Genomic DNA, 67,442 nt, shown 5'->3' with positions numbered 1-67,442 from the left:
GTAACGACCTTGAAAATACGCTTAAGAATGTTTTCTAGTGTTTGGTATGCAATTTTTTTTTTAAATATTTCTTGTATAATTTAAAACATGTATATTATGTAAACTAACTATTGTAATCATTATAAATAAAAAACCAAGAATGAATTTGGTTTTCATACTAATTAATCTAAAATTTTGACAATAGATACAATCAAAATTAATTAGTTGTCAAATTTCATTATCTCTACCACTCATTTTGCTCATATATATAGAAAGTAACGTACGTACACACACACACATACATATCAACCATTTGTCTACTATGGTCAACCACAAGTCTTCAATATTACTCTAAATTATGTATTTACATAATGTACTACATAATATATCATTACTACAGAGTATCTGCCAACAAAAAATGTATTTGCCAACAAATGCAATTCTCCTAAACAATTATCATTCATTATATAACAATATTATTAGTCCACGGTAAAAATTGTCCCATGTAAAAGCAATTTAGAGCAAATAGGTACTATGTTTAAAATTTTCATTTTTTACTTCTTTCATTCTTTCTTCTTCTTCTTCTATTATTTTTTATTTTATTTTATTTTTTTGCACTTTATGTACAAAAAAGAAGTAACTTCTGCCTGGAATCTATCAAATCGAAAATTTCTTAGAGAAAAAAGAAAATCGAGCTTGAAATTCAAAGCAAAGAATTGGAATTTTGGTAGAGAGGAATGAAATAATTACTGCTGAAAATTTGTTCTCCTTTACAAGTCGGAGCTATTGATCGATCAGTGAAGTAAAGAAAAATCTAATCGGAGAATTGTGTTACAGAGGGGAAGAGAAACATGGAGAAAAGAGATAAGAGAGACAATTAAAGAGAGAGATCTATGGGAAGAGGAGAGACCAGAGTTAGTGACGGTGAGGGTGTGAGGAAAGAAAAAGCAAAGGGAAGAGAGAAAAAGTGAGAAAACTTACCATGAGTGAGAGAAGGCGCCAAAAAATTATGTTTCCCACGGCTATAGACGAAGATAATATTTATAGGAGTTGCAACGCATGAGAGAAAGATTGTTTTCCAAAAAAAAAATTTGGAAAACAGCTTATAGAAAATAAGCCTTATTTTTATTAGAGTTTTCCGTTGACCAAAGATAGGTTTCCATTGACTAAGTTTTTTTTATGCTACCAAACACTGGAAAATGTGGAAAACTATCTTTACAGAAAGTTTTCCAACGAAACAAACAAAGCGTTATATTTTATTGGTGTAAATGGATGAAATATCTATACTTTAAAACCAAACAAGGAAATTTTTAAATAATGGGGAAGTCATTAGATCTCATCAGTTGTAAATTTGTGAATATTTGCCAAATTCTTAATCCAAACACAGAGTTATAGGTGGTTGAAACTTACTAATTATACTTATTGATATATAAGTTCATAAATTTTATGTAGTAAAATTTATAGTAGCTTTATAATTTTTCATTAACACAAAGTTAAATTAGGTTATAAGGGTTAAAACTTTCTATTTAATGAAACATGAAAAAATTTAAATATTTAAAGTTTGTGAAGCCATAATTTTCAGTGTCAAGAATCTTGTAATTCAATAAATTAGCACCTTGTGGTGTTTTTAACAAAGATATACATGGTACAAATTGGGATTTAGATCTTCTAGATTTCCTAAGGTACTTTATCAAATAGATTTTTTTAAATCTTAATAATTCTTTAATGATTTAATGGACTAGATTTTGCCATGTCAGCATTCCACTAACAATAATCTTAATTATTTTTTTTTTACAACATTATTTTATTATTTTAAGAATATTGTTAGTGGAATATTGACATGGCAGAATCTAGACCATAAATTATTAAAGTGTGGTTAGGATTTAAGGAAATCTATTAATAGAGTAGTTTAAGAAATCTAGAGGATCTAAATCCTACAAATTGCCTATCCACCAATTATTGCATTATCAAAAAAAGAAAAGAAAACTTTCCTTTAGTAGCCTTAGAGGTTTTTTTTTTTTTTTTTTTTTTTTTTTTTTTTTTTTTTTTTTTTCAAGTAATAATATTAAGAGAATTTTTTTTATTGATATTTTTTCGCAACTTACTAAGATAGGAGGATGTGATTGGCACAATATCAATTTTCTATAATTTTTTCTAAAATAATGTGAAATAAATTTAAATTATTTTGTAAATCTGAATAACATAAATATCAACTCAAAAAAATTTCCCACTATCTAACCAAATAAAAAAAACCTGTCAAAAGTTTCAATTGGTTTTTATTTTATAACTTTGAAGAATTTATAATTCTAGAGATTTGGAATTTTCAACCATTGGAAGGTCGTTAAAAGTTGAAAATAGTTTTAAAAACAACCCATTAATAATTTTTTCCCATCAAATTAAAGCCAGATGATTAATTTGATAAATGGTAAAACTCCAACCAAGCTATTTTATCATTCATGGATGAATTTTGTGGAAAATATATTAACATATTTTAATTTATAAAATTTAGTTTGAAATCGCTCCCAAAACCAAGAGAATTTCCACAAGCTTAATCATTATTCAGCAAATGACCAAGAAAATAGTTCAGCGAAAGGGTCAAATAATATCATTAGGACATTGAAACCTACCATCCAAACTATTTCAGGTATGTATTTCTCTTCTTTGTTTTTGTGTTTTTTTTTGCTTTTTTGTTTTTTTGTTTTTTTTTTTTTTTTTTTTTTTAAGTTTTGCTTATGAGTCATAAATGCAATTTTAAATCCATGAAATCTATTATATAAACCTCTATAAATATTTACGTTTAATCTATTTATTATTTAAGAATTATCAAATTTTGTATTCTCTCCTACAACAAAGGTTCCATATGTATTTGTGTTATGTTTATATATGCGTTATAAGATTAAATTAATTTTCTTGAGTAGTAAAATTTTTATTAATAAAAATTAGAATAATTGAGCAAAAGCATGGTGTTTTAAAGATTTAGATTTTATTAGTTTCACACCTCCACAAATTAAGAGAGTTTGAATTTAAGTTTAGTATTGATTTTTACTTTTTAATGACACTCTTGTGAAGATAGTTTTCTTAAGATTAAACTCTATTAGATAAAGTTTTAATAGTATAAAATTCTATTTCCACTAAATCTAGAGTAAGTTTACAACTTTTAAACCATTGCTATATTAATTTTTGGATAGATACAAAAGTTTATATCAAATTTTTTTCCCCTCTTCATCACTATATGAATTATCTACCATTTTTATTTTGTCACTACACTTTTTTTTCCTATTTTAATTTAAGTGTTAATTTATATACTTTTAAAATTTTCCCACACACTTGAAAAAGTTTAAGTTTTGCAAATTTCAGTTTTTTCCGTGAGTTAAGAGTTTTAGTTTAGTATTTATTTTACTTTTTAATGACACTCTTATGAAGAGTTTTTTTTTGTCTATTTGGTTACAAAACATGTGAAGATTTCATATATAATCATCTCAAGCAACTTTACTCCACACATAAGGTTAACACTTATTCTTTCTTTGTTTATATTATGCATTATGAAAGTCAAAATAATGCTCATAAGCCTTAAATGCCATGTTTTATCTCCACAAAATGCCCATTCCTTTTCAAAATTTTCCTTTCAAAATTAAAGTGCTTTGGTAATAGGTTATACTACTATATGCATACTGTTATTAATTATTAATATAGTGACAATAGATAGTTGATGTAGATCAAACTGTTTTACTAATAATTTAAAAATCTATTTTCTAAACTATAAGAAATTTAAAATTCTACTTCATCTAAGATTCTATTGGCAAAAATTTTCAAGTAATTTAAAACAAATTTAATATTTATTTTAATTGTATATCAAAATTTTTATATTTTAATATGTAAAATTTATATATAACACACCGTGCTTAAAAAAAGTGACTCAAATGTATGTATTAATTATATGTCGTAACACTAATGTTTTTTATAATGTGACTAACTGTTAGAAGATGTTAGTATATGGTAAGTATGTTACTATATGTTAGTATATGTTAGTATGTTACTGAGTAGGTATGGTGTGTGGTGATGTTAGCTATGTGTATGCTGCTGCATGAGGGGGGGCGTGTGATGCTGCATATGGGGGGCGTGTGATGCTGCATATGGGGTGCTGGTGTGGTGCGTGTACAAGCAGCTAATGAGGCATGCAGGAGCAGCTGATGATGGGTGCAGGAGCAGCTGATGATGGGGCTGCTACTAGTAATGTTACCAGAATAAGAGTTAGTTAAATAATGGTTAGTTGTTGGCATATTGGCAGCTGGTTAACAGCTGGCTTGGCCGTTAGGTAGTTAGAGAGTGAGGCTTGAGAGAGTATTTGAATCCTGGAAATCAGGAAGCATGTATCAGAAATCAATTACAATTTTCCAATTCTTCAATTCTATGTTTTCTCTCTTTCTCCCTTATTCTCTGTTCTTACCTCTTCTCAAATTCCCTGTTCTTATCTTTTCTCTGTTCTTGGAGGCATAAGCTCAACTATTCAAGCCCTCTGTTCCTAACATTTGGTATCAGAGCAAGACTTTCCTCGGCCATGGCTGAGACACGATCAACTACCGCTGCGACTCAAAAGGCTCTGGCTTCATTAAGAACTGCAAGTGATCATCATGGTAAAGAAATTCAAGAAATGCGTACTATCCAAGAAGTGCATACACGCACTATGAACGAAATGAATCAACAACTCGCAATTCTGGTACAGAGGCGTAATGGCTCTGATCAAGGAGGATTGCCTCAGTCTCCAACATATGGTGAACCTAGGAATGTGAATTCATCAACAATGGTGATGACTCGTTCTATGAGATTGGAATTTCCAAGGTTCTTTGGAGAAGATCCTGCAGGTTGGGTCTACAGGGCCAACCAATATTTCAAGTATTACAATACACCAGTTACAGAGAAGGTGATGTTAGCTTCATTTCATATGGAAGGTGAGGCTCTAGTCTGGTTTCAAGATAGTGAAGAAGTAGGTCTCATCGTTGATTGGGAGTCATTGGTTCAAGCATTGCATATCAGATTTGGTGCTACAGCTTATGATGATCCTATGGAAACGCTTACTAGGCTGAGACAAACTGCCTCAGTGTCATTGTATAAAGCCCAATTTGAGGTGTTATCCAACAGGATTAAGGGATTATCTGCTGCTCACAAGTTAAGCTGTTTTTTAAGTGGGTTAAGAGATGAGATAAGGCTTCCGGTAAGAATGCTTAGTCCTAAATCTCTGAATGAGGCTTTTGGATTGGCAAAGATTCAGGAAGAATATAATTGGAGTTGCAGGAAGTTTTCCAGATTTCATGGAGATCAAGGGAAGCCTTCTATTTTGGGAGCTCCTCCAAAAGCTCCTGCTCTGTTGGAGCCAAAGCCAAGGCTACCTATTAAGAGGATTTCGCCTGCTCAAATGGAAGAAAGGAAGAAGAAAGGGTTGTGTTATAATTGTGATGAAAAATGGACCCCTGGCCACAAGTGCAAGAGTGCTACGTTATTTCTGTTAGATCATGTAGAACTGACTCAGGAGAATGCAGATTCTGTGGTGCACCTGACTGAATTGGAGGAAAATGGATGTAAAGATCAGAGTGGACAGGCTTGGCAAGATCAAGAAGATGCAGAGATTACTCTATATGCATTGAGTGGCACTCCTACTTCAGGTACGATGAGAGTCATGGGAAAGATTAATCAAAGGTCTTTTGTGACTCTAATTGATTCAGGGAGCACCCACAATTTTATTGATGCTGTGCTGGTTTCACAATTACATATCCCTGTAGACACTTCTCACATTTTGGAAGTAAAGGTTGCTAATGGGGATGTTATTAAAACTCAGGGGGTTTGTAAGGCAGTGCCTATCTTAATGCAAGGGGTGGAATTTGTAGTACACTTACACGTGCTACCAATGGGGGGATGTGACTTAGTTTTGGGCACTCACTGGTTGGGAACCTTGGGAGTCATTCAGTGGGATTTTAAGTTGCTCATAATGAGTTTTACTTATGGTTACAAGCAAATCCAATTACAAGGATTGAAGAGTGCTACTGATTCTCAATTGCAAGAGGGTGATGACTTCTTGAAACAATCTGTGAAGAAGGGGCTGATTCTCCAGATTTCAGTCCAGTTGCAACCTAAACTGATGTCTGCAGAAGGTCAAATTCCTGAAGCTATTGCAGCCTTGTTGCTGGATTATAAGACTGTTTTTGCTACTCCAGAAGGGCTGCCTCCCTTAAGGGATCATGAGCATCATATCACTTTGAAGGAAGGGACTCAAGCTGTATCTCAGAGGCCTTACAGGTATCCTTACTATCAAAAAAATGAAATTGAGAACATTGTTAAGGAGTTGTTGTCTGTGGGGTTTATTAGAAATAGTAGCAGTCCATTTGCTTCACCTGTCCTCTTAGTTAGGAAGGCTGATGGCTCTTGGAGGATGTGTATTGATTATAGAGCCTTGAATCAAGAAACTATTAAGGATAAGTATCCCATACCTGTTATTGATGAACTGCTAGATGAACTATTTGGTGCTACTGTTTTTTCTAAATTGGATTTGAGATCCGGATATCATCAGATTAGAATGAAAGAGGAAGACATTCCTAAGACTGCCTTTAGAACTCATGAGGGTCACTATGAGTTCTTAGTGATGCCATTTGGTTTAACCAATGCACCCTCAACTTTCCAGTCACTTATGAATTCAGTGTTTAAACCTTACTTAAGGAAATTTGTCTTGGTGTTTTTTGATGACATACTTGTGTATAGTAAGGATGTGGCTGCTCATGTTAGTCACCTTAAATTGGTGTTGGAAACATTGGTGAATCACCAATTGTATGCAAAACAATCAAAGTGTGTGTTTGCATGTAAGGAAGTGGAGTATTTAGGACATCTAATCTCTGGTGAAGGGGTGAAAACAGACCCAAAGAAAACTGCTGCTATGCAGCAATGGCCTATTCCTCATGATGTGAAGGCTTTGAGGGGTTTTTTGGGCTTGACTGGATACTATAGGAAGTTTGTGAAAGGGTATGGCTTGATTGCAGCTCCTTTGACTGCTTTGTTAAGGAAAGACTCCTTCAATTGGACCCCTGCAGCTTCACATGCCTTCCAGCTGCTCAAGGATGCTATGTCTAGTCCACCTGTGCTAGCCTTGCCCGATTTCACTAAACCATTTGTTGTGGAATGTGATGCTTCAGGGTTGGGAGTAGGAGCTGTCTTAATGCAGAATCAAAGGCCCATTGCCTTCCACAGCGAAGCCTTGAAGGGGAAGGCACTTGCCCTTTCCACTTATGAAAAAGAATTGTTTGCTTTAGTAGTAGCTGTGAAGAAGTGGAGACCTTACCTCCTTGGAAGACCTTTTGTGATCAAGACAGACCATCAAAGTCTGAAATATTTGTTGGAGCAGAAGATTGGTACACCTGCACAGCAAAAATGGATCACCAAATTACTTGGCTATGCCTTTATAGTTGAATATAAGCATGGCAAGGAAAATCTAGTGGCTGATGCACTGTCAAGAAGAGAAATGACTGGGAATGAAGATGCTAACTGCAGTGGAGTGGGTACTCTATGCATTATCTCATTCCCTACTCCTAGTTGGCTTGATGATCTTAAAGCAAGCTATGCCACTGATCCAGCTATCCAGCAGACTATTCAGGCTATTGAATCAGGGCAGAATGTTCCAGTGGGGTTTACCTTTTGTAATGGATTGTTGTTTTATAAGGGGAGACTATACTTGGGAAGTTCTAATCAGACCTTGAAGACCCTTGCTTTGCAGCAAGTCCATGAGAGTCCTTTAGGGGGTCATTCTGGATATTTAAAGTCCTTCCATAGACTCAAGAAAGACTTTTATTGGTCTGGTATGGGCAGGGACTTGAAGACTATGGTCAAGGAATGTGATGTATGTCAAAGGTTGAAGACTGAGACTTGCTTCCCTGCTGGCTTGTTGCAGCCCTTGGTCATTCCAAATAGGCCTTGGCTTGACATTAGCATGGACTTTGTGGAGGGCCTGCCTAAATCTCAACAGAAGTCAGTGGTGTTTGTTGTTGTGGATAGATTCACTAAATATGTTCACTTCATTCCCTTGGCTCATCCCTACACTGCTGCTAAGGTGGCTCAGCTCTTCATGCAGTCTGTTTTTAAGTTACGTGGGCTGCCTTCTACCATTGTGAGTGATAGAGACCCAATATTCACCTCTAAATTCTGGTATGAATTGATGAAACTGCAAGGGATAAGCTTGGCTATGTCATCTTCTTATCACCCACAAACTGATGGCTAGACTGAAGTTGTGAACAAAAGTTTGGAACATTACTTGAGGGCCTTTGCTGCTGACAGACCTCAAGCCTGGGTGAACTGGCTTCCCTTGGCAGAGTTTTGGTTCAACACTAATTTCCATTCTTCTCTTAAGCTTACTCCATTTGAAGCCCTCTATGGATATCCTCCTCCCAAGCTTGTGGATTATGTTCCAGGCACTACAAGGGTGGCAGCTGTTGATTCAATTCTGCAGGATAGACAACAACTCTTCTCATTACTCAAGCACAATTTGACTGCTGCACAAGAAAGGATGAAATGGTTTGCTGACAAGAAACGGGTGGATAGGTCTTTTACTGTGGGGGATTGGGTGTATCTTAGACTGCAACCTTACAAGCAGTCCTCAATTCAGTCCAAGAAGTTTGGCAAGCTAGCTCCTCGTTTTTATGGACCCTACCAAGTTGTGCAGAAGGTGGGAGAGGTGTCTTACAAGCTGGATTTGCCTGCAGGTTCTCAAATTCATCCTGTGTTTCATGTGTCTAACCTCAAGGCTAAGTTGGGTGCTCAGGTAGTTCCAAGGTCTGCTTTACCTGCTGTGAATGTGGATCAGATTCCTAACCCTGAACCAGTGGCTATTTTAGCTACCAGGTCACATCAGTTGAGGAGTAGAACTATCACCCAGGTGCTGGTACAGTGGCAAGATGAAAGCAAGGATGATGCTACTTGGGAGAATCTTTTCCTGCTGCAACAGAAGTTTCCTCACCTTGTGGGCAAGGTGCTTTGAAGGGGAGGGTATTGTTAGAAGATGTTAGTATATGGTAAGTATGTTACTATATGTTAGTATATGTTAGTATGTTACTGAGTAGGTATGGTGTGTGGTGATGTTAGCTATGTGTATGCTGCTGCATGAGGGGGGCGTGTGATGCTGCATATGGGGGGCGTGTGATGCTGCATATGGGGTGCTGGTGTGGTGCGTGTACAAGCAGCTGATGAGGCATGCAGGAGCAGCTGATGATGGGGCTGCTACTAGTAATGTTACCAGAATAAGAGTTAGTTAAATAATGGTTAGTTGTTGGCATATTGGCAGCTGGTTAACAGCTGGCTTGGCCGTTAGGCAGTTAGAGAGTGAGGCTTGAGAGAGTATTTGAATCCTGGAAATCAGGAAGCATGTATCAGAAATCAATTACAATTTTCCAATTCTTCAATTCTATGTTTTCTCTCTTTCTCCCTTATTCTCTGTTCTTACCTCTTCTCAAATTCCCTGTTCTTATCTTTTCTCTGTTCTTGGAGGCATAAGCTCAACTATTCAAGCCCTCTGTTCCTAACAGTAACTAATTATTAATATAGTTTTCAGTGGCGAAGCCAAGATTTCAGTTTAGGGGGGGCAAAATTAAATGATAAGATTGAAAGTAAAATTAATCTAAATATTATTAATCGATGTTAATAACAAAATAGATATAGAATTATATACTATTAATGCAATTGTCATACAAAATCTAATATAATATAAACTATAATTTATTTTTTCATACATAATTTAATTTGTTCAATTGGAAGATTAGTAAAATACACCTCGATATGAGTTTTTTTAGAATTTGAATCTTAATCATTATTATAATTTGGCTTCTCCATAATCTCAATTGATTATAAGTATATATTTCATATTATTAAAATAAATAAAACAAAAAAAAATCATAGTTAATAACAATCAAATTAAGAGATTATTCTAAATATATAGAATTTAAACATGTAATTTTATTCCTTAAAATAAATTGAGAAAATAAATCAATATAAAAGAATTATAAAGTTGCATTTTCGTTTATGCAAAATTCAGTATTTTTTACTCTATTCTTTAAGTAGTAAGTAGTTAAAATTGGTTCTATTGTAAAAATAAAGTGTTTCAAAATTGAAATTATGAAAAAGTTAAAGTAGAAGAGAAAAAGATTAAGGAGTGCTAAGGTTTTAGTTTGATATACAAGGACCTAAATATATATTTTTTATTATGATTATGTGGGAATACCTTATTTGAGGAACAAATTGCCCTAAGAAAAGCACTCCAGGAAAAAAAATTTCCAGTGCTTGAGAACATGTGGCAAGGAAAAACAGTATGGGTATTAAGTAGGACCCACAAAACAAACAAAATAATGTTAGGAAGAGTTGCACCTAATATTGCTTTCTTCTCTAGTCTCTAGGTGTGGAACGTTTGTGTCAAGGTCAAAATACTTGATAACGTAATATTTAAGTAGCTACTCTAGATTTTTTTTACGAGGTCAAGGGGGCACTTGCCCCCTCTCGCCCCCTTTGCCTGTGCCCCTGATAATTTTGAATCTTTTAATTTATTTACGTATATCTTTTTAAGTAAATTGCGCAATGCATGCACCTTTAACTAGTAAAAACTATATTCAAAGTTTGATTTAAAATATTAGCCTAAGAAATATTGCAGAAAGAGAAGCTACTCTACTAGACTTTTAACTCTTCCAATAACAAAGTTTCCAAGATGCCGTACTCGAAGGAACAAAATTACCATATTTGGTATATTAAACAAGGACCTCAACTAGTTGTTTTAAACTCTTAAACTAGACCTTATATATAAGCATGTGATTAATTAAAGAGTTAAAATGTCGGTGGACGCGTGAACACAATTAGCCAATATAATCAACGGCCTAGACAATCGGGATCTTGACCGTCTCTTAACTGTTGTTGCACTCTTATATATATATATATAATTAAAAAAAAAAAAAAAAAAAAAAAAAAAAAAAAAAAAAAAAAAAAAAAACTACATTGATAGTTTCTGGTCAGTTTATGCGGCGGCAAAAAAGTAAACTGAACGGTTGCTGCACGACTAGACAATCCAGAAGGTTGATATTCAAAACACTATGAATATCAACCTTCTGGATTAATCCAGAAGGTTGATATTCTGAATCCACTAAAGTATATTATAGTATGGACTTCTAATTTCTTGTTTTACAGCTTAGGCAACGACTTTAAAATACTTAGGTTCCATTTAAAACATATTCTTAAATATATTTTAAACGTATAAAGACTCACACTTTTTTTTTTTTTTGAAAAAGTATAAAGACTCATAATTAAATACCCATCACACATCAGTTTTTAAGGAAAGAAAAAAAAAAAAAAAACACGCACACACACATTGATACTCTAAAAGAAATAAATTAAGCCCTATTATTGAAATTTGAAAGCTCTAAAAAAGACATATCAAGGTCTAGCTTCCAATGACAAGTAGTTTCACACCCCAACCTAACATATAAAGTTTTCACCTTACAAGCTTGTAATTGTTACAAAGCAATAATTCATATAAAATCTAAAACTAACCTCAATAATTTAATTGCCAAAAATTCTCTAAATTTTTAATGAATACTAATTAATTAATTAATTATTTTTTTTTTTTTTGAAATTCCTAAACTCCTTGAATGTGCACTACTTCAGCGAAAACTTAAAAACTTTATTTCTCATAATCTGAAAAGGGATAAAAATGAGGGTAAGCTTGAGAACTTAGCAAGTAATCAAATTCCAACTAACTAGATCAGTAATTTATAATAATAAAATAAATAATTTGCACATAGGATTAAATGTTGTAGGCTTAGATATTGTACCTTAGTTCAATTGGAAGACTGAAAATATTTTCGTAAGGAATATGTTCTAATTCTTTTTTTTTTTTTTCTAACAAAAAAAAAAATCAATGCAGCTAAAAAACTAAATAAAAATTTGTGAGGGAAAACAAATGAATATTTAATTAGTAAAAAACTATATTTTAAGCAAAACATAACTAGTCAAAATAATAGTTACTTATTGCCATTAATACCTCTACTCAAAACTCCTAGAACTCTTCAAGACCTTCTCTCCCACATTAGAAAATGAATGTGAGTTAAAGAGGTTTAAAGTCTGTGTTGTATATTTAAGAGTTAGGTCATTTTGGATATATACCTGCGGGGACAATTTTTGCTTCAAAGGCCAGGGCTAGACCATGTTGGAACCTTAGACAATTTTTGTTGTCCCACATAGGAAAGAAAGCCTCCCTCTTTGCACCTTATAAGGCATGAACCAATGGTTGAAGAGTACCACTAGTTTGGTTCATGCCTTATAAGGTGCAAAGAGGGAGGCTTTCTTTCCTATGTGGGACAACAAAAATTGCCTAAGGTTCCAACATGGTCTAGCCCTTGGCCTTTGAAGCAAAATTGTCCCCACAACACCACTATAAGTTTCTTTAAGACATTTTCTCCTTTCTCCGTGTGTGTGTTAAAAATATTTAGTATTTTAAAAAAAAAAAAAAAAAAAAAAAAACAATCCAACATAATCAATTCAATTAAAGAGAATGGTATCCCAAAAATTCACTAGAATGATCCTAGGGTCTAACCAGCCATTTTAATTCACTAAACCAATGGAAAAAAGGACTTGTAAGATACTTAACTCAATAATCTTAAACATTTTCAAACCTTCTTTCCCTTGAATCCCTAGTCTTTTCTCTAGAGTTATCTGAATCAAATGCAACTTATTGGTTTAAGAATGGCTAGGGTTTCCAACCTAAAATATATATCATTAACCCCCCAATTTCAAAAATCACTAAGTTAATGTTGCTTTATAAATTTTATTTATTTATCCTATGTCGTCAATATTCCTTAGATTCATATCATTTACTAATTGGTCCAAGTTAGTTGTCTTATTTATTTATTATTTTTTTGGTAATTATAATTTTCTCCCTAGACAAGCATCGCATTCCAAGTCTTGGTCTACGCAAAGAGTGAGGGTCCTAACTCTATATATAAGGTATAGAAATGAAGATGATTTAACAAACAGAAACATCTCATTCAACCTAGCTCTCCTATCAAAAAAAAAAAAAAACCTAGCTCTTACATTTGTCATGGATATCTCAATTTTCTTCCTTCTTCTATGTCTGTTGCAAACTCTTCCACAATTAGCTAATACATTTGACAGTGACACTCTCGGAGGCACATCTCTATCTATTGAGAACCGGTTGGTTTCAGCAAATGGAGAATATTCTGCAGGGTTTTTTCCCGTTGGTGACAATGCTTTCTGCTTTGCCATATGGTTCAACAAATCCACAAATTCTACAGTTGTTTGGATGGCAAACCGAGATGACCCTGTTGATGGAACAGGTTCAAAGCTTTCTGTTTTGAATGAAGGGAAACTTATCCTTACCAATTCAGTTGGTATCACTATTTGGACCACTAGAACACCAGCCTTGGCAACATCAGAGGCCACCTATTTGCAACTACAGCTCTTAAACACAGGAAATCTTGTTCTTAGTAATTCCAAAAGTGTTATCATCTGGCAAAGTTTTGATTCACCTACAGATACTCTTCTTCCTCAACAAGCACTCACCATGCTTTCAAGTCTTATCTCGAAAAGAAGCCAAGATGACTATGCCTCAGGCAACTACAAGCTCTTTTTTGACAATGATAATGTGCTCCGCCTGCTTTTTGTAGGTCCAACTATGACTAGTCTGTACTGGCCGGACCCTTGGGTTACAGACCCTGGAAAATTACCTCAAAGGGATCCGCACAATAGTAGTAGACATGCGATACTTCATGACTCAGGCTATTTCCGGTCATCTGACAATTTCACATTCTTTGCAACAGATTTTGGTGTGGTTACTCATAGACGATTAACGCTTGATTCTGATGGCAATCTTCGATCATACAGCCTGAAAAAGATGAATGGGACTTGGGATTGGGCTGTAACATGGCAAGTCTCCTCTCAACCATGCAGAATTCATGGCATCTGTGGACCCAATAGTCTGTGTAGTGCAGATCATGTTTCTGGCAGGAGATGCTCTTGCTTGCCAGGCTTCAAGGTTAAAGATCATACTGATTGGTCATATGGATGTGAACCAGAATTCAGTATCTCTTGCAACCGAAAAGATCCGTCTAGCTTTGTTCAACTTGATAATGTTGAATACTATGGCTCAGATCTAACCGTCTATGCTAATATTACTTTGCCAGATTGTGAAGACAAATGCAGGAACTCATGTATTTGCAAAGGCTTTCAATATAAATTTGTTGTGTATAATGGTTACTATTTTTGTTACCCCAAGTTTCAACTAGTTAGTGGACACCATTCACCGAATTTTGAAGGAGATTTTTATTTGAGAGTACCCAAAGCTGGTCTTTCCAATAACAAGAGTCCTGATGAAGCATCCAGATTGGAGTGCTCTGCCAAAAATTCCACACAACAAAGAATAACGTATGAAAATAAGACGGTAAAGCTTTTGCTTTGGTTTGCCACAGCAGTGGGAGGTGTTGAGGTGACCAGCATTGTCTTGGTCTGGCTTTTCTTGTTAAGAAGTAGTAAACATCCAAATCCAGCTGCAAAAGGATACCTCTTGACTAATAGATTTCAACGATTCACCTTCGATGAGCTAAGAAAAGCGACACGAGGATTCAAAGAAGTGATTGGAGAAGGAGCAGGAGGGATAGTATACAAAGGTGTACTGCCTAATCAGCGTGTTGCAGCAATCAAGCGACTCAATGAAGCTAACCAAGGAAAAGCTGAATTTCTAGCAGAAGTAAACACCATTGGAATGTTGAACCACATGTACTTGATAGAGATGTGGGGATACTGTGCAGAGGGAAAGCATAAGCTCTTGGTGTATGAGTACATGGAGCATGGATCTTTAGCTGAAAATCTTAATTCTAATGCACTAGATTGGGAGAAGAGGTTTGAAATTGCAGTGGGCACTGCAAAAGGCCTAGCATATCTTCATGAAGAGTGCTTAGAGTGGGTCTTACATTGTGATGTAAAGCCTCAAAATATACTACTAGATGCTGACTATCAACCAAAAGTAGCAGATTTTGGCTTGTCTAAACTATAAAGTAGAAGTACAATTGATCATTCCAACTTCTCTAAGATGAGGGGAACTAGAGGTTATATGGCTCCTGAGTGGATTTATAATCTTCCCATTACTTCAAAAGTGGATGTGTATAGCTATGGAATTGTGTTATTGGAGATGGTGACTGGAAAAAGCCCAAATGGCATGCATACCTTAGACAACGGAGAGACAAGAGAGCATAAGAGGTTGGTGACGTTGGTAAGAGAAACTATTGACTTTGAGAATGCTATAACAATGGCATGGATTGAGGAAATTATAGATCCCACGATCTGCGGTAACTGTGACAAGGTTAAGGTGGAACTTTTGGTCAAAGTGGCTTTGCAATGTGTGGCAGAAAACAAGGATGATAGACCCACCATGAACCAGGTAGTTGAAATGCTTGTAAACCATGCGGAATGATGTTATAGGAAAATTAATTTTGAAGTTTAATGTAATTTAAATTGAAAAATTCTTACTTTCCGTTGTACTATTAATGTGGAATGCACGAAAAATGGTGATCTTCGAACAATTCCAGACCCACCCGAAGGTAATCCTGGAAGGGGCGACGGGCTTGCTAGAGGAATACCAAAGTATGATGGAAACACAAAGTATAGCATGAGTTTTTTAGTTACCCATATATTGTATTTATTTTCCTTCACTGCATGGACTCAGCATAAGTAAGTGGCCGGGGCTCCTCATGCCTGTGGTTTTGTCCACGGGATTGTATACTTTTTATATCAATACAGTTTCTGCCTTTCATCTCAAAATAATAATAATAATAACTAGTCACTAACCCATGCGATGCATGGGAAAACTATTGGGTATAAATGTTTAACATTCAATATTTAAAAAACAAATTATTCAATATTTCTAATTAATCATGATGAACCACAACAATAGCAAATATGTTAACCCATCCAACAACAATAATACAACTCATAAGCTTAAATTATATCCAAACACAAAAAGAAAAAAGAAAAAAAAAGTCTCATATTAATACAAAGAGAGAAACAAAACAAAAGGCTAAATGTAAATTAAAATTATAAAACATTAATAGTGGTCGTTGTAAACCACAAAACATATGCATGGCTATTTAAAATTGCTACTATCAAAAGAACTGTCAAAAGAGATGGCACTATTAATAAAATAAACAATCAATAATTAATATAAAATAATATAAATAATAAAATAAACAATCAACACTAAATGTAAAATAATATAAATGATAAAATAAATAATGCAAGCGCATGAAGTTAACACTTGATGGACATGGCAGAGGCATATAAACTTGAATTTGAAAGCTTCATAAGCTTGGTTAGGCAGAGGCACACAAAATAAAATAAGGTTGAGAAGACAAAAGAACGAAAGGGAAAAGAAACAAAGCAAAAAGAAAGGAGTCTTGGCAAAGAAGATGGAGGTGACAGCAGCTATCTAGTATCAACTTCCGTTTTTCTCTATGGGTTTTTTTTGTGTGGATAATATTTAAATGATCTGAGTTTTGGGTTTTGGGGGAAGGAGATTGTAGCATGAGAATGTCAAAAGAATAATTCAAATGTTAAAATATTGAGGTTTGTATTGCTTTTATAGTGTTCATGATTGGTGGTCAGAGGAAGGAGATCGATTTTGAGGAAGAAGATGTCTGTTGGTGGGTATGGTGGGTTTTTAGATGCGATGCGATGATGCATTGCTGTTGGCTTGCCGTGGGTCCGATTGGCTTGTCGTGGGTTTGATTGAGGAGGAGTTGAGAGGAGCTAGAAGAGAAGGCACAATATTATAAAAGGTAAAGGCAGAGTCTTCGTGAAAGGAAAAGGCAGAGTCAGGTTTTAAAAAATTCAATTACTTTTTTTTTTATATTATGCTGACGTAGAAAATTGTGGAAGTTTTAAATGTTTCGGTTATATATATATATATATATATATATATATTGATAATAATGTAAAATATTTTGCAAAAAATATACAATATTTTTTATGTTTTGCAAATGTGCACAACATTGTATGCTTTTATTTGATTTACAATATAAAAGTTACATTCTTTTTTTTTTTTTGAGAAATAAAAGTTACATTCTTAGTACAATATAAGCCTATAATTATCAATTTAAATTAAGATAACTTTCTCTTTTCTTTTTTCTCACTTAGCAAATCTTAAAAGGTTACAAGATAGCCTTGCACTATGTGTGACTGTGTGAGGTACATTATTAAAAACATATTTTTATAATCGTAGTAATCGAAATTATTAGAGAATATGATACCAAAACTACTTAAACATTTATACATTCTATGCAACATTTCACTCAATAAAATAGAAATAGAAAACAAATTAAAACAAACTTGAATTATATGATATAAAGCTATAAAGAAAGTACAAGAGTATTTTTTTTTTTCTCTTTTTACTTTTTTAATCTCTATCCCCTGTCAATAATTAAACATGGTTTTGAAATCCGAACCGTTTATTAAAGGTTCAAAGTTTTTGAGATCAAAATGAGGTTCAATCGAAGTTGAATCGTAATGATGTCATAAATCACTTAATAATAATATAAAAAAATATTACAAAAAAATATAAAAATAAGTAATCTTGATTTAAAAATATAGAGAAATTAAATAATAATGTGCAAATTATATTGACATATTTTATTATTATTTTTTATAAAATACTTTCACGTAAATAAGTCCTTCAAGATAATATATAAAAAAAAAAAAAAAAAATTTCAAAATTCACAACTCATGCATGAGATATTAAGATCTCACAGTAAGCAGTGAGTAGTGAGCACGTCACTAATCACTAGCCCTGCAGGCCAAGTCTTAGACCTGGCTTCTTAAGTTTAAAAATGGATTTGGATATTGTGGTATTGCATCGGGTGCAATTACACTACACTTACTTATATTAATTTTTATTATTTTTATTTTTTGGCTCTAATTTTTTAACATTTTTTTACTTAATGATTAAGATTGAAAATTTCTTTTTAAAATTTTTAATCTCAATAGTGTATTACTATTGTACCAAGTATAATATCCTAGATATTACATCTGGTATAAATCCTTTAAAAATAATTTAAACAAATGATTAGCTTTTTAAATTTGAAAATAATTTAAACAAATAAAGAGAAAGCCAACTCATTCCCATTGTCACGTTTCCCAAGCGATCTAAATCTGATAATTTCTTCTGGTCTATAATTAGCTTTTCTTTCCAACGTCTGCTTCTCAATCTTCATCTCCTTCTTCTCACTTCTCAGACTCTACTACACTTCGTCTTCCCCAGTTTTTCAAACACAGAGTAAAGCAACACAGAGTCTCTACTCTACCTCGTTCTCTCCCTTCCTCACTCTTTCTTCTCTGAAGAATAGATCCAGCAAACAGGTAGTTGCTCTCCATGAAGACCCTATCTACTTTTTTTTCCATTTTTTATTGCGAAATTTTCTGGAAAGAAGAAACTGGAAAACCCGTTTTTAGTTTAGAAAACCGCACGGTTTGACCGCGGTTTGAGGGTTTTACAGCAAAAATACAATTTTTGGTTTTATAAGTTTAAAAAACCAGAATGATGATCGATTTCCGGTTATTCCGGTCTGACTGTACGGTTCAAACCGGATTTCAAAACCATGTAATTAAACACCCCCAACACATGCACAAGGCCACGTATTATTATTAGTACAAATTAGTATATTCCTAGAAATTTCCAAAAGTTTATTAACGTATTTTGGCTATTCCATGATATCTCATTCTACTATAAAATCATTTAATATATAAGAAACATTTATAATTGTGAATTTGCTGGGCTTTATTTTTTTTTTAAACTAATTTGCTGGACTATTTCATTAGCAATGTTGGGTCAAAACTTAATAATTAGACACATAAAAGAAAAGAATTATTAATTAGTACATTTTATTATTATTCCTACAAAATGAGTACATTCCTTGAACTTTCAAAAGTGTATAAACGTACTCGGGCCGTTCTATTTTTCTCATTCTAAAAAAATAATAATTTAATATAAGAAACAATTATAATTGTGACTTTGTTGGACAGTTTCATCAGCAATGTTGGGTCAAAAATTAATAATTAGTCACATAAAAAAAAAAAAGAATTAATAACTAGTACATTGTATTATTATTCCTACAAAATGAGTACATTCCTTGAAACTTCAAAAAATGTATAAACATATTCTGGCCGTGCTATTTAAAAAAAAAAAAAATTTATGGTTTATTTGGATACCGCTTATTTGTTGAAAACTGAAAATTTATTGTTGAAAATATTGTAGCAAAATAATTTTTAAATGTGTGAATAGCGCTGTAGGACCCAAAAATATATAGGTATGCACATTTTGCTGAGTTTGGTGATCCCATGAATAGTACTATGAGATCCAAAAAAAGCCAAACGGCAGCTGAAACGCTAGGCAAACGCAAACTTAATATAAGAAATAGTAATAATTGTGAATTTCTTGGACTGTTTCATCAGTAATGTTAGGTCAAAACTTAATAATTAGTCACATAAAAAAATAATTAATAACTAGTACATTGTATTATTATTCCTACAAAATGAGTACATTCCTTGAAACTTCCTACCCGTGCTATTTTTCTCATTCTAAAAAATAATAATTTAATATGAGAAACGGTTATAATTGTGAATTTGTTGGACTGTTTCATCAGCAATGTTGGGTCAAAACTTAATAATTAGTCACATAAAAAATAAATTAATAATTAATTAGTACATTATATTATTATTCCTACAAAATGAGTACATTAACATAAGCTTTTTTTAAAAAATAAAAAATACACGTTTCCTAAAAGGTTGATACATATTTGAAATTAAAAATTATACATTAGAAATAAATGTATATTAATTTCCATTGTATAATAGAAGTTGATAAGACTAATATTGGTCAATAGTAGACTAATATTGGTCAATATTAGCTATTACGTGGGTTAAAGAATAACTATTACGAATCTTTTGATAATAAATATGCAACAAAATACCGAATGATGATTTCAATGGAATAGTTATTCCTTTTCTGCATACTAAACAGTAAACAATGGAAAACAGAAATTATAGTGTTCATGCATTATAAGGTATAGGACCTTTTTTTTTTTTTTTTTTTTTTTCTATGGGATATAGGACTGGTATTTGTTTATCGTAAAAGAAGTTTGTGGTTCATTTTATCGGGCATTATCTATATATATATATATATATATATATATAAAATAGGTTATGTTATTTTACTTTATTGTAGGCTTGTAGCAAACTTTGACACCCAAACCAAAGAAATAAAAAGGTATGTTGATACTTGATACCTCAAAAAAAAAAAAAAAAGTATGTCGATACCATACGCGGCTCATAATTAACTAATGAACGAGTGTGATATTTCGAGATAATAAATTCATTACAAATATAATAAGCTTAATAATTATAATACACTTAGGAATTTATCTTTTTTTAAAATTAATTTATTAATATACTTATTATAAATTTATCAATTGATCATTACTTAATTAAGAAATATGTAACTTTTTTGTCATAATTGTAAGCTGTAACCCATCTTTGGGTCACAAATGGGATTTTGAACTGAGCATCTCATTGGTTGGACACGAACCTTGTGAACTTTCTCAGTGCTTGATGGACTTGGACTAAAAAGATCCTCCAGGCCCATGCTATAGGCTTGGGCTTTAAAGGGCCCAGGCTTATCCCCTCATACAACACTTTTCAAGTGTAAAAAAACAAAGCGGTAAAATACAAAATTGACTCTCTAAGTTTCTTTAAATTTCATTTCAATCATCTAACTTTCAAGTTTATTCAATTAAAATTTTTTTCATCAACTTTTGTTATATGTTATGGTTCATTTTTTAATTTTATAAATTTTTCTTCAAATTTTTTAAATTAAGAAAATTCAATTAATGATTGAAAAATATTTTCTAGATTTTCTTTTTCAAAAAATTTTAACAAAAATTAATGGAAATGCCTTAATTAAAAAACTCTGAAACTTAAAGGACTGAAATAAACAAAAGTAAAGTTAGAGGACTGAAACGAAATCTGAAGAAAGTTAGAGAGTCAGTTTTGTATTTTAGTAAAAAAAAAAAAAAAGTGTACCCGTGTATAAAAAAATCTGTAGTGCAATGAGGATTAAGGAAGGATGGATAAATACATTTATTACTCCACTCATATCTATATTTTCACAAAAAAAAAAAAGAAAAAGAAAAATACATTGAAAAAGTTAAAAGTATTTTCTATTACATAAAATTTCTAAACTACTTTCCCCTAGAAGCGGCAGATGCAACTTCCTCCCATAAAGGTAATCCTCGATTTGCATCCTCCAAAATCCAAAGTCTGTGCCATCAAATTTTTTTATTCCAGACGTCTTTCCTGCTTCTTCTGCCATTGCTCCCACTCAAACCTAACCCTAGGCTCTGATACCAGTTGTAGGGAATTAAAGCTGAAATTCCCAACCTGTGAGAAACAAAAAATAGAGAAAACACATGCCAAAGAAAAAACAATCACACGCACAAGATAATATTTACATGGTTCGGCAATTTGCCTACGTCCACGGAGTTGCAGGGATTTCACTATTATCAGGGAAGAATACAGAGTACAAGAAATTGCAACTACAATACTTTTTTCTCTCTATATAAAACACGACAACACAATCTCCTTAAAACCCTAATCACCAAAATCGGTTTTTACATATACATAATGGGCCAAAGCCTCCACTCCATGGACTAAGCCTCAGTAAAACTCCCATTAAAAACCATGCAACATTATTCGGGTCAAGTCGTCAAACCAGATCAAACAAAACTAGACTCCACAAAGCCCAACAATGAGAAAGTGAGAAACAGACCGTCATAATATATTATTAGTGGTCACAATTAATTATGATCGTTGTATACACAAATATATTGGCTATGTTGGTATTAGAGAGTGTTTATATTTGCATTGTTTCAGACATAGTGTATATATATATTTTTACCTATTTTTGTTTGGTTAACTCGTGGTGCTCTATTTTCGGCAGCCAAAAACAAAAAAGAAAAGATTTTGCATCTTTTCTGTATTTTGTAATACCACACATAACCATTTTAAGAAAAATTATTGATATATAATTCAAAAGTTAGAGATGAGAGGATTTGAATGTTGAATATTTCCATTTAAAACATAAAAAAATGTCAATTGAATTACTTTTTAAACTTTATATTATGCCACCTAATTAGTAGGCATGCAAGAAAGTAAAATTAGGGTTGTGAAATAGTACTTGCCCAAATGAAAACAAAAATTACACATAAACACAAGCTATATTCTACTAATTTCAAAAGGTACAAGTTGGTCAACAGATTGTGGTAAGTAGGTAAGGAACCATTTTATTTGTTACAACTTATAAGGTACATTATTATAAATATTGTAATTTTGTGTTTTTAATTTACACAATTTTTTTTTTTTTTAATAAAAAGAGCTAATTCAAATAACTTTATCTTTTATCTTTAATATACCAAAACATAAGACACATTTGGTACACTAGAATGATGATTACTTAAAATTAGGACTGAATATTAATATGGATACAAGAAGTTGTACAAGAATAACTATTGTTATTCATCTGTTTGATAATAACACATTAATAAAACCATGAATCTGTATTAATACAAGATGGTGGAATGGAATCAAATTCCAATCAAATATCCCAAAAATTATCCTTACAAAATTAATTTTACTTTTTATAATTCTCTCTTAACAGCCTATATTTATAGATTGAACCATTCTATAATTAATATCATCATTCTTTATTTAAAATAACTATTCCCATACATATTAGAAACGGAAAAAAGAAAAAGAGAAAAAGAACATCTCCCCTAAATATTAAATTCTGATGACTGACAGTTTCATTTGCTTAATTTGATTATTATGAAAATATTTAACATAAGCTTTTTTTATTATTTATTTTTAAATACACGTTTCCTAAAAGGTTGATTCTGATAAATATTTGAAATTAAAAATTATACATTAGAAAAAAAAATGTATATTAATTTCCATTGTATAATAGAAGTTGATAAGACTAATATTGGTCAATTGTAGCCAAAGATGACTTTTAGGGATTGTTTTAGTTATTACGTGGGTTAAAGAATAACTATTACGAATCTGTTGATAATAAATATGCAACAAAATACCCAATGATGATTTAAATTTTCAATGGAATAGTTATTCCTTTTCTGCATACTAAACAGTAAACAATGGAAAATAGAAATTATAGTGTTCATGCATTATACGGTATAGGACCTTTTTTTTTCTATGGGATATAGGACTGATATTTGTTAATCGTAAAAGAACTTTGTGGTTCATTTTATCGGGCATTATCTATTTATATCATAGGTTATGTTATTTTACTTTATTGTAGCAAACTTTTACACCGAAAACAAAGATAAAAAAAGGTATGTTGATACTTGATACCTTATCCCAAAAAAAAAAGAAAAAAAAAAGCAGTATGTTGATACCATACGTCACTCATAATTAACTAAATGAACTGATTCTCAAAAAAAAAAAAAAAAAAAAAAAAAAAAAAAAAAAAAAAAAAAAAACTAAATGAACGAGTGAGATATTTCGAGATTAAATAAATTCATTACAAATATAATAAGCTTAATAATTTTAAAACACTTAGAGATTTATCATTTTTCAAAATTAATTTATTAATATACTTATTATAAATTTATCAATTGATCATTACTTAATTAAGAAATGTATAATTTTTTTGTCATAATTGTAAGCTGTAACCCATCTTCGGGTCACAAATGGGGTTTTGGACCGAGCATGTCATTGGTTGGACACGAACCTTGTGAACTTTCTCAATGCTTGATGGACTTGGACTAAAAAGATCCTCCAGGCCCATGCTATAGGCTTGGGCTTTAAAGGGCCCAGGCTTATCCCCTCCAACAACACTTTTAAAGTGTCAAAAAAAAAAAAAAAAAAAAAAAGTGTACCAGTGTATAAAAAAATCTGTAGTGCAATGAGGATTAAGGAAGGATGGATAAATACATTTATTACAGTCCACTCATATCTATATTTTTACAAAAAAAGAAAAAGAAAAATACATTGAAAAAGTTAAAAGTATTTTCTAGTACATAAAATTTCTAAACTACTTTCCCAACAACCTTAATCCTCATGGCTCATAAGCATCTCTACCACCTGAGTCATGGTGGGTCTTTCATCCTTATCTTCTGCAACACATTGCAAAGCCACTTTGACTAGAAGTTCCATCTTAGCCTTGTCATAATTGTTAGTCAACATGGGATCTATAATTTCTTCAATCCATGACTTCTTTGTAGTTGTTCCAATGTTAACATTCTCCCTTACCAACATGACCAACCTTTTATGCTCTCTTATTTCTCCATTGTCCCCAGTATGCATGACATTTGGGCTTTTTCCAGTTACCATTTCCAACAACACAATTCCATAACTATACACATCAACTTTAGAAGTAATGGGAAGATTATAGACCCACTCTGGAGCCATATAACCTCTGGTTCCTCTCATTCTCGAGAAGCTTGAATGATCAATCTTACTTCTACTTTGTAGTTTAGACAAACCAAAATCTGCTACTTTTGGTTGATAGTCAGCATTTAGGAGTATATTCTGAGGCTTTACATCACAATGTAAAACCCACTCTAAGCATTCTTCATGCAAATAAGCTAGGCCTTTAGCAGCACCCACTGCAATTTCAAACCTTTTCATCCAATCAAGTGAATTAGAACTAAGATTTTCAGCTAAAGATCCATGCTCCATGTATTCATACACCAAGAGCTTATGCTTTCCCTCTACACAATATCCCCACATCTCTATCAAGTACATGTGGTTCAACATCCCAATGGTGTTTACTTCTGCAAGGAACTCTGCTTCTCCTTGGTTAGCTTCGTTGAGTCGCTTGATTGCTGCTACTCGTTGATCAGACAATACACCTTTGTATACTATCCCTCCTGCTCCTTGTCCAATCACTTCTTTGAATCCTTGCGTTGCTTTTCTTAGCTCATTAAAGGTGAATCGTTTGAATTTAGTTGTTAGGCCTAGGTATCCTTGAGCAGTGGAGTCTGGACGTTTACTAGTTTTTAACAAGAAAAACCAAACCAGGACAATACAACTCACCTCCACACCTCCCACTGCTGTGGCGAACCAAAGCAAAAGCTTTACCGTCTTATTTTCATATGTGCTTCTTTCTTGCTTAGAAACAATGCTTGAACACTGCAGTCTAAATTCTTCATCAGGCAGCTTGTGATTGGAAATACCAGCTTTTGGTACTCTCAAATAAAGATCTCCATCAAAATTTGGTGAACGGCGTCCATTTAGTAGCCGAGACTTGGGGTAACAGTTATAGCCACCATCTTCCATGTTAAATCTATATTGAAACCCTTTGCAATTGCACCTATTTAGGCATTCTTCTTGACAATCCTGGAAGGTAAGATTCTGTAAGAAGTCTATATCGGAGCCATAGTACTCAACATGAGCAAGTTGGATAAAAGTAGACTCATCTCGATGGTCGCAAGAGATACTAAATTCTGGTTCGCACCCAGAAGACCAATCACTATGATCTTTCATCTTGAAGCCTTGCAAGCAAAAGCATCTTCGGCCAGAGACATGGTCACAAGTACACACACCATTAGGTCCACAGATGCCATGAATCCTGCAAGGATCAGAGATGGCTTGCCATGTTACAACCCAATCCCAACTCCCATTCATCTCTTGCAGGCTGTATAATCGAAGGTTGCCATCAGGATCAAGCGTTAATCGTCTCTGAGTCACAGTACCAAAATCTTTTGCATAGAATTTTAAAGAGTCAGATGACCAGAAATAGCCTGAGTCATCTAGTAGTGCAGCTCTACTAGTATTGTAGATAGAAATCCCAGCATCTGAAATGTCTTCAAGGGATGGGTCTGGCCAGTAGAGACTTGAAAGTTTTGGACCTTGGAAAAGCAGGTGGAGTGCATTATCTTCATCGAAAAAGAGCTTATAGTAGCCAGAAGAATGGACACCTTGGCCTCTATTTGAGATCAGGCTTGTACCAAAGGTTAGTAGTTGTTGAGGAAGAAGAGTATCTGTAGATGAATCAAAGCTTTGCCACATGGCAACACTAGAGAAATTATAAAGCACAAGATTGCCTGTGTTCATTAGCTGTAGTTGCAAATTGGAGGCCTCTGATGTGGTCAAGGCTTCTGTTTTAGTTTTCCAAACGACACTACCAGCTGAATCGGTTAGGTGAAGCTTGCCATCTTTCAAAACTGAAAGCTTTGAACCTTTTCCATCAACAGGATCATCTCGGTTTGCTATCCAAACAACTGTGGGAACAGAGGGTTTTGTCATCCATATGGCAAAGCAGAAAGCATTATCACCAACAGGGTAAAACCCTGCAGAGAATTCACCATTTGCTGAAACCAACTTGTCACTTGGTTTCTCAACAGACAGAGATGTGCCTATGAGAGTGTCAGATGTTTTAGATGAAGCAGATAAAGAAAGAGCTTGCAGCAGACATAGAAGAAAGAAGGGAGTTGAGATATCCATGAGAAATGCAACAGGCTGAACAAGATGTTTCTTTTGGTTAAATCTTCTATATACCGTATATTTATTATTTAATAGAGGAAAGAAATTGCTCAACTAATAAAACCTTTGCATCCCCCCTAGTGGTGCAGAACAAGACTCTTGGACCATGACACTTTGAACACCTTTGGTTTTACTGTTATTATTATATGGTTAATTTGCATTGATTTGTATTAGGTTTTTGCGTGTTTTGCTATATATAGAATAAATAAATAAAGCAGTGTTAATAACACTTTCACACAAGGCATACTCAAAACAACTGAAATTGTGCACTGAAGACATGATTTACTTTAAGCCGTTACCATTACGGCTAGATTAGTTAGTTAATTAGTATCTTCCCTTTCAGTTAGAATGCTGTGTTTGACGGTGTACCTCATTGTAACATTAAGACTCATTTTTTACTTTCAATAATATTCTCATCCATATTTAGATTGAGAGAGTGAGAAAAAGAGTTAGATTTGAACACGTACGGTATGGATACTTTCTAATTGGTGGGGAAAATAGCACTACCAAGTATAGTCAATGAAGATGATAAAATATTGGGCCTAATGGCTTACCTTAATGGGCCTGACGGACTGGGTCTCTTGGGCCTGTGTGATGATGGTCCTAGCTTCGAAGGCCCATCACTGACTGACATTGTAAGGGCCCATGATCCGAAACGTCCATAGCCCAGAAAGACCCCATGATCCGGAAATGGGGATCCTTGCTCACCACGCTTAGGAGAATTGGGAGTAGAGTCCCACATTGAAAAGATGTGGAAACCAAAAAGGAAAAGTCAACCCTTTAACACTATAAAAGGCATAATACCCCCAGAAATCGAGGTACGCTTTAATTAACCCTCTCTAACGCTCTAAGTAAAACAGAACAATTCTAACTTAACCGTCGGAGAACCTTTGGCCGGCACCACACCGGTGCTCCCTGAAGGACGTCCGTCGATTGTTCTTGTCGTGCAGGTTCGATTCGAGTCGCGAGTACGGTGTGACCTATTGGTGACAATTTACGACGTCATCAGTTGGCGCCGTCTGTGGGAACAAATCGACGTTTCCTAGACAAAAGAGTTACATGGTACTCACACGCTCGATGGCAACCACAAATGACGTCCAGGAAGAAGCCCCTACGACTGCCCTTGAGAGACAGGTCAAGACGCTCGCCGCAGCCGTGGAGCGCCTCACCAAACAAAACCACGACCTGGTAGAGCAGCTGAATCAAAAGAGTGCGGCGGTGAATAGCCAAGGAGAAGATCAAGAAGGGAACAGTGAGGAAAGGAGAAATAATGACGGACCACAGGAGAGTAACGCCCCGAGCAAACAAGTGCGACGGGACGCTAGCATCCCATCAGTGACGGATACAGCTCCACAACCCATCATCGCGGAGATGCAGGCGATGAAGGAACAGATGGAAGTCCTGATGAACGCTCTCAAGGGGCGAGTGTCCAGCGATCTTGACGACCTTGTCAACCGGACTGACTCGCCATTTACGGCGTCCGTCAATTCCTTCCCCCTGCCGAGTAAGTTCCGCATGCCGAGTATGGACAGTTATGACGGAATCAAGGATCCCCTCGATCACCTAGAGACCTTCAAGACCCTGATGCACCTTCAGGGAGTGGCAGACGCAATTATGTGTAGGGCATTCCCTACAACCCTGAAGGGCGCGGCAAGGATTTGGTTCAGCCGACTAACACCAAACTCCATCGGCACCTTCAAGGAGCTGAGCGCTCAGTTCACTACGCACTTCATCGGAGGACATCGGTATAAGAAGTCCACAGCTTGTTTAATGAATATCAAGCAGAGAGAGGAGGAGACGTTACGGGCCTACATATCACGCTTCAATAAAGAAGCGCTCTCGATCGACGAAGCCGACGACAAGATATTGGTGGCAGCGTTCACGAACGGGCTGAAGGGGGGTAAGTTTTTGTTCTCCCTATACAAAAACGACCCAAAGACCATGTCAGAGGTGCTTTACAAGGCCACCAAGTATATGAACGCTGAAGATGCACTGTTAGCCCGAGAAGACAGACCCAAGAAAAGGGACAGACAAGAGGACCCCCGACAGGACCAGGGGCGGAAGAGAGGACGGATGGGAGATCGGAGGGAGGACAGACGTCCGAAACCAATGGGCGGACGGTTCACAAGTTTCACTCCGTTGACCGCCCCGATAGACCAAGTCCTAATGCAGATTAAGGACGAAGGATCCCTGACGTTTCCGGGAAAGCTGAAGAGTGATCCCAACAAAAGGTCCAGAGACAAATATTGCCGCTTCCACCTTGACCATGGTCACGACACGGCCGACTGCTATGATTTGAAGCAACAAATCGAAACCCTTATCCGACAAGGGAAATTGAAGAAGTTCGTCAGTAAGGAGAGAACGGATCAACCCCCGCAAGAACAACACCCCCGTCGAGAGAACGAGCGACCGAGGCCCCCATTGGGGGACATAAGGATGATAATTGGAGGAACAGGTGCGGCCGGATCGTCAAAAAAGGCTCGTAAAACATATCTTCGGATGGTACAGAATGTCCAGTTGGCGGGTACAGTGCCAAAGATGGCAAGAAGGGAAGGCCCCATTATCGGGTTCTCGGAAGAGGATGCAAGGCGCTTACACCATCCACACGACGATGCCCTCGTCGTCACCTTGCGGGCAGGCGACTACAACATCCACCGAGTGTTGGTCGACAACGGTAGTTCGGCCGACATCTTGTATTATCCGGCGTTCCAACAAATGAGGATTGATAGGGAGCTGCTGATACCAACAAACGCCCCGCTCGTTGGTTTCGGAGGGAGTAGAATATTCCCTTTGGGCGCAGTCACGTTATCGGTGACAGTAGGAGATTACCCACAACAAATCACCAAGGACGTAACATTCTTGGTGGTCGATTGCTCGTCAGCCTACAACGCTATTATTGGGCGACCCACGCTCAACTCGTGGAAGGCGGCAACATCAACTTACCACTTGATGATCAAGTTTCCAACAGAGTACGGGGTAGGAGAGCTACGCGGAAGTCAAATTGCCACACGAGAATGCTACGTAGCTATGATGGAGGTGGAAGACCAAATCCAAGCCTTGAACATAGAAGAACACCGAACGACGGCAGAACCTACAGAGAAGCTAGAGGAGATAACTCTCGACAGTTCCAATCCAGACCGAACCACCAGGATCGGAACGCTTGCCAAACCCGCAATCCGTCAAGAGCTCGTAGCTTTCTTGAGAAGCAATAAGGATGTGTTCGCCTGGAGCCATGACGATATGCCAGGAATCGATCCCTCGGTCATGGTACATAAGTTGAATGTGTTGCCCTCGTTCCCACCCGTCCGACAAAAGAAGAGAGTATTCGCCCCGGAACGAGACCAAGCAATAGCGGAAGAGGTCCGCAAACTCCAAAAGGCAAGCTTCATCAGGGAAGTCTACTACCCCGATTGGCTGGCGAATGTGGTAATGGTAAAGAAAACGAGTGGCAAATGGCGGATGTGCGTGGACTTCACCGATCTTAACAAAGCATGCCCCAAAGATAGCTATCCCCTTCCAAGGGTCGACATCCTAGTGGACTCGACGGCTCAACACCAATTGCTAAGCTTCATGGATGCTTTCTCGGGTTATAACCAGATCCGCATGCACGAGGACGACCAGGAGAAGACTTCGTTTGTAACCAGTCAAGGACTCTTCTGCTACAAAGTAAAGCCATTCGGTCTGAAGAATGCAGGGGCAACATACCAGAGACTAATGAACAAGATGTTCGCACAGCAAATCGGGAGGAATGTCCAAGTTTATGTCGACGACATGCTGGTGAAGAGCCGGAAGGAGGAAGATCACTTGGAAGATCTCAAGGAAACATTCGGCACACTTCGATCCTACAACATGAAACTCAATCCAGGAAAGTGCGCATTCGGTGTAACGGCAGGCAAATTCCTAGGGTTCATGGTATCTCAAAGGGGGATTGAAGCTAACCCGGACAAAATCCGAGCCATAATGGAGATGGCCCCCCCGAGAAACGTGAAGGATGTACAGAGCCTTAACGGCAAGGTAGCAGCATTGAATAGATTCGTGTCGAGAGCGACGGACAAATGTTTACCCTTCTTTCGAACATTGAAAAAGTCATTCGAGTGGACGAACGAGTGTCAGCGAGCCTTCGAGGAGTTAAAAACCTATCTATCTTCACCGCCTCTACTGAGCCCCTCGCAACCAGGTGAAGAGCTCTTCCTCTATTTGGCTGTCTCCACTGCGGCCGTCAGCGCGGCCTTAATAAGAGAGGAGGACAGGGCACAGAAGCCTGTGTACTACGCCAGCCGAGCGCTCCGCGGCGCCGAGGAAAGATACCAACCTATGGAGAAACTCGCTTTTGCGTTGGTCACGGCGGCTCGCAAGCTCAAGCCCTACTTTCAAGCCCACACCGTGAACGTAATGACCGACAAGCCCTTGCGAAGGGCACTAAGTAATCCTGAGGCCGCAGGTCGACTGACGCTGTGGGCAATAGAATTGAGTGAGTTTGACATCAAGTACCGTCCACGTGTGGCCATTAAAGGACAAGCTGTAGCCGACTTCATAGCAGAGTTTACGCATGACGCGGACAAGGGGGCAGAAGAACCCCCCCAGTGGAACATCTACACCGACGGATCATCCAATAAGCGAGTTGGAGGAGCCGGCATAGTATTGTTGTCACCTGAAGGAGATGAGATTGAATGTATGGTCCGTCTCGACTTCCCCATTACCAACAATGAAGCAGAATACGAAGCGGTAGCAGCAGGACTCGACCTAGCCAAAGCCGCCGGAGCTGAAAGTGTGGTCGTGCATTGCGACTCTCAAGTCGTGACCAATCAAGTAAACGGAGATTATGAATGCAAAGGGGAAAGGTTGAAGAGATATCTTAATCAAGTGAGGGCTAGAATCGACGGGCTAAAAGCAAAGTTCGTCCAGATCCCCAGGGGAGACAATGAGCCCGCCGATCGGCTAGCCAAAGCCGCTTCAGCAGAACATATGATAACACCGGGTAATGTACTTCCCTTTGTTCAAATCTTTTCGCTAATAGACCCCGACAACATGCAGGAGATACGCTCTGAAAGAAACTGGACTACGCCGATAGCTTCATACTTAAAGGACGGGATATTGCCTGAAGAGAAGGAGGCAGCGAGAAAGCTAAAAGTCCGAGCGGCAAGGTTCGTCTTGATAAAAGACACTCTTTACAAGAGAGGTTTCTCCCGTCCTTACCTAAGATGTCTCGGGGTTGAAGAGGCAGACTACGTGATGAGGGAAGTACACGAAGGAATATGCGGGAATCATTCTGGGTCGCAGTCGTTGGTGCACAAACTGTTACGAGCTGGGTATTACTGGCCGACCATGCAAAAGGATGCTGAGTCCTACGTTAAAAGATGCGACAAATGCCAGAGGTTCAGCAATTTTATCGGACAGCTAGCTGAAGAGCTAACCCCCATAACGACTCCATGGCCGTTCGCTCAGTGGGGACTGGACATCATGGGACCTTTCCCAACGGCGATAAGGCAGCTAAAGTTCTTGGTAGTGGGTATTGATTACTTCACGAAATGGGTAGAAGCGGAAGCCTTGGCCACCATTACAGAAAAGAACATTAGAAGTTTTGTCTGGCGGAACATAGTATGTAGGTTTGGTATTCCTAGAGTCCTTGTCTCAGATAACGGGAGGCAGTTCGATAACGGCCCCTTCCGTGATTTCTGTACACAGCTAGGAATAAAAAACCACTACTCATCACCCGCCCATCCTCAGGCTAACGGTCAGGTTGAGGTCACAAACCGATCCCTGCTAAAGATTATCAAGACTCGGCTCGAGGGGGCAAAGGGCATATGGCCAGAAGAATTGCCAAGCATACTGTGGGCGTATAGGACAACGGCGAGGACTCCGACAGGAGAGACACCGTTTCGACTGACATACGGGAGCGAGGCAGTCATCCCAGCAGAAATTGGGCTCACAAGCTACAGGGTTCACAACCACGACGAGGGAAGGAATGACGAATCCATGAGGCTACAGCTGGACCTTATAGATGAGGTCAGGACGGCAGCAGAATAGAGGATCGCTAGATACCAGGATCGCATGTCCAGACATTTCAACTCTCGGGTCCGACAAAGAAGCTTCCAAGTAGGAGACCTCGTACTCAGGAGGGTCATGGGTACAACTAGAGACCCTGCACAGGGAAAACTCGGCCCCAACTGGGAAGGACCCTACAGAGTCACGTCGTGGAGAAGGAAAGGAACATACCACCTGGAGACAATAGACGGAGAAAAGCTACCACATCCGTGGAATGCCGAGCACTTGAGGAAATACTACCAGTAATAGCGACACGACAACCAGTTTCTCTTTTAAGACTTTTTGGCATTATTAACTTTTTTTTTTGGCACTGTTTAACTATTTTTGCTACAATATTGTCGTGCCTTTTTTAAGCCCAAGGGGGCAGGCACTTTTCCTTTACGCATTTCTATAATCAGATGCAATTTTGATCTTCTACTTGAATGTATGTCATTGCAATTGTCCACAAAGTTAACGGAAACAATAGAAGTCCACAAAGTGGACGGATCATACTACAGGGATGATAACCCTAAGTCCACAAAGTGGACGGATCATCCTACAGGGATGATAACCTTAAGTCCACAAGATGGACGGATATGATATGAAGTCCACAAGGTGGACGGATCATCCTACAAGGATGATAACCCTAAGTCCACAAAGTGGACGGATCGTCCTACAGGGATGATAACCTTAAGTCCACAAGATGGACGGATATGATATGAAGTCCACAAGGTGGACGGATCATCCTACAAGGATGATAACCCTAAATCCACAAGATGGACGGATAAAATATGAAGTCCACAAGATGGACGGATCGTCCTACAAGGACGATCACCCTAAGTCCACAAGGTGGACGGATCATCCTACAGCGATGACCTTAAGTCCACAAGATGGACGGATACAATATGAAGTCCACAAGATGACGGATCGTCCTACAGGGACGATCACCCTAAGTCCACAACGTCGACGGATCACCCTACACGGATGATAACCTTAAGTCCACAGGATGGACGGACGCGAAATCCGAGTCCACAAAGCGGACGGATCACTAAGGTGATGAAACGTTTGTCCACAAGGTGGACGGAACGCTAAGGTGATGAAATAAGTCCATAAAGTGGACGGATCACTAAGGTGATGAAATCAGTCCACAAAGTGGACAGATCACAAAGATGTTGAAATACATGAAATAAAGTCCCCAAGGTGGATGGAAATAATAGAAGAGCGTGTTCTCAAAGTGGACGGAAGATAACTACGTCAAAATTTTTACAAGTCCATTAAATACGCGATATGTTTAAAATTGATGTACAACGCCACAAAGTGGACGGTCCTCCTAATAAACCTCTCAAAACAGACGGAAAAGGAAAATTCTCAACGATGTAAATGCTCAATCAACACAAGATAATAAGTCTACAATGCGGACGGAGTGTCACAGACAAATATTCTCACAAAAATCCTTCCTCAAGAAGGGAGACGGAGCTTTAGACAGAATACCAAACAATTATAAAAAGCATATCTGAACATTAAGCAAAAAGCCCCAAAGGCAAATGTTTAATACAATTAAAGAGGACGGATTGTCTTAAAATGTGAATAAAAAAAAAAAAAAAATGAATTACATAGACGTTAAACTTCCTTTGGTTCAGCAACTGGGACATCCTTCGACGGGGCGGACTCTCCGTCTCCTTGAGCAGCACCGTCGCCAAAAAGGTCCTCCGTATTTTCGGAGGCGACGGGGAGGGCAGAAGTCTGGGCTTGGTCCTCAAGTTTGACCATTGTCAAATCCAGCTCTGGATAAGCATTCTTGACTTGACGGAGAGAATCATCGAAGCCTTGAAGGAAGGAGTCCGACAGCTCGCCCAAACAGGACTCCGAGCATCGATACTCCTCGACGGCTGCCACTTTCGCCTGACGGAGCTCTTCTTTGAGTTGTTTGATCTCAGCCTCTTCATTCTCTAAGGCCGTCAGCGAAGTGGCCGTCTTCTCCTCCAGCTCCTTCCTCGCCTGCTCAGAAAGCTCCAGCTTCTTCTCCATCTTGGACCTCCATTTATGAAGTTGTCCGAGCTCTTCCTCCGTCTGCTGCGCCTTCGCGCGCACCCGGTCCAAGGTACTCTCACGGTTGAGACACCGGTCAAGTAGTCCCTTCATCATGACCAAGGACTGCAAATAGAAAAGAGACCGTCACATAATGTAAGTAACAACAAGAAAGAAAAATAAAAACTTATTTGACAAACATAACCAACCTGAGCGACGGCAAAGAGGCCCGTCTCCCCCATGGCCTCCGTCGAATGGTTTCCCAGGTCTTCATAGTCTTCTGCCGTGATGATGGACGACAGCTTCTCCAATGCATACTTGGAGTCATCACGGAGAAGGGAAGGAGGTCTCTCTTGCTTACCGTCTGGGACCGTCATCAATCCCTTACCCTTCCCCTGCTTCGCTGGGGTGACGGCCTTGTTACCCTCAGCCATTAAGCCAACCACAGGTTCAAGAGAGACCTTTGGTTGCTTAAATGGACGGTCGGATTTTGTCGTCAGTTTCCTCTTAGGGACTGAAGCTGACACCTTAGGAACCTCCTCGCCGGATTCCCTCTTCTTGACGGCTTGGGACTTGATCAAAGCTCTCCTCTTTGCGTCATCCATCTCTGTAAATAATGACGGATGAAATTAAAACAAAATAAAGCTAAGTAAATGGCAAAGTAAAGTCGACGGGCTTACGTCTATGAACTCGCTCGTCGTATCTTATTGCTTCTTGGGAGGGCTCAGGACCGTCGCAGTACCAATGTATGGTCCTCGGGTTCACCAACTTAGCCCAAGTCCTTTCCTCCGGCGTAGTCTTCTTGCAAACCTTTTCAAGGAAGCTAAACTCCTCGAGGCTGACTTGAGGGTGCCGTCTACCTGCAAAGAAAAATGATCAAGATATACACATATAACTGGACGGATATGAAAGGCAGTACAAAATTTAGACGGATGCATACGTGTCTGATTTATAACTGCCCAAGTTGTGTCGACGGGCATGTACTCCGTCTCCCCTGGATGGTTCATCCATCTGTCACCCTCCAGGAAGAAGTACCGACTCTTCCAGTCTCTATTTGAGTCTGGGGTCTCAAAGATCACCTTCAACAAGGGGCTCCGACTGGCAAAACTGTACATCCCCCTTGATCCAGAAATCTCGTCTGGACGGTAACAGTGAAGAAATTCACGGACCGTCAATTTCCTTTCCCCGTTTGACATTGCACCGTAAAGAATCTCCATGGCAATGAAGACCCTCCAGGCGTTAGGGGATATCTGGGTGACGGACAACCCCAGATACTGCAAGAGTTCCCTATGAAGTGTAGAAAGCGGGAATCGAAGTCCAGCCTTCAATGCCTGCTCGTACACTCCTACACCGTCTACCCCTTCGTAATAACACTTCTCCGACACATATGGTAGACGGATGGAGACATAGTCTGGGATTTGGAAGTTGGTCCTGAAGGTGCTGAAATGTTTCTCCCTGATGACGGATGTAAACCTATGCACAGTCCACTCTGGCAACATGATGAACTGCCTTAGTCCATCAGCGCCTACAACGGACTCCAGTGGTTGATCCCCGTCGTCATCGGAACCCTCTACTTCGACTATCTCCACATCCTCATTTGTTGAGGATGAAGAGGAGGCAGACGGACTCCTATTTTCGCCGGGGCTCTCTTGGTCTTTATGACCGGACGGGTATACATCCTCGTATTCCGTCCCATCACGAACCACCGACTGGTTACTTGATGCACTAGACATTTCCTACAATTGACAATGAAACCTAAGACCGACGGGTTTGAAAGTGTTGACGGGTATGGAAAGCCTAACAACAACGCATGGACGGAAATGTAACTTGACTAGAGTAAATTAAAAGCACTTACCAAACTTAGCAGAGGATAGGTGACGGTTGGCGTAATCAACAGATATTTGTCCTCGACGGGCTGCTCTGACAAGGCTGACGGCTTCGCTCTGACAAATGTTTTCTGAGTGAAAATTGAAAAATGAGAGAGTGAGGCGCCTTATATATATATGAGGTGCACGGAAGACGAAGCGACACTTCGATCCCATACAACGACCATTCAGAGAGCGACACGTGGCATGCGTAATAAATGCTGACAGCCTGTCCGTACGTAACAGCAGACTTGTACCCGTCATGTCTCCGTCAACTGGATGAATCTTACTATGACGGGTTGACCCATCTGGAACCGTCGTTCTATCTTGCCTGATTCCGTTATAGATTGACCGTCATACCCATACGTAAGGACCGTCACCCCATTGATCCTTTGACCCAAAAGGTGACGGACCATTGGGGTGAAGGGGGCAACTGAAGATGATAAAATATTGGGCCTAATGGCTTACCTTAATGGGCCTGACGGACTGGGTCTCTTGGGCCTGTGTGATGATGGTCCTAGCTTCGAAGGCCCATCACTGACTGACATTGTAAGGGCCCATGATCCGAAACGTCCATAGCCCAGAAAGACCCCATGATCCGGAAATGGGGATCCTTGCTCACCACGCTTAGGAGAATTGGGAGTAGAGTCCCACATTGAAAAGATGTGGAAACCAAAAAGGAAAAGTCAACCCTTTAACACTATAAAAGGCATAATACCCCCAGAAATCGAGGTACGCTTTAATTGACCCTCTCTAACGCTCTAAGTAAAACAGAACAATTCTAACTTAACCGTCGGAGAACCTTTGGCCGGCACCACACCGGTGCTCCCTGAAGGACGTCTGTCGATTGTTCTTGTCGTGCAGGTTCGATTCGAGTCGCGAGTACGGTGTGACCTATTGGTGACAATTTACGACGTCATCAGTCAAAGCACTAAGTATTAAGACCAATTATGGTCTTGTTTAGAGGGAAGATTAGGGAGATGTCTTGTTTAATTAAGTATTGTTTATTAGCTAGGCGTTTATCTTAAATTGCACTTGGAACATGGATTCTATTTACATTAACCTATCATTTTGGGGCGTCTTTTGTTATCTTATCATTTTTGAGACCATGATGAATAATTTTGATCCAGAGCTAAAAATTTAGGAAAAAGTTAATGTATGTTCTAGGAGTATTGGTTTAGAAACTATTTTTAGAAATATTTTATGAAAAAAATAATAAAGTAATTAAATTTTTTTAACAGCTGTTTATATTTTCTATAAAAGTTGCGTAAAAAATTTCTTAAAATAATTTATTAACAATTGCCCTATAAGAACACATTAACATGACCTAAAAATATATATAGCGTGTTGATCAAAATGGTGGGACAAGTATTCAATTAATGTGGGATGATGTTTATAATAAAAGTATATTGACCATCATATGATTTATATGAAAAGGAAGTGGCAAAGATGAGAAACAATGAGGAAATTAATGAATAAATTGTCAACAAAAAAAAATTATTTGTTAGTAGAAAAAGAAATAATCAAATTTGGAAAGTGCACACAAACCCTAGATTATGAATTTAGTGCACATAAACCAATTATAAAATATATCCACGATCTTAAGAACGACTTTGTCAGGCGTCAGCTAGATCACTAGATTTGTAGGCAAAGGAATAGAGAATTTCTCTCAAATCTTTTGTAAAACTCAACCCAAAAATTGCCTTTTGTTTTACAGTTAGTTGTTGACTGGTAGCTAGGCCTATATAAAGGGACCGCAAGCCTGATTTGCAAGAGAACAAAATAACTAGGAAAAACCGCAATATTAGTGTTGGGTTGGGGATAGACATGGCAAAACGGGTTGGTTAGGTTGGGTTCGGGTCGAGTCAATCAGGTTTGCAGGTCAATCGGGTTGCAGATCAAAACGGGTCATTTTTTAACAGGTCAATCGGGTTGCGGGTCGAGTTGGGTCGAGTTGACCCATATTTTTCAAACAAGTTTTTTTTGAAATAGATGCAATCTATCAATTGTTCCTAAGTTCCTTAACTATGATTAAATTCTCATTGGTGATACTATTACCACTTGCCAATTACCATTAAACACTTGATACCCAAATAGGAATGGCAAAGGGTCAGGTTCGGGTTGGGTTTTTTTATGCCCAAACCTGACCCATGGGTCTTTACCCTTACCTGAACCCAGCCTGTTTAATAAACGGGTTTTTTTTAAAAAAACTCCAAACCTGCCCCGTCAGGCTTCACGGGCCTCGCGGGTCCCGTCCAACCGTTTCTGAACCTAATCAAAAGTCGTGGCCCAATACGACCCAATCATAAAAAAATAAAAAATTTACATCCATAAATCACAAGATTCACAGCCACAGATTCAGAAACACAAATAACAAACCCAAACATAAACACAAATCAGCTTTTTTTTTTTTTTTTTAATCTTCTTTGCTAATACAGACTCTTCACTCATAAAATTAAAAAAAAAAAAAAAAAAACACACACACACACAAATCATAAACAGAAAATACAAATCTCTCTCCGATCTAACAATCCTATGCTCCGTGAAAAACAACAACCACCATGTGATGAGAGTGAGGGTGAGGGTGGGTTGGTGAGTGAATGAGAATGAGGTGACTAAGTGAGGGGTGGCTGAGAGAATACGAGAGTGAGAGTGAGAGAGATAAGGGGCGGCGAGGCGGAGTGACGTCGTGAGTGGAGCGTGACACGAAACTAGATCGTAGGGCCGTGAAGCTGAGTGAGGCCGTGACCGTGAGGGGAGCATCTGAGGGCGAGGGAGGGTGGCCGGCGGTGAGAGCTTGAGAGAGAGAGAGAGAAAGGGGGCAGCTAAGAGGTGAGTGTTAGGTTTAGTTTTTAGAAAATTAAATCTGAAAGGAAAAGAGAGTATTTACACTACTAGGGTCTTAAACTTTTTTTTAATATATTATGTGCATACGGGTCTGGTTTGGGCTAGGTATGCATAAAAACCGGACCCGACTCAGACTCGCTTTGGGTTTTTTTTTTTTATTATTATTTTAAAACCCATACCCGACCCTATAATTTATCGGGCCGGGTAAAATCCGACCCATTAGGGTCGGGCCAGACTGGGTATCCGTGGGTCGGATATAAATTGCCATTCCTATACCCAAATTTGGTGCAACTCTTGTTCCAGCTTTCTAGAAGCTAATCTTGGTATAATCTTCAATTTGTTTAAAGTAGGAAGAGAAAATGAAGATGGCAAATAAAGAATGACAAATTATAATGGAGTACATAATATATTAAGTAAAGAAGAATAAGTAAATATTTTATAAGAATTACACCTCAATCTCAATCTACTCAACGTTGGTAGACGTGACAAAACGGATGGGTCAGGTCGGGTTTGGGTCAGGTTAATCGGGTCGCGGGCCAAAATGGGTCATTTTTAAACCGGTCAATCGGGTTGCGGGTCAAACGGGTTGGGTCAAAAAATTCTGATCCGTTTTGCTATGTCTAGTTGAGGAGATAATAGGAAAGACCAATTAATATTTGGTTGGGGAGATAATAGGAAACACCGTAATTAGTGTTGGGAAGATAATAATAAGGCTAGGTAGATAATAAGAAAGACCAATTAATGCTGGGGAGATAATAGAAAAGACAAATTTTCTATGCAAGAGACACCTTCTGTCACTTCTCAACATAAATTTTACCAGTTGAGTTAACTAGAATCCACAAACACTATAAAATTTTATTTTTCATATATAACAAAATCAATTGCTGGTCATTCATTAACCTGACCATATCTTTTTAAAATATTTGAATTAGCTAAGATTTTATGTGATGCTTGGATCTTCTTTATTCAGCTGTATCTTTTGATTGGTAAGTCTTGAGAAACGTTTGGATTATAGTATCTTATACAATAATAGATAAATGTACTATCGTTTACCGTGAATCCCGTGCATCTCCACTAGTGAATAATTATTTTTTAAGGAAAAAAAGTTTCATTCACTGAGAAGAAAGAAAAGGACAATAGTATATGTTAACATATTGCATGCGGCACGGGTTATGAAGGCATCCTAGTATTCCCAATACATTAGGGCAAAGACAAAGAAACAATACAATGATTACATGATTAGAAATTAATTACAAAAACGCTACGCTTTCATGAGCATGGTCCATGCTCAGATTTTGGCTGCTTCCTCATTTCAATGAGGTTGTTATTTTGTTTTCCGATTGAGTTTAATTTGAGTTTGATCACTTGCTGGGACAAAATTGACCAATGCTCTTTTCACCCAAATTATATAGCCTTATGTCCCTCTTCCCAAACTAATTAAGGAAATGCCCTTCTTTTAAAACTCGATTTACTCAAAATCGAGTTAAACCCTATAGTGGCGTTTTTAAGGATCCTGTAGTGATGTTTTAAGGACCTATAATGGCATTTTGGAACTTGGCCTCCTGAACTCGAGTTATAGGTAAAAAAATTGCCTATAACTCAATTTCAGGGAGGTCGAGTTCTAAAACGCCACTATAGGTCCTTAAAACGTCATTATAGGCTACTTAAAACGCTACTATAGGGTTCCAAAATTTTTTTTTTTTTTTTAAACTCAATTTTGAGAAAAGGGCATTGGCCAATTTTGTCCTCCCTTGCTGTGTCTTGATGATGGGGCCTCAGATTTTGAGGGGAAGGATCATCATCTAGATTCTAGATGCCAAAATTCAGTAATAAGCATATATACGGAATCAATTTGATGTATAGTATAAAGAGAAAAACTTATGCACCCTTTTTCTTACAAAATTATGTGATGAACTATTCCATCGAATTAACGGAAGATTGGACTTTGTGTTTCATGTGTCATAAAGAAAAAACGTTATGACTATTTTGAATTGTAATTTTTTTAAGCAATAGTATTATTCTATAGAGAAAAAGAAATACAATGTTCAAATCCCACATAAAAAAAAAAAAAAAAAAAAAAAAAAAAAAAAAACAAAACAAAACAAAACAAAAAACAAAAAAAAACAACCTTTCAAAGATATTATAAGCTTATAATATCTTTCAAATTAAACTTAATTTCTTATAGCTTCAAGCAGAGTTGAAACACCAAAATAGAAAAATTAAATGGCGAATATATTAGTTTCATGAGTCAAATAATCTGATTAAGTACTAGAATACAATCGTTGATTTAAGAAAAATAAAATTGCACAAAATATGAATCTAAAAAAGGCAAACACAATTGCAGCTAAGGATGCAAATTTTCCAGCCCTTGTTGATTTACACATAAATGTGACAAACATCAAAATTTCATTCTTAATTATTTGAATAGAAAACAAATGTGATAGATTAGCGACAATAACAAACAACCAAAACATTCCATTTTCTACACAAAAAGTTCACTTATTAATGGGAGAATTTAATGTACTGCACTCAAAGAATTGTATCTAAGTTTTACACTAAAAGTTTATAAAAGTATTTTTCCTTTAACACTAATAATAAAAAAAATCACAAATTAAACAAAAATTTTATCACTAGACCCCTTGAAAATTTAGATTTTAGAATTGGCTGAACAAATTTTTTAACTAATCCAAAAAAAGTCAAACCCAATCAAGCGAAATTAATATAAATACCCAAAAATAATAAATTTGGTATGATAAAAAACCTCATCTGGTCCATTTCCTCTGCCCATGGCTCTCCCAAATGCTAACAAAATCTTAATTCTTCCTTTAATAATTTTGTTAGATTTAACTTGGTCTCCTTGAGAAATTTCGTGGCTCCGCCACTAACAATGGCATTTTTAAAAGTTATGCATAAGCATATAAAAAGGTCATATCATAAATCTCATACTTTTTGAATAATGTGGGACACTAGGAGAGATGATCAGAGACTTTCTATTTTATTATATTTTTTAATAAAATAAAAGTGCCCTTATAAAACCAATATCTAACATCTTCCTTTAACGTGGGACAAAAACCCACAAGAGGCCCTTTAGATCTTTTATTTTTATTTATAATTAGAATTTCCCGGGGATTTGTTTAATATATAACAAAAGTTGAAAAATAAAAATAAAAAGTTATTTATGCGAGGGTAGAATATGGATGGATTATGGAGACTTCCTAAGGTCTTGTTTGGGAGGAGGGAATGAAATAAAATGGAAAGAAATGAAAAGAATAATTTTATAATATTCTTCTCTTTCCTTGTTTGAGAGTTTTAATGGAAGGAAGAGAAAACTTATTTCCTTGTTTGGGAGTTTAAATGGGAGGGAATGAAATGTGTAAGAGGAAACACTCATTCCTCTCTATACTCTTAAAACCTCAATTTTTCATTCCCCCGAAATTGGGAGGAATGGGAGAGAATAAAATTATATTCAATGAATTTTTTACTAAAACTCCCAAAATACCCCTATATATTCAACCCTTTATTTTAAAATAGAGATCTAATAGTAATATAGTCATAAAATTATTTCATTCAATTCCATTCCCTCTATGTTAAATCTTTTATTTTTATTTATAATTAGAATTTCCCAGGGATTTGTTTAATATATAACAAAAGTTGAAAAAAAAAAAAGTTATTTATGCGAGGGCAGAATATGGATGGATTATGGAGACTTCCTAAGGTCTCGTTTGGGAGGAGGGAATGAAATAGAATGGAAAGAAATGAAAATAATAATTTTAGAATATTCTTCCCTTTCCTTGTTTGAGAGTTTTAATGGAAGAAAGAGAAAACTCATTCCCTTGTTTGGGAGTTTAAATGGGAGGGAATGGAATGTGTAAAAAGAAATACTCATTCCTCTCTATACCCTTAAAACCTCAATTTTTCATTCCCCCCGAAATTGGGAGGAATGGGAGAGAATAAAATTATATTTAATGAATTTTTTACTAAAACTCCCAAAATACCCCTATATATTCAACCATTTATTATTTTAAAATAGGGATCTAATAGTAATATAGTCATAAAATTAGTTCATTCCATTTCCTCTATGTTACTCTCAAACAATATTACTTACAGTCTATTCATTTTCATTCAATTCCATTTCTTTATTTTAAAACATCCAATCAAGGTTACTTAATTCTATTCCATTCCATTCTTTTCCATTTCATTCCCTTACTTAAATACATTACATTCCTTTCCATTCCCTCATGATCATTTCATTTCATTCCATTCTATTCTCTTGTGAACTCCCAAACGAAGCCTAATTGATTGGGTAAATATTCAGCCAAAAGAATAAAAGTGGGTTGGGTAAATCGGCACTAGCAAAAGTCTAGTCAAAGTAGTAAATATTAAGGTCAATATTGGCCTTGTTTAGTGGGATATCAGGGACATGTCCTCTTTATGAATTGTTTATTAGCTAGCCTTATATTTTAAATCGAAATTTTTTTTAAGAAACAAACACACACACAATGGAGAGGATTTTAAATCGAACATATATTCTATGTACATTGGCTTGTCCTGGAGATTTGGAATAGAACTTGAGGGATTTTTTGTTTTGTTTTTCATTTTTGAGACCATTGATTAATATTTTTGATACAGTGTGTTTATTAAAATGTTGAGACTAATATTCGATCGGTGTGGGAGGATGTTTCCAATAAAAGTGCCCACGATAATAACAAAAAGAATAGGATGTGAAAGAAAAAAGAATGACTTGTTTGGATTGAGGGGGAGTGGAGGAGAATAGAGTTGAGTTAGCTGAAAATAGGTTAATTTTGAGCCAATTCTTATCTACTCTACTCTCCCTCTCGCCCCCTCAATCCAAAGGGACACGAAATTAAGGAACTAGCCACTTGTGTTAACCAAAAACAAAAATAGTGGCCAGAGAAATAATCAAATTTTGAAAGTGCGCACAAACCCTAGATTATGAATTAATTCGAAGTATAATATTGCATGTTTGCGCAAAATGCATAAATATTGGAAATGCTTAGAATGTATAGACTTGTTGTAATACATGGGAATTTAGAATGACCTGAATATATATATATATATATATATATATATAATATGACAAATGTTTGCGCATGCATCCTTTCATAAGAGTCACAACCTTTGGAGTTTGGACAATTGTATCTTTCTTTATAAAGGATTATAACCCTTCATCAATTAATACAATCATGATGTGAAAAAACCATCATATTGAGGGTATATGATGAAGTACATAACGCTATTATATAGTCCGGCTTATAATTGCTTGGAAACACTGTTTAATACGTCTGCTGGTCTCTTACTTCCGCTGTTACAGGTCTTTTTGATTTGGGGCATGGCCCTCCTGTTTTTGTAAACTCTGTTTCTATAAGTTTGCGAGTCCTGCTCTGTTCTTGTATCTGGTATTTGCTATGTTTTATAAAAATTTGCATTTCATCAAATAAGAAATATTGTAAATTTTCTGTGTTAATTTACACAAGAAAAAAACCCTATAGCAAGAGCTAATCCATAAAACTTTTCTTTAATCTTGAGCATTTTAGGATATGTTATTGACTTGTTGGACTCAATTGTAGCGAACATTGACACCAATATATATATATATATATATATATACATATTTGTTGTGACATCGTTAGATATATAATAGAATTAGGTTAAAATTTCCAATATTCTTATAGTAGTGTGTTGCCAATTCATTGTTAGTTGGGTTAAGAAGTTTTAAGTGTACAAAATAAACGGGAAAAAGGGATTGACGGATTGTTCATGTAATAAAGAGAAAAAATGAAATAGAAAATATAAAGAGGAAAAAAGGGAAGAGCATGTTGTTATTGCAATCATAAATATAATGCGTTAAGCACAAGTTTTATTATATAGTAAGTTCGCTACATGATATAAGCATAACACCACTATAAAAGTAAGTGTATATTTATATCTTCAAGATGCATGCTCAATTTCTATGTCCCTCTCCTCACCTTTTTTGTACCCGTTGCCTCATTCCAAAGGTCTTCATCAACCAATCCCGCTTTCTTGTTGCCACAATGTTGCCAATTATCACTCCAACGATTAGTCCAAATCCATAACCAATCAAAACTATTTTCCAACCAAATTCAAAGAGAGACCCAGTAGAATCATGACTTTTTTCCAGACACTATTGGTAAAGGTGGTGAAGAATCAGAATTCCAATATTTCTTTGATAATGGATTCCCACTCAAGCCTAAATTTCCCTCAAATGAATTGTTTTCAAATGTGTCAAATTGTTTCCCGTGTGGTATAGAGCCAGTGAGATTGTTATGAGAAACATTGAACCATTCGAGGAAAGTAAATTCTGCTAACTGTTGTGGAATCTCTCCTGATAGCCTATTTTGAGAAAGGTCTAATGATTCTTGCTTTCTGAGATTTGCTAAAGATGATGGGATGTGTCCAGTGCAAATGTTATTGGAAAGATTGAGCATATTGTTAGGTTCTAAAACTTTTGGAATTAATATATTGGAACTTCAATTTGTATTATGTTGGCAAACTATGATCAAAACATAGAGTCTAGGTTTAGGCTTGCTCAAAGTATGTTTATTTGTAAAATTAGAATCGACTGATTGCAGAATTTATTGGACTAAATCTGCAAGGCTCGATCGATCGAAAATTAGACTTGATCGATCGAACCACTTGTGGAGCAGCAAGGAGGCGAGGTAAAGAGTTGTGAAAGTTAAACATGGTAGGACTGTGGTGCAAAGATTCGTGTTGCCCATTGTAGCAGAGAGGGAGAACGAGTGTGAGTGATTTTCAAAAGAATATAATAAAAAAGTTATTACAAAAGAATGTGATAACTGACATAATTGGTTCAAGTGGACAAGTTGATTTATAATATGATGTCGAGACTATTCTTTCCGCGTGAATAATGATGGTATAACTGATAACTGATAGTCTAGTAGGTGGAAAATTATTGTGTAGTCCTCAATACTCTTGTTCTTTTCTTAATATATTTACCCAAGTAATCAATTATGTTCTGATTACAAAACAATATTACAACATTCCCTGAAGGAATTACCACAATTTTTATTTTTTTATAAATATCTATAATAAATATATTCAAATATGTGACCAAAAAAAAATATATTAAATAATAAATTATTTCATACAATATCAAATACAACAAAAAAATAATGAGAGAAGAGAAATTAAGAAAACAATAGAAAAAAAGGGGGACCACTCATTTCATTAAAAATATAAAATAAAACTCATATTTTATGATGAAAATTTGAAGTCTCACTTCGTTTGTACACACGAGCTAAGTTACAAACACCAAAAAAAAAAACCATAGAAAAATTGAGTAGGCAAGGTTATATTAGTTCTTATCTAGACTCAATACTTACAACACTTTTTTATCTGTCATTAATAATCTACCAATTTTTTTTCTTATAAATTTCTCTCTTATCACATTTAGAGAATGAACAAAATCATATCAGTCATTACACGTGAAATCCCAATACAAGTTGAAATTGACCAAAACACACCAAAATAAATTGGAATTAATTAAGAGGAGCCATGGTATCGGTTTTATAACTGGTACAAAATAAGAAGATTGTTGTCTGACATAAAACAAATAATATGGTTAATAGATGACCTTAAAAAAATTCGATCTATTCATTATGATATTCCATGGCCCAGAAAAATATGGTATCAAACGGATCTCCCAGAAAGAGCTTGGCAACTGGCTAGTGGCTACCATTCTAAACTCCAATAACATATATAACCATGTAAAGATAAACATGGTCGATCTGAGTTCGATCTCTCAACTCTACTGTAAATGATGTTAGAAGCTAGTCGTGTGGCTTGGTGTAGAATTGTTAAGAATTTATATATTATTTGGTAATTAATTAAGAGGTTTTTTTTTTTTTTTTTTTTCATTCTCAATTCTCGGTTTGATATGCACATGCCAATATACAATTGCATTCCAGTTTCCCTAGGCAATTTCAAACATCAGTCTTGAGCAGTGAAATTTTGTCTGGTGTTACGCATGTATTGGCATGAAATTGTCTGGACCAAATTAAACTTTAGTTGAAGTCTTGTGTGGATAGGATTCCACTAAATAGATTTCAACATAAATAACATGATTGAGGGTCTGTTTGGATACCACTTATTTTGTTGAAACTGAAAACTTATTACTAAAAGTACTGTATATAAAGATAAAAGTTAGTTGAAATAGTATAGTGAGACTCATGAATAGTACCAAAAAATACAGTGAAACTTATAAATAATAGTAAAAATAAGCTGAATAATGAAATAATTTTTATTTATAATCTGTATCCAAACAAAGACTAAATAACACCAATTAGAACATAAAAGTCTTAGAAGTTAGTAAACTCAGAGAATATTTCATATTTTCATCAAATACTTTAAGAGTGGTCCTTCCCAATTACTTTTTGAGGAAATGTGTGAGCATTTACATAAGTCTTAAAAGTTAGTCAATTCAGAGAATATTTCACATTTTCATCAAATACTTTAAGAGTGGTCCTCCCAATTACTTTTTGAGGAAATGTATGAGCATTTACATCCCATTCTTCGTAAAAGTCAAATTGTGGAAGGGAAAAATATTATTTAAATCGGTTATTAAACAGTATATGTCCACATTGATAGGAGAATGTATGTTCACATTTTTACATATAAAATTAGATGTGGAATAGTGGATTTGAGATAATTAAAGCCCTTGTATGAACACAATAATTAATTTTATCCAAATTAGCATATCAAAAAATTAAAAAATTTGAAGTTATGGTAGCCCATGTATGAGTTGACATACTAATTTAGAAATATTGTGAAATTTTTGTGATTTTTGTTGTGTTCCTTGCTCACTTGGATTTTATGGTCGTTGTTTGCAGTGGCCGTGTGATTGAAGCTAATTTGGAAGAATATAAAATATAATATTTTACGAAAATGATCGTCTCTGTTTTCTATTCAACTGACTACAATATTCAAATGACGTAGTCTTGGGAATAGAATATAAAGACTGATGGAGATCCATGTCAAAAATTAAGTAATTGAAATATATTTTTGCTTCAGATACTAAAAACATAAGAACAAAACGTGAATTTCTTAAATACAACATGCATCGCGGAATGGGTTGGCGCAGAGTTGCTTGCTTCAGTTCTCAAAATATAATATATATATATATATATATATATAAATGAAAAAACTAAGACCAATGTCAAATTTGAGGGTACCTTATGTGACTAGCTAGAAAGCATGGACATGTATACAATTTGGGGTACTAGTATAACTAAGTGATACAATAATTTTTGAATAAATAGGACAAGACTCAGCGAGAATAAGTGTACTAATTAATTATTAAATATATTTTTATTTATATTTTTAAATATTGTTAAGTATTTATTCTTTCATATATTGTTAAACATATATCAATTTAAGAACAATAATAAATAATAAAGACTAATAAAAGATGTTTAAAATTCAAAATACAAAATACAAAAAACAAAAAACAAAAAACAAAAACAAAAACAAAAACAAAAAAAATTAAGAACCATAAGAGTAAATAAAAGATAACTATATAAGCATTCAAGATTAAAGTTAAAAAGAGATAAAAGATACGTGTCCTTTAATGTCCCAACTGTCCCGCAACTTTCAACCAAAAAAAAAAAAGACATAGTTGGGACATGTGTGTAGTTGTGTTCTAGACCTATCCTGTGTCTAACTAGAATATAACATTCCAAATAAAGTGTTCATACTTTCTAGATTATGTCATACAATTAAAATAAAATTGCTACTGATGGCCTTAATGTTCTAATGGCACCTAGCACCTCCAGGTCTCAGGTTTGACCTGGATGTCATAAACACACTAAGATATGCCAACCAGTTGAACTATGAATCATATTTTTAATATTTCGAAGTTAGTTTGTTTTTTTCACATTTAAGTATTTAAATAATTTTTTAGAATATCTTATATTTATATTAATCTTTTTTTCGAGAAATAATTACAACACGCTGCTAACCTCGCAGTTCGAACCCTTTCCCTTTAGACCCCACAAGCACTTTGTGCATGGAGAGATGTCAATTTAGCTACAAGATCATTTTATTTATTGTATTATGGTTTACTTATTTGAAATATATATTTATAGTTAACTTAATTTATGAGTAACCTTAAGTGTAACACTGATGGTACTAACTCCAATACTAGGTTCATAAAAATAAATTGAAACCAGGCACGCCAAAAAAAAAAAAAAATTATAACTTACATTTACATTATATTTTTTTATGTTATTAAAATATTTTGTTTAGTAAATTAAGTTTATTTTTTCTTCTATTAATAAAAAATGCATTTACACTCCCCCCCCGGGGGCGCCTAAATTATTGAAAATAAGGAAAAACCTCCTACTCTGTGTTACTAAAGGACTCTGATAGGAGGATAGTTTCATGGACATACTTCTTCTTCTTTTTTTAACATATAACGGATAGTTTAGTGTCCTAGCATTTGGCTTGATTATTCCACTCAGTTTTCATGAGACACCCCCAAAGACCCTAAGGATCTATATTTTGATAGATTAAACTCGGGACCTTTGAGTTTACGACACGCCTCATACCAATGAACCCACCACTTAGATAATGCATAATCTAGTTCAAATGTATATTTAAAATAAAGAAATACTACCTTAGTTATATATTATCATGTACTAAATCGTAATTTCATCAAAAATAAAAGTTACGTTAAGTTATTGAAGATATTTAAATAATGAATTATTTTTTATTAAAAAAAATGTTGTACCCATTGCAAAAAAACTCCCACTTATGTGGGGTCCAGGAGAGGTCATGGTATGCATTCTTATTCCCAATTTATTGGAGATGCTAAAAATAACGAATTCTTTTTAATTTTCTCAAATTTTTAGTAATAAAATTTAATTGAAATAGTTGTTTTTTAAATTTATTATTTTATGATTCAAGAGTTGGATGGGAAATTTGAATTCTAATAAATATCTCCTTTAAAAAAACATAAGAACCTATTAAATTACAATATGAACTTTAACCATTACTTACTAATTTAGTGAATATATATATATATATATATATATACTGTAATGATAATCTCCAAACAGTACATTGATATTGACCAATGCTAAAACATATCGTTCATTTGACCAAACTGAAAAGGCTTCTAATACGAAATTGATTCCTTTGATTTTTTTTTTTAAATCTTTAATATGCCAAAAACATTAAAGGAAATGGATATTACAATGTTCGTGCATTGCACGAGTATAGAGCTGTAATATGTAAATATAAAAGAACTTTTTGTTTAGGGATGAGTCGTTTTATTGGGATAAAAAGTCTTAAGTGTATATAAAATATAGCAAAAGGTTGCTCTACCTGATATAAGTACTAAAAAAAATAAAAATAAAAATAAAAAGGAGAAAGTATGTACTTTTGTCACAACCCAAATCCATGGAACATGAATTTAGATGTATGACTAACTTGCTGAACTTATATAACTCAATAAACATAATTAATCCAAAATAAATTAAAACTCCAAAGAAACAATACTCTTAAAAAACCTCTTACAAAAATCTAAACTCCACAAATTGGAAATAATCTCCACTATATAAGACATGAATTACAAAATAAAGGTAACTAAAATTCTATAAGTCTTCAAGTAATATTGAAGTCGCCTACAACTTCCACACTCTACCTTGCATCTTTCAAAGCGATCCAAAGGTTCTATATTTCCAACTATACTTTAATCTAAAAACAGTAATTGATGAAGTGAGCCACACACATAGTAAGTAATTGTACAGAATATACAATGGAATAGAGTCAAGCATAGTGCGAGTATTTTGATTTTTCACAAACTCATTCAATGATATCAAAAATAATTATTCCAAAACATATAATGAATTACTTAATATATATGTAATCATATCTTAAAATCATTAGAAAACACATACATATAGTACCCGTTTGGATTAAAATGATTGTGGCGTTTGCGTTTTTGTTCTGCGTTTTTCTCTTTTCTTTTTTTTTTTCTTTTTTTTTGTTTCAGCCCGCAATGGTTGACAAGTCAACTATGAACAGTGCATTCGTGCACTGTTCACGGGTCTCATAAATTACACTTTTCAACAACTTTTTCATTAAAAATAGGTCTCACAGTACTATTTACACATTTAAAAATTATTTCGCTATAGTGTTTTCAGTTTTCAGTTTCAGCAAAAATAAGCTCAATCCAAACGGACCCATAATTGATCTGAGCACAGTGTCACATATATACATTACATATTCTCACATACAATCCTGTAAGTGGATACCAACATCTAGCCCCTGCTAGTGAGGGATCGACACATATTCTTACATACAATCCTGTGAGCGGATTTACAAAACATTCATTTTGAGTCACATATCACAAAACAAAATATATACAAAATAGAATAATTTTCTTAATATTAACAATTATTCCAAAAATAAAGGCATAGTGAATATCACAATCTTGAATTGAACATAAATCAAAGGATGCTTGACTCTCTTAGGGAATGAATAAGAACTAAAGAGTTTATATAAATATTTTTACAATTCTTGAGTAAGTTTGAAAACTCAATTTGTTAAAAGAAATGACTTAAATACCATTTGAAAAGTAAGAATATGACTTTGAAATCACTTGGTTTTAAACAAACTTAAAGAACAAGAACCTTTTTAGAAAACTTACTTTGAAACTCAATTATTTTCGGAAAATAATTTAGTTTAGAAATCATCTTTTAAATGAGATTTGGACATTTAAAACATTATTAAAAATTCGAAGTTTCTCTTTAAAACATTGTCTAAAAGTCGAAATTTCTCTTTCAATGATGTAAAAATAATGCTTTCGATAAACTTTAGAAAACATAAGCTTTAAAAACATAACTTTTGAAAACCTTTAACTTCTAAGAACCTAAAGAATAAAACTTGTGCATATTATGCATAATTACTTACAACACTTAAATCACTCTGAAAGTCCGGCCGAAACAACCTCCAAAAAGCCTCAAAACACTCTTAAATAAGACCTACCATCAATCATAAAATATACTTAATATATTCTACAAAATATAAAGCTTATAGAACTATACAAATGGACTCACTAGAATTATACTTTGCTGAACTAATAACACTTTCAGCACTAAATTAACGTTTTTCTAACAGATGGTATTCTAATCAATGGTACATTCTTGGCATTAATCGAAACTCATTTTACCATGAGGAATGCAGTAGCCAACACTTTAGGATTTAATATATAATCCCCAATGCAAACGGTGGGCCAAAACCAATATGATTCTACTCACGAATTTAACATCCATTGACCCTACGGATTAATATAAGAATTTTGGTATGGAATCTCAAATTTGTCATTATCCTTTAAAACAATTGTAGAAGTGTTGAACTTGAATGGTTCATTGTGTTTGGACTAGTCAAAGTCTAGGCAAAGACTACCAAGGCCATCAATCCATCAATCAGAGAAATTGGACTTTGACAAAATGTGAGCAACCTACTATGAAAACTATGTGGGATTTTGGTATAAGCTGTCCGATAAAAACAAAAGAACCTTTTGATATAAAACCGGATATATGTGTGATTATCATTGCAGCCCAAATACTCTTTACAATCTTTCGAAAATAACAAAAGCCATACTCCTAGATTTAATAACTTTGGCTTTTGTTCTAGAATACATAAAGTGGCAACCTAGGCTTCAAGGACTAACGCAAAAGTGTAAACCAAATTCTAGGAAAAGATATCTCTTCGAAACAAATTTACATATCACTAACTCTTTTTAATTCTTTGATTCTAACAAATGAAAAATCATACTTGGAACAATTGGTTGCCTCTTCAATTAACTCTAAAGAAAAATACACCTCCTAGCCTCCTTAGTGATGAAACCCTTCTTATGAAAACCCTAATTTATCTTTTCATCTTTATATTTTAATGCATCAAAGATGTGGGCTTAGTGGGCTAGAGTTTAAAACCCGCTTGAGCTTATCTCTTTAGTCTCCAAGAAGTCCATAAAACATCTTCTTCTTTTATTTATTTATTTTAGTTGCCTCATTAAATTGTTGCACTAAAACTTTAATTTTCTCTCCTATTTGTAGCACCACAAAATTGTCTACTCCCATCTTACTGTGCACACACATATAGAAGTAGAACACAAGGTACGGTGATAATCATAAAAAAAAAATTGGGGTATTACAACTTTACTCTATCAGAACATGTAGAAGTAGAACACAATTTTTATTAAATTATATAGTAAGTATGCACATGATATTGTAACATTCTAAACATATTTAATTGTATCTTCACAAGGTGCAAGCTCAGTTTCAACCAAAAAAAAAAAAAAAAAAAACCTTAGTTCCTATGCTCCCTTATCACATTTCTTTGTGTCCGTTGCCTTATTCCAAAGGTCTTCATCAACCAATCAAGTTTTTTTGTAGCCACAATGTTGCCAATTATCACTCCGACAATTAGTCCAAATCCATACCCAATCAAAACTATTTCCCAACCAAATTCAAAGAGAGACACAGCAAAATCTTGAATTTGTTTAGAAGTTGAAGGTAAAGGTAGTGAAGAATCAGAATCCCCACACTTCTTTGATAATGGATTACCACACAAGCCTAAATTCCCCTTAAATGATTTGTTTTCAAATGTATCAAATTGTTTCTCATGTGGTATAGAGCCAGTGAGTTGATTATGAGAAACATTGAACCCTTCGAGAAAAATAAGCTGTGTTAGTTGTGATGGAATCTCCCCTGAGAGCCTATTTTGAGAAAGGTCCAATGATTCTAGCATGGTAAGATTTCCTATAGATGGTGAAATGTGTCCGATGAGAATGTTGTTGGAAAGATTCAGCATATGAAGATTTTTCAAATCTCCAATGTAACCTGGAATCTCTCCAACAAACCTATTACTTGACATATCAATGGCTCTATAGAATTCTAGGACCTTATCGTACGCTATATCCAGACCTTTGTTTTTTAGTTGCATTGTATAATCATAATTGTAATACATATGGTATGTCCCATCACTAGAATATAGTTTTGCCTGAATATATGTCAAGTGGAATTCATTGTCCAATTTCAAGGTGTTCCAATTTCTAAAGGACTTCAATGGCAACCTTCCGATAAAACTATTGTAAGAAAGATCAATAATTCGCAAGTTGGGGAATTGATAATTGGTTTCAGGACTTTCTAATATTTGCCCATATAATTTGTTGGACTGCAATAGGAGAAGCTTTAAGTTTGGAAGATTTCCCAACCAAGAGGGAAAAGTGTCATTGAATTGATTATCACTAACATCAAAGGCCTCTAACATGGTGCAATTGGACAATGATCTTGGTAATAGTCCTTGGAATTTGTTTCCTCTCAAACTAATCGTCCTCAATTCCAAGATATTGTGCAAGCATGGAAGAAGTGAACCACTAAAGTAGTTATCAGACACATCAAGGATATGAAGAGAAGTCATGTTGCAAATAAACAAAGTTCCACTTAGGTAATTAGCAGAAATATCAAGAAAATAAAAGATTATTTTGTTTAAGGATGGAGATTGTAAACTGACCTTCAAACTCATTCTCCCAAAGGCCCAAGACATATAATTTTGTGAGGTTCATAAACCCAAAAGGAATTGGACCAGATAAACGATTGCCGCTCAAGTTAAGGACAACCAGTTGTGTCAAGTTTGTAAACCCAAAAGTGAATGGACCGGACAATTGATTATCATAGAGGTCTAGAAAAGCAAGTTGGATAAGATTTCCAATTGAAGACGGGATGTTACCCGCCAAATTGTTATTTGAAAGCTTAAGATAAATAAGATTTGTGAGGTTACCAATTGAAGAAGGAATGGATCCTGAGAAGTTGCAAAACCCAATATTCAAAGCAATCAAGGAGCCGAAATTTCCCATAGAAGTGGGTAGCTCACCCGTGAAACCGGTGCTTCCAAGGTCAATTTCCTCCAAACGACTACTCCAATATTGAAAGTGAGGCCAAGAACCAGTGAGATCTTGGTTGTACTTCACGTCAAGAACCCGCAAATTTGGTAGCTTAAAGATGCCTATTGGAAATTGCCCATGCATTCCAAAATCATGGAGATAAAGGGACCTTAAATTAGACAAGTTTGCAAAGATATTAGGCACCGTGGAGAATATATTCACCCCACTTAGATCAAGGTTTTCTATGCGCGTTAGGTTTCCAACTAGGCTTGTTAGACTCAACTGTTTGAATTGTAAGAAGTATATGCCTGAAGACAAATCATAGTTGCAACATAGATCCAGAGATGACAATTGGGAAAGTTTTGAAACTTCAAATGGGATTTGACCAAAAAACGCAGAATGTGAGAGATTGAGATATGTGAGTTTTGAAAGATTTCCAACCTGGGACGGGATTTGAGAGTAGTTAAAGTGATTGTCTGCAAGGTTAAGCCTTTGTAAGTGAACAAGACAAAAGAGAGTGCTGTTGGAGTTGATTGAACCAACTGCTACTGAGGTCAAGGCCAATGACATGACCTGTGTCCTCATCGCAGTCTACTCCATCCCAAGAGCAGCAATCACTGTTTTCTCCTTCTAATGTCCAAGTTTCAACCCTATGATTTGCAATAGGATCATACAAAGAGACAGACTTGTTTATGATAAAGCTTTTCTTGAATTGCAACAAGGCTGAGCTCTCATCATCATGGCATAGTGGCTGCTTGGAAGGAAACGAATGTATAAGATGAAACAGAGGGAGTATGTAAAGCAAGCGCATCAACATGAACATGGTGTAGTAAAATGATGATGATGTCCAAATAAATAACTTGGCAAAATTTGATCATCGAGTTGGTATAGTTATAACATTAACATATGTAACTCCAATCAGTATTTTTAGGTAATTTTCAAAATTAATTATGGAATTATCCCAAAAGAATTAGCAAGAAAGTCACATATCAATGGGAAATTCTATTTCTGTTTAGTATCACGCAGTTGTTTGATAGCTTATTTGCTAAATATAAGACAAAATATCTATAATATATAGTTTTTGTTAGCTTTTATGGTAAAAGTTTAACCAAAAAAATATAAGTTAGCTTTTTAAAAATTTAAACAAAAAATAGTTTTGTTAAATTTAAAAAAAAAATTTAAAAAAAAAAACAAAAAAAACTAAACAAAACAAAAACAAAAACAAAATTTTTTTTGCCAAATGGTGTGCAATATCTAGTTTTCAATGTAACGAACCGTGTGCAATATAATAATTGTTTTACAACTATCTAGGTTGATAGAATACACTCTAAAAATGGCGAATTTTTTTAAAAAAATTTCCTTTTCTATTTGGTTTCCAGATTATCATTTCCATTTCCCTTGTCTTGTTGGTCGTGTTAGTTGTACTTTGAATATTTGATCAATTAATTCTTTGATTTCAATTAAATTTTCAGGTCTTGAAAATGTAAGTTGTGTTACTCATGATGCTTGGAGGGTTGCTCCAATTGCAAGATTAGTGAGTGAGGTTTCGAATTAATCGGTCTCTGACTTTTGAGAATTAGGAAAAACAAAATTTGTTTAAATCTCTGAGTGGATTCCAATAGATGGAAACTTTCTTGCTTTTTATCTTTTAGTTGGATTCCTCTAGATTAGGTGTGAGCTTATCTATTCATTATGATTTTGTATTTGCATTTCCTCCATAGCCCAGAAAAATATGGTATCAAACGGATCTCCCAGAAAAAGCTTGACTAGTTGCAGGTGCTGAAATGCCTAGAATTTTGTCTTAAATAATAGAATTCTTTGCAGCTTATAGAGGATCACTTTGTCTATTTTTTTATCCTGTTTAAGGATCTTTGTTTAGTTTTGTTCCTTTTATGTCATTTGGATTGTTTTGATCTTGTTTGCAGATAATATTTCTCATTGCATCTGTTGCATTTATGTTTATTTTTGTTGATGAAATTTTCATTTATCTGCATAAATATATGTACTGTGGTATCAAACGGATCTCCCATGCTCAATTCTCTGTTTGATATGCACTTGCCAATAATATACAATTGCACTCCAGTTTCTCCCGTTAATTTCAAACATCAATCTTAAGCACTGGTGCCTTGGGACAGTCCCTTTGTTAAATGTGTCTTCGAAACACTTTCATGATCTCATTTTCTGAAATGTGAAAGTGTATTTTTATCATTTTCGCGTTTGACCTGACTATATAAAACCACACTTCCTAGAGATGACATATATAAACCCTTTCTCCTTTCTTGCTGTTGCTGCAAATCCAAGATCAAGTCCAGTTGTCTAAATTTGGATGTGTTGTGATTTAGGTTAGTTTGTGTTAGTGTTTGTTACCGACCTTAATTTTAAGGGTCTTAGAGTTTGATTTGTGTTAATCAGTCATGTGGTTATATTGTTATAATCGATATTTTTTTTTGTAAATTTTGTTTGGTGTTACCCATGAATAATAATGTATTGGCATGAAATTGAATAGACCACGTTAAATGTTAGTTGAAGTCTTGTGTGAATAGGCTTCCACTAAATAGATTTCAACATAAATATCTTGATTAAATAATACCAATGAGAACATAAATCTTAAAAGTTAGTCAACGCAAAGAAGATTTCACCAAATATTTTAAGCAAGATATGAGATAATGGACAGAGTTGTTGCCCCAATTATTTTATTTTTTCTTTTTTGAGGAAAGGTATGAGCATTTACATCCCATTCTTTGGTAAAAGTCAAATTGTGGATAGGAAAAATATTAGTTCACACCCTCTATTTTACACGTATCTCTATTTTACACGTATCCATGATTGAAGGGAAATGTTCACATTTTAACACATAAAAATGGATGTGAAATAATGATTTGATACCACAAACATGTCATTGGAGCATCTTTCATCTTACCTTTTTATCTATTCTATTCACTCTCTCGGATTTTAGATTGGAAGTGATGTCGCAAAAGCCTGAAAAAAGCATACATGATGCTCTCTTTGATGAAATAGAAACTAAATTGTTAGTTTCTGACCGTAAATCTCGAATCCATGAGAGACTCCTTGAATCCACAAGGTGATAAACTTGAATCTACCAAAGAAAGTTTGAGAAAAACTCCGCAATTTTATTAATAATAATATGATTTTCCTCCGACGGCTAAAAAATATATAAATGCTGAGAAAGTAAAACCTTAGGACGATTAAAAAATGTCTGAAATTCTAATTCGCACTAGTTAAGCAATTAGGTGACCAAATACCGAAATTTACCAGAAATAGAAAAATTGAGTTAAATGCAAAATCATAAACTATTGACCTTAAGGGTCATTCCAAAACAAATAGGACTTTAATCTAACTTTTGAGCAAAAAGTTATAAAAACAAAAATTACTATAAACGACAAAATCGCAGTTTTCATTATATATATATATATATATATATATATATTTAAGAGAACAAATAATTTTAAAATTCACATTGAAAATTGAAGGGACTCCAACCTAGAGAGGAGTTCCTCTTAAAGATTAGCTTATCACGTGCAGCAATATCTTGATAAATATCCATCATAGATACTATCATGTGTGAAGGAAAGTCTCTAGAGAGACCCTCCAAGAGAGAGAAAAGAAAATGAGCACGAGACTCAGTGATAGTGTTATAGTGAGACCATGGAGTGAGAACGAAGGTCATCACCATATTAAGGATCCTTGAACCCTTAGAGAAGTCATATGTGGAGAAATTTAGAAGATCACAACTTCGATGCACAAATAAAAATTTATGAGATTCATCAAAAAAAAAAAAAAAAAAAAAAGGATACACTTTATTTTGTGTGTGTGTAAGTCCTCTAAAAAACCTACCGAAAAATGTGCTTAAAATAATAAATGAAAATATTGCTCTCTTTTTTATACATTTTTCATGGGAAGTTATTAGTTTAGAACTAAGCTACACGACAGGTCGTATTGGCTGGAAGTATGAAACGATAGTCTTATAGGAAGAGATGCAACAGAGTAGAGAATACAAGTGGATAATTTAACTATATCTTGTGTAAATATCTAACTAGATTGTAACTCGTTCTGACCCATACAAGAACATTCCTGACCCATACAAGAACATTCAACGACAATGATGATAAAGTGATTTTATCTTTTTCGATTTTATCTTTTTTGAAGAATAAAGTATATGATTTTATCCAAGTGAATAAAGTAATCGCCTAGTTTTTGCAGTAAGTACTATAATTTATAAATGAGTCACTTGATAGTACAACTAAAAAAAATTAGTTATAAAATCTATATATTACTAAAAGCTGAAACGTGACATTTATTACTGTTGAGCTCCTGTTGCGCCATCTCATCGTCACGTCATTCGCCACATAATTATTTTTTATTATTTATTCCTTTTTATTTTACCAAAAAAATATATAATCTATATATTACTAAAAGCTGAAACGTGACATTTATTACTGTTGAGCTCCTGTTGCGCCATCTCATCGTCACGTCATTCGCCACATAATTATTTTTTATTATTTATTCCTTTTTATTTTACCAAAAAAATATATAAATAGATTATTGACTTTACATATTCATTTTTGTCAATTTTAACATCTCTATATATATATATATATGTATATGGGGGAGAAGAGAAAGAGTCATTCTGATTACAATAGAAGGAACTCTGAGGTAATTCTGAAACTAAGCCTAGAATTGAGCCTGCTGAAGACTGAGTCGAAGGCTGCCTTTTATAGGGAGAGGGAGCCTTGGATGCTGTCAGAAGACCGCTGGAATCACGGAGAGTAAACTGCTTTTACCTTGGGTAGATTCTTTTCCACCGAAAGCAAATAGTAACTCAATGATTCTGTCTGGGGTACTGTAGAGTGAACAGTAGCTGGTCACTGTTTATGAACAGTATCTTGTCCCCTTGCTTTTCCGGAATAGTGACTCTGCATAGTGTTCTGGACTGTGCAGTGAATAGTGATCTGCATGCGGGTACTGTTCTGAATAGTAACCGGTTCTTTTGCAGAGGATGACATTTGGAAGCCGTTCTGGGGCGTCCTGAAGCTTCAATCTGTATCATAACCAGAAGGATAACCATCATAAGGATCCCATGGAGGGTCATAATCATAGTTATGGTCATGATATCTGGCGAACTTATCACATATGCCACAGAACAGGATAGGTTCATAGTCTGCTTGTCGCATTACTATCTGTCCGGGCTCAATGTAGTCGATCCTTTCAGTATGGAGAGATTCAGAATACGGCCTGGTGGTGAATACCTGTAATTCTTCCAGTATTTCCAACAAAGTGGTAATTCTGCCATAGCTCATGGGTGACATCTATGATCTCATTGTTGAAGTAACCACTCCAGCATCCTGCAAGAGCTTTAGGGTCTTCATTATGGAGATAAGAGTCTCCTTCATACCAAGGACCATTGTGGGTGTACCCATTGATGAGTACAAGGTGGTGAGCAGGTTGGATATCCATCCAATTGTTTCTGTCCCAGTGGGGAAGAGTACTCCAGCATCTGATAGACACAAAAGGACTTTTGATTTTTAAGACAACCTGTCGGATGATTTGTGGGAATTGGTTGATCTGATCATGGCTTGTGAGCCTAATGAGACGAACGAATCCATATTCAAACATCCTTGAAAGCCAGCTTGGATCTTCTTCAACGGACCAATCTTCATAATTGATGATTAGACCGGGGAAAGGATGTTTCTTCTCATAGATCCTTTGACTGCTTCCAAAGTATCTTTCCCAAGTGGATAGGATGAAGGCAGCATCTTCTGATTCATCGTATACTGGGAAGTGGGTGATGACCAATATCTGTAAATGTTTGAACCATAGGTCACATGATCCAGACATAGCCTTGCTTCGGAATATACGTTGTTGTATATCGGAAGGCAAGTTGGCAACAGCACTTCTTAGCTGGGTTTGAGTCTTAAGACTTAACCGAGCATAATCTGTGCCCATGATAGTCGTTTTATCCATTGGATGGATTTCCTCTTTGCCAAAGAGTTGACTAATGGTATTTCTTTCAATCTCAATTTCTGCCTCAAGGTTCACTAGGTGTAGTTCTAATGCTTTGAGGGTTTTCTGAAAAAGATGATTGTTGCTCTGGGTATAGGCTCTTTGAAGGTTATCGAGGACAATTTTGATGGAGGGTGGAAGTCCTGTATACACTCCATTTGTAAATTGGAAATTCCTGGATAAAACTTCATGTAAAGTAATAGTCCTATTACCATTTGAAAATGTTACTTGGAGTGGAACATATTCTGGAAGGGATGTTACTTCCCTGGGTTCTGGTCCAGAGGAAGCACCTTCATGCATAAGGGCTTTCCCTTTGTTCCTGCTCGAAGAAGCCATTTTTCCCTTACTAATGGGATTAATAAAAGAAACTTGCTTTTCTTCCTGCCATGAATTAACAAAATGGTTATTTCTGAAAACATAGTTGTTAAAATCATGCAATGTTATGGAGCAAATTCTTTTATATGCAATGTGCAGCGATGATAATTCAGGAGGTTTATTGGTGCTCAAAGAATTATCAAATATGGTGGATGGTTCAGAATGATCAAGGTTCTGGGCTTGATATGAACCATAAGAAGAAGTTTTGGCATTGATGAGTTTAAGATTTTTAGAAACAGAAACTTTTTGGAGACTCTCAATATCTCTAGGTTCTGGGTTTCTAAGAAACTTAAACTTGACTGGTTGGCCAAAAGGGTGGGTAGTGATTCCTTCACTATCCGTAATGAAAGGATATAACAGACATATGAATGGGTTTCCTAAGATGACCCTATCTGTTATATTTTTGACAAGAACAAAGGTGGTTTTAAAACACGCATTGTCTTGGCAAACCTGTGCTTCTGGGATTTTGAATTCAATCTGCATTTTCCCACCACTTGCAGAGGTTAACCGTTCTTGGGTTTTCTGGAAGTATTTGGAGGGAATAAGTCCTTCTTGAATGCAGTTGAGATCAGCCCCTGAGTCCATTAGGGCTACAACCTCAATTTCAAAATCTTCGTCTATGACAATCCTGACTTTGGAATGCCATTTCTGGAAGTTAATACTACTAATGGTTTGCAAGAACGATCCAGTGGATGTTTCTGTTCCCATATCTGCAGTAGGATTAACAGTTTCATCTACTTCACTATCAGAAGGGTTCTGTAATGAGATTCTGTCCTCATTGCCTTGATGATTAGTGAATTCTAGGTTTTTGACTCTCAAATCCATGAGACCATGATCAACCCTAAGGATGGTTAATTCCTGTTTAAGGTTTCTCATTTCTGCTTTGTGATCCTTAATCTCTTTCTGAAGATCTTGGATGGTCACTTCTTTCTTGGATTTGGTAAACCTATTGTAGATTTTTTCCAAGTCAACTAATGGTTCCTGAAACTTAGGTTTGGATGTACTGGCTTCCTTTACTAAGGTTTTGTGGAACTCACTAAGTCTTTGGGCTTTCTCTTCAGGGTCCTTGATCTGTTCTATGAGATCGAGGAGCAGTTCTTCTTGTTTGGAAAGAACATGGACAGTTTTGTTTCTACAACAACTATCCTGACAGGCTAGGATTTCATCTGTGTCACTAGAGGAGCTAGAAGATACTCTAGAGGTTTCAGAAGATGTCCTAAACAACTGGTGTTTCTCTTGGTCACTAGACTCACTGCTTAGGTGATCGAGTTCTAAGAGTTTGAAAATCTCATCTTTGTTGGCTTGGTCACTAATGAGTGTGTTGATAAGGGTTTTGGCCTTAGCTTGACAGTCTCTTTTCCAATGACCTTGTTTTCCACACTTATGGCATGTTCCTGATGCTTTAGGTGTGAATTTGCCTGTAAGCTGGGATCTGGATTTGGATCTGCCTTTCTTATAGTAATCATTGGTACTGGACCTATGCTTCCTATAATTTCTAGAGGCAGGTTTCTTCCTATGGGATTTCTCAGAGGGTTCTTCGCCTCTGTGTTTGGACTTTCTTTTGGGAATGATAGAAGGTAAGCCATATTGAATGCAGAAATTCCCTATTTCATGCTTGGCTTTGCTCTTGCTGGCTTGACTTTGGATTTTGAGATCTCTGCACATTTTCATCCCTTCATTTCGGATTGTGCTAGAAATGTCTCCATAAGTTAGGTTATCATAATCTATGATACCTAGAGAACCTGCAAGGGTTTCTTTGACCTTCTGCCCAAACAGTGTAGGCATGCCATTGATAAACTTCTCCTTCCAAAATGGAGAGTTACAATCGCTTCTGTGCATAACACGGGTGGTGAATACATCTTCATACCACCGGTATTCTCCAAGGTTTTTACATCGAAGATTACTGAGCTGGTCATAAATCCTGGATGTGATATTGCTGGGTTTACCTAGGAAGTGTTTCATGATCGTATAGATCAGGGTATTGACTCCATCGGGAATCCCTCTTCCAATGCGTTCATCAAAGATGGGGTTCTCATCCGCATCCTTTTGAACAGCATGCTTAATATCTTCCTTGGAAGCATTCGTTAAACAGTTGTTCCACCATAGTAGCAGTTTTCCAGTAAATCCTAAAACAATGAGCTCAACAACCTCGGTATTGGAAATACCATCATTTAGATAGTTATTTGCTACCATGGTTATGTGCTGGATTTTGTTTTGGATTTCTTGTTCTGAAAGGCCATCTATGTTCCATTCATAGAGTTTGGCACTGGATACTGTGAACTGGGTGGTTCTTTCCTCATACTGGAGGTCAGGGGGTGTTGGTCTAGGATACCAATTTTTTGTGAGGCTGGTTGGCGTTACTTTGGGATGGTAAAGCCTATTTACCTGTAATCCTCGTAATTGGTCTTCTACTTGTTCTATCTCCTTTTCAATATCTGAGGAGTCTTCGCTAGAACTGCTAGAAGCTGTATGGGTGTGTAGGGTTACTAACCGAGATTCAAGTCTAGGATCCCTACTGGGTGGTGTGGAATCTGGTGAAGGTTCTTTCTTCACGAGATCTTCAAGCTTTTGGGCCACTACTTGTAAGGCCGTTTGGTCCTTAGGTTTGAGGCTAGCTTGTCTGGTTGTGGGAAGCTTGACAAAAGGTTTCTCTAGAATCTGGATTGGTTTATTAAGGTTTCCTGGCTGGGGGAGAACCCTGTTATCAATACAATCTTCTATCCTATCAGGCTGTTTCCCAATAACTCCTAAACACTGGTTAGTGTAGTTGTTTTGCTCTATTACTTTCCTGACTACCGTTTCTTCTGGAGCTACGGCGCATTTAAAAGGAGAGGCAACAACTTCTGACTTGCCAGTTTTAAAGAGTATAGTTTCCTGAGGAGGATGGCTGGACCTAACAATATCTGGTTTGCTAGAACTTGGTGCATCCTTCTTAGGTGGTATTTTCCAGTTGGTTTTGGTAATAGCACAATTCTTTTTATGCCATTGGAAATGTTTCTCAAAGTATTCAAAGAAAGGATAATCTGCTTTCACCGTTCTCATGAATAACTTCCATTTCTCCAAAACTTCAACCTTTTGTTCCTTGGTATGGTTGGCTCGATAGGCTTCTCTTTTAACTCTGTTCTGTTCAGAATTAAATTCCTTTTCGAGGTAGTCCATATCCGGAACGAATTCCTCATCTCTGTTCAACATTAGGAGCTGATGGTCGTATTCAGTTTCTGGCTGAATAGGATTCCCTTTGAAATCAGATCCTGATGGTGAAGGAGGTTTAAGACTATCTTGGCTGTTGTCATCTTCCTCATGATCAACAACTGAGTCTTGTTTGGCTGTGTAACAAGGGGTGCTAACCTGAGAGTGGTCTTTGACTCCTTGGAACAGTGGACCTAAGTCTCTTCTAGAGGTAGGAGCTCGTGTTCTAGACGAACTACATTGGGATGCAGGTCTATCTCTAAGAAGGATAGTTGGCTGCCTGAAGGGTTGGCGTAGATCTATGGATCTAGACCTGTGGTGTAGATCTATGGGAGATTTGGGTTCCTCATAGTCTAATGGTGATCTAAATCTAGACTGATCAAAGCTTAGTCTAACCGTTCCATCGGCTAGCTGCTGGATAATATCTAGATCTGGACCTTTTTCCCTGTGAGCTTTCACGGCTGCAGGGGACAACAAATAACAGGTTTCATATTCCTTGTTAATGCTGTAGACTTGTTCTATAGTCCTAACATGGTAGTCTGTTCTGAAAGAATTTCTTAACGACCATGACGAAGACTTATAGACCTGGGTTGTGGGAACTTTGGGTATGTTCCAATCTCCTAACTTCTGATCTAGATCTGAAAGCTGGTACGACTCTGAGTTGATTGTTCCATCTTCTTGTGGAATATCAGGAGGATTTGTACTGCTAGATCTAATGGAAGTGGAAGAGTCACTCCTTCTAAACATCCTATTCATCATTCTGGATTAAAGCCTAAGAAATCAATTACAATCCTAGACTACCTTTATCTTCCAATTTCTGGATCTATCCTTAGATCTGAAACAGGGAGTGTATGACTACCTTCCTATGAGTTGTTACCACTAATGGCTGTTTCCGGATGCCTTCTGTGTCTTTTGCTGCTACTTACCACAGCTGTATCTAGCTTAGGTTGGTGTATATGAACTCTATCGCTCACGCCCTAACGCCTAACGCCCTCCTGGCTCACGGCTCCACGGGTAACACTTACTGTTTGACGCAAGTTCACACCAATACTAGAATATTAGGTTTACCGAACAGCAAAACCAACACAGAACTGGACTTCTACCTAGACTTATCGGATAACATAACCTCATAGAACCTGGTTTAGTACACATCTGTAACAAATTGTAGGAAAGAAACAAAGACAAGAAGAAGAAGATAACTGGGAAGCAAAGGATTAGCTTAAACAAATAATCACAAAATAATAAACAGTTTGAATGAACGGGAGGCTCAGCCTACCACCAAAAGAAAGAACAGATACTACAAACTGATATGAAGTAGTAGATGAAAAATGCAACATATGGGAGTGGAAGTGCTATCAGAAAATAGATGTAAAACAAAATAATGTTTGTTAGAGATAACATACTTCAAAGTAATGGATAACTATGGCGGTATCACTTAGGTCCACTGTTTCAAGGTGTCAAAGACCACTCCCAGGTTAGTACCCCTTGTTACACAGCCAAACAAGACTCAGTTGTTGATCATGAGGAAGATGACAACAGCCAAGATAGTCTTAAACCTCCCTCACCATTAGGATATGATTTTAAGAATCCTATTCAGCAGGAAACTGAATACGACCATCAGCTCCTAGTGTTGAACAAAAATGAGGAATTCGTTCCAGATATGGACTACCTCGAAAAGGAATTTAATTCTGAACAGAACAGAGTTAAAAGAGAAGCCTATCGAGCCAACCATACCAAGGAACAGAAAGTTGAAGTTTTGGAGAAATGGAAGTTATTCATGAGAACGGTAAAAGCAGATTATCCTTTCTTTGAGTACTTTGAGAAACATTTCCAATGGCACAAAAAGAACTGTGTCATTACCAAAACCAACTGGAAAATACCACCTAAAAAGGATGCACCAAGTTCTAGCAAACCAGAATTTGTTAGGTCTAGCCATCCTCCTCAGGAAACCATACTCTTCAAAACTGGCAAGTCAGAAGTTGTTGCCTCTCCTTTCAAATGCGCCGTAGCCCCAGAAGAAACGGTAGTCAGGAAAGTAATAGAGCAAAACAACTACACTAACCAGTGTTTAGGAGTCATAGGGAAACAACTTGATAGGATAGAAGACTGTATTGATAACAAGGTTCAAGACACTCCCTTGCCTTGGAATCCCCTCTGAAAATTCCTTCAAGGTAGTACAGACCGATGCCTCTAACATAGGTTATGGTGGCATTCTCCTCCAGCGTGTTAATCCCACTTCCCCTGAACAGATTGTCTGCTTTCATTCAGGGATTTGGACTCCCACACAGCTTAATTATAGTACTATTAAAAAGGAAATTTTATCTATAGTACTATGCATTTCTAAATTTCAAAGTGATCTTTTGAATCAAAAGTTTTTAATTAGAATCGATTGTAAATCTGCAAAACATGTTTTAGAAAAAGATGTTCAAAACATTGCATCAAAACAGATTTTTGCACGTTGGCAAGCCATTCTTTCAGTTTTCGATTTTGACATTGAATTCATAGCAGGAACCCAGAACAGTATCCCTGACTTCCTG

The 67,442-nt window shown here is 35.8% G+C and overlaps 4 protein-coding genes and 1 pseudogene across 4 annotated transcripts; 1 reads left to right on the top strand and 4 right to left on the bottom strand.

Moving 5' to 3' along the window:
• Nucleotides 1–13,087: 13,087 nt before the first annotated feature.
• LOC126716500 (putative receptor protein kinase ZmPK1) lies at nucleotides 13,088–15,475 on the top strand (annotated as a pseudogene).
• Nucleotides 15,476–24,049: 8,574 nt separating this feature from the next.
• On the bottom strand, nucleotides 24,050–26,579 carry LOC126716596 (putative receptor protein kinase ZmPK1). The gene has a single exon (XM_050417431.1). It carries the CDS (start codon nucleotides 26,566–26,568, stop codon nucleotides 24,172–24,174), a length of 2,397 nt encoding a protein of 798 aa, XP_050273388.1. The 5' UTR covers nucleotides 26,569–26,579; the 3' UTR covers nucleotides 24,050–24,171.
• Nucleotides 26,580–34,201: 7,622 nt separating this feature from the next.
• LOC126716499 (uncharacterized) lies at nucleotides 34,202–35,639 on the bottom strand. Its single transcript, XM_050417320.1, has 4 exons — nucleotides 35,600–35,639; nucleotides 35,340–35,519; nucleotides 34,869–35,266; nucleotides 34,202–34,785 (listed from the first exon to the last, which is right to left on the bottom strand). The coding sequence occupies exons 1-4, from the start codon at nucleotides 35,637–35,639 to the stop codon at nucleotides 34,252–34,254; spliced, it is 1,152 nt and encodes a 383-aa protein (XP_050273277.1). The 3' UTR covers nucleotides 34,202–34,251.
• Nucleotides 35,640–53,744: 18,105 nt separating this feature from the next.
• On the bottom strand, nucleotides 53,745–54,857 carry LOC126716498 (receptor-like protein 9DC3). The gene has a single exon (XM_050417319.1). The coding sequence runs from the start codon at nucleotides 54,855–54,857 to the stop codon at nucleotides 53,745–53,747; it is 1,113 nt and encodes a 370-aa protein (XP_050273276.1).
• A 43-nt stretch (nucleotides 54,858–54,900) lies between these two features.
• On the bottom strand, nucleotides 54,901–55,905 carry LOC126716497 (receptor-like protein 7). Its single transcript, XM_050417318.1, has one exon. It carries the CDS (start codon nucleotides 55,903–55,905, stop codon nucleotides 54,901–54,903), a length of 1,005 nt encoding a protein of 334 aa, XP_050273275.1.
• Between the last annotated feature and the right edge of the window lie 11,537 nt (nucleotides 55,906–67,442).

This window comes from Quercus robur, chromosome 3 (genome assembly GCF_932294415.1).
Source record: "Quercus robur chromosome 3, dhQueRobu3.1, whole genome shotgun sequence".
NCBI classification, from domain to species: Eukaryota; Viridiplantae; Streptophyta; class Magnoliopsida; order Fagales; family Fagaceae; genus Quercus; species Quercus robur.
Note: the sequence above shows the minus strand (reverse complement) of the source record. Positions and strands in the feature narration are given on the sequence as shown.

Excerpts from the sequence above, each read along its gene's own strand:
- LOC126716498 (XM_050417319.1), bottom strand. The coding sequence starts at position 54,857 with ATGACTTCTCTTCATATCCTTGATGTGTCTGATAACTACTTTAGTGGT.
- LOC126716497 (XM_050417318.1), bottom strand. The coding sequence starts at position 55,905 with ATGAGGACACAGGTCATGTCATTGGCCTTGACCTCAGTAGCAGTTGGT.
- LOC126716596 (XM_050417431.1), bottom strand. The coding sequence starts at position 26,568 with ATGGATATCTCAACTCCCTTCTTTCTTCTATGTCTGCTGCAAGCTCTT.
- LOC126716499 (XM_050417320.1), bottom strand. The coding sequence starts at position 35,639 with ATGCCCGTCGACACAACTTGGGCAGTTATAAATCAGACAC. Across the intron at positions 35,520-35,599 it reads GGCAGTTATAAATCAGACAC|GTAGACGGCACCCTCAAGTC; the intron begins GTATGCATCCGT and ends TTTTCTTTGCAG. Across the intron at positions 35,267-35,339 it reads CGACGAGCGAGTTCATAGAC|AGATGGATGACGCAAAGAGG; the intron begins GTAAGCCCGTCG and ends CATTATTTACAG.